Source organism: Rhinopithecus roxellana, chromosome 14 (assembly GCF_007565055.1).
Source record: "Rhinopithecus roxellana isolate Shanxi Qingling chromosome 14, ASM756505v1, whole genome shotgun sequence".
Classification (NCBI taxonomy): domain Eukaryota; kingdom Metazoa; phylum Chordata; class Mammalia; order Primates; family Cercopithecidae; genus Rhinopithecus; species Rhinopithecus roxellana.
In genome coordinates, this window is record NC_044562.1 from 133,179,124 (window position 1) to 133,251,212 (window position 72,089).

The 72,089-nt window shown below is 39.9% G+C and overlaps 1 protein-coding gene across 1 annotated transcript; it reads left to right on the forward strand.

The window, feature by feature from the left end:
* Positions 1–17,390: 17,390 nt before the first annotated feature.
* INSIG2 (insulin induced gene 2) lies at positions 17,391–39,868 on the forward strand. Its single transcript, XM_010362158.2, is given in 7 exon segments — positions 17,391–17,509; positions 24,856–25,242; positions 31,675–31,799; positions 35,570–35,584; positions 35,586–35,737; positions 35,924–36,023; positions 37,135–39,868. Coding segments are annotated over 6 exon segments (678 nt in total). The 5' UTR covers positions 17,391–17,509; positions 24,856–24,998; the 3' UTR covers positions 37,177–39,868.
* The last annotated feature ends 32,221 nt before the right edge of the window (positions 39,869–72,089 follow it).

The following is a 72,089-nucleotide window of genomic DNA, read 5'->3' on the forward strand; positions in this document are numbered from 1 at the left end:
AGTGTGAGCCACTGTACCCAGCCCTGAATCTGTATTATTGATATGCAAAATGCTATATTTAGTTAAAAATACATTAAATAGCAGTATGCCTTGTGTGGTTCCATTTTTATATTTAAAAAGTGTATGTTAATATTTGTATATACATACATAGAAAAATGTTTGGAAGAGCATACACCAAACTGCTAATGATTATCTCTGTGTGGAAGAATTATGAGTGACCTGTGTTTCTCTCTACTCTTTGCCATACAGCCTGAAGGTTCTGCTATAAAGAGAAAATTTTTAAAAAATTTCTAATTCCTTTTTTTAAAACAACTCCATTTTTGACTCAACATTTCCCTACATTGTAATGATGAATTATGAAGCCCTATATCATTCTTAGTATCATCAATACTTTTGATGCTTACAGAAAATCACTTGGTGAAAAAAACGGTTAGAAAGGATTTTGCTTTATCTTTGTAAGAATAGCACTTCATCAGCTGTGTCTTTTGTCACTATGTATATCCCTCTGTCCCCCAATTAACTACAAAAACCCCTAAGTCCAATTTTTAACTTCTTGGTTATGGTTGTACATCTTTTTCCTCAATAGAATCTTTAGATATCAGGCAAAAGATTTTAAAAGTATTTTACAGTGTTAATTTAGTGTTAATTTTTCTTTTCCACAGGCAAAACTTCATCTTCTCACTAATATTGTGACCCAAGGAAAAGATTGTCTTACATTTCTTTGCCTTTCTACTGTGGCAACCTAGCTCTGAATAGAACTCAGCTAAAAAAAGTGGTTATCTGAATGATTGATCTCTCTATATAAAGATACCTTTTAAAAATAAATGTTTGGGCCGGGTGCGGTGGCTCATGCCTGTAATCCCAGCACTTCGAGAGGCTGAGGCAGGCAGATCACTTGAGGTCAGGAGTTCATGACTAGCCTGACCAACATGGTGAAATTCTGTCTCTACTACAAATACAAAAATTAGCCAGGCATGGTGGCATATGCCTGTAATCCCAGCTTCTCGGGAGGCTGAGGCAGAAGAATCACTTGAACCTGGGAGGCAGAGGTTGCGGTGAGCTGAGGTCGCACCGTGGCACAACAGCTTGGGTGACAGAGCGAGACTCCATCTCAAGAAATAATTAAATAAATAATGTTTGGTTCCCATAATTATCTAATGTTTTATAAGTAACTGAAAGGTTTTCCCTGGTATATATGTTTTTTATTTGCTGCAAATCTGTTTTGCTCAACATCTTAGTCACTGATATGATACAGTCAGCTATTTGGATGGGATTATCTACTTGCTATTTCTATGTTAGAGCTCCAAGCCCTAGGAGTGTGTAGACTATTTTTGTCACTACCTTTGCAATTTTAGTTTCATATTTTGTAATATAAAAAAAAACCTTTGGAGACTCTTAAGATTAATGTTGAGAATATTAACAGATATATGTGTATATATATATGTGTATATATACATGTATATATGTGTATATATATTTTTTATGTATATATACACATAAAATCTGCTATGAGCCCCCTACCAGGCTGAGAACTCTTTGAAGGCACAAACTGGATTTCCTTCCTTACCATAACCCATGTGTAGCACCTTACTGTGTACATATTTGCCATTGTTTACTCCTCTGCGTTGCTGCAGATTTTTTAATAGGACCTTGAGCTCTCTACACAGTTGACCCTGGAATGATACAGGTTCAAACTATCCCAGTCCACTTATATGCAAATTTTCCTCTGCCTCTGACACTCCTGACACAGTAAGACCAACCCCTTTTCTTCCTCCTCTTCCTCAGCCTCACCAGTGTAAGATGAGGAGCATGAAGTCCTTTATAATAATCCACTTCCACTTAATGAATAGTAAATATATTTTCTCTTCTTTGCAATTAATATCTTTTTTCTCTAGTTTACTTTATTGTAAGAATAAAATATATAATACATATATAAAATATGTGCTAAACAACTGTTTATGTTATAAGTAAGGCTTCTGGTCAACAGTAAGCTATTGTAATAGTAGTTAAGTTTTGAGAGATCAAAAGTTATGCAGGGATTTTCAACTATGTGGGGGGCTGGTGCCCTTAACCCTGCATTGTTCAATGGTCACCTGTGTTTGTTTTGTGTGTGAGGAGAGGAAGGCTAATATGTCCTACTCAACCATCTTGGTGATGTCACTGCTCTGTACCTAGCACTAGTATCTGGGCCCATGGCACTCACTGAATGTACTTGCTAATGTGACTTCTAAGACTCTAGACCTCTCATCAGCCTTATTAGACTGAAATTCTGAATATTCCTTTCCCATCAGGGATGAGCAGTGACAGTGCCTGGCTGAGGCCAAGGAGAAAGAGGGCCAGGAATTTCTTCTTACCCTGCTTCTGAGCATGCAAACTCCCCCTTGGGACACAAAGCATGCAAGTGTCTTGTCCCTCAGCTCTGGACACACTTACTTCTAGCCTGTGATTTAGGGATGCAAGAAGATAAACAGTGGGAAAAGAAATTTCTTTAGCGAATATGAAAAGAATTAAAGGTCAAGAATATATTGCCAGCTCCCTATCTATCCCACCCACCTCAGTCTCAGCCAGACACACCATGAGAAACACTCCCTCTGCCTCTGCACTTCTAACCCCTACCATACATATTCTGAAAAGGAACACCATGTGTGGCTCCTGGGGCGAGCAAACCCATGACGCACAAGCTCTGACAATGTCCATGAGCTCCACCAACCTCTAGGAAGAGTGTAGTGATGGACTGTACTTACATATTATTTGGTGAGTGTGTGGTGAGGGGCCAGTTGGGGACAGCCAGGGTGAAATAGGCTCAGTGTTTCAGGAGGGGCAAGCACAAATACTGGATCCCATTATTTCCTGAAGAGACTGTGAGGACCACAGAAGAACTCTGGTTTACACTGTGGGAGCAGCTGTTGCCTCAATGCCAATGGTAATTTCTTCAGCGGTGGTACTGAGACAGAGTCCTAATTCTGGAGGGAATTCTCCATCCCTTTCTCAGACTACATAAAAGATACAGTGCCAAAGCCTGCTGGATGTTATCATTGTGTGACTGCTGGCATGCCTGGCCTTGGTATTGTTTTAGCAATTGTCTCTCAGAGAAAGGAGGCAACATTTGTTAAGAGAGGAGAACAGATTACTGGGTGGCTTCATTTAGAACAGTCTTCCGGATAATATCAGAAGTAGAGCACACCTTCTTGCTAGAATATAAAAGAAAAGAAAGCAGCTGAATCAATTGGGAAGCTGAATAACTGAACAACATCCCACATAATTATTGGAGCAGCAAAGAAATGCCTATGTTATTTGCATCATTTCCTGCTTCAAAAAAAGAGAAGCTTAAAAACACCAATAAAGACAGATGTAAAATCTCTGTTTCAAGACTCCCAGTTGACACTGATAGATTCCTGTTGAAAAAAAAAAGATGTTTCCAAAAAGTAAAATAAAATCTTACTGCAAATATAGTAAAATTGCAAAGGAGGGGAGAAAAGTGGTCTCAGATTTGTGAGAAATGTCAATCTGCAAAGTCCATTATCCAAAGACCTTGTACATCAATACTAGATTTGAATTATGGAGCTGGGTTGCACCTTCATTTACATGGTATTTCCCCAAGTAGCCAGATAATATCAATATCTTGCATTTATATGATGATCATCTTCCCAGATGGCTTCATTAAATTGTATGTTTTATGAGACCCACTTTCTGAAATGTGGTCATCTCTGAATGAGAATGATGCTCCTGGGTAACTTGGGGCAAGGGAAAAATCGTGTTTTGCATTTATGCTGTCTTTCTATCAGTGATCATAAAAATCTTCAGTTAGCAAGCATTTCCTGAGCATCTGCGTGGGCAGAGCCCGAGACGAGGCTCTATGCGGTAACATACGGAAGATTAAAAGGTGTGGTCCCAACCCTCCAATACCTCAGTCTCCATTAAGAACAATTTTCTGTTTCACAAATGTGAAAACTTGTGGCCAGACAAGGTTAGAGACTTGGAGAAGATCATGTGGTAAATTTGTTCCAGAGATAGGAGCCCTTATTTCTAGGACTGGGTCTACATGGTTTTGAGAATAATATCTAAAAATGTTTAAAATATATCAAACCTGCATTTAAGTGTTAACACTTTGGTTTTTGTTAAGGGAGAAAAGACCAGTTCCCAAATAGGAAAATGAAAAAGGGTCTGTTACATTGTCAATATGAATTTGTAAATATTTCTTTTTTTTTTTTTTTTTTTTTTTTTTTGAGGCGGAGTCTCGCTCTGTCGCCCGGGCTGGAGTGCAGTGGCCGGATCTCGGCTCACTGCAGGCTCCGCCTCCCGGGTTTACGCCATTCTCCTGCCTCAGCCTCCCGAGTAGCTGAGACTACAGGCGCTGCCACCTCGCCCGGCTAGTTTTTTGTATTTTTAGTAGAGACGGGGTTTCACCATGTTAGCCAGGATGGTCTCGATCTCCTGACCTCGTGATCCGCCCGCCTCGGCCTCCCAAAGTGCTGGGATCACAGGCTTGAGCCACCGCGCCCGGCCGATGTAAATATTTCTAAATATCTAAGACTTGTGGTAATTACAGTGGAGGGACAAAAGGAGGGCAGGCTTTCAACTCTGAAGAATTTGGCTGATTTTAGAGGTAAAATCATTGCTGATTTTTTCTAATTTCAAAGAAATAAGAAGTCTCCCTTGTGCCTTGAATGAAGATTCAATTTGTCGGCTTATTTCTTCCTACCTTGTAAAATTGCAAGTACTCTGGGAGGAGTCCCACATTCAGTCAACCCAGAAAAATGTGTGGCACACGCCAATCACTCCGTGAACAAATTATGAGGAATTTAAACTGTGTAGATGAGTTTCTCATAGCCTTTCCTGAGAACCTAGATTTTAATGGGTTTGGAAGTAGGGTGGAGTGGGTCGAGGTCAGAGGTAATAGGTGCCAAGGAAGGAAAGAAGAAATAGCCAAGAGTGAAAAGGAGAGCCTAGGGGATGGGGAAAATTAGTCTTTTTAATCTTGTTTAGGGACCATGGTGTGCAATGTACTGTATATCTAGAGATATGGGGATACAAGACTAGTATACTTAAAATACCTGCAAGCATAGAGATTAGAAATCTCAACTCTAATTCTGATCAATTTGGGATTTGGGGCAAGTCACTTCACTATACCTGGGCTATAGATATTCCATCTGTTAAACAAGGATATAGACTAGATAATCTCTAAGGTCAATTTCTATTACATAGGATTCTGTTATTCTAGCTATATGAGCATACAGGACCATTTGAAACAGGAAGTAGGAGAAGAGTTGTTCCGATGCTTATTTATCTTGGTGGAGAGAAGAGATAACATTAAAATCTAAAGTCTAATGATCCTTTCTTAGTGTAAGTCTAGTCTACCAATCAAAATATATTGGATTCTATACTGTCAACCATAAAAGACCTCAGCCAACTTCAGATGCATTTTGAATAATGGAAGATTCATCTCTGTTCTAGAATTCTATACTTTTTTTCTTTCCTAAATTAGAATATTTTTAAGAAATGTCTAACTTGCGGCTCTATCAGTTGGTAAATAAAGCTTTTAAATGTTTACTTAAAAATTAAACTGTTATCTCCAAAACATTCTACATTTCAAAAACCTTTCCCATGAAATAAAAATGCTAGATTATATATTAAAATTACAGGTGCTGCAGGAATTCAGAAAGTAGAAAGATCTTTGTGGTCATTAGGTAACCAGGAAAACCGTCAAAGTAAAAATGAGGTTTAAAGTTGGGCCCTGAAGGAACTTAAGACTGGAATTTTTGGAGAAGGAGGCTTTCTAGTTTTAAGAGGATCTGTCAAAGAGCAGGGCTTTCCAATGCACACAGATGAACTATAATGCTTGAGGATAAAGTTTTCACTGCTCCATGACTACTAAGAAAACTAAAGGGCAATGTAGTCAGTATGTCCAATAACTAAATCAAAGCAATTTAAAGGGCTACCCCTTATTCTGAGACAGTGTCCTTCCTCATTTTAGTGTTAAAACATCCTTTTATAAATGATAGTGGTAGTAGATAATAGTTGTTTTCTTCTTTTTTTTCAGATGATATCTCTCTGTTGCTCAGGCTGGAGGACAGTGGAGTGATCTTGGCTCAGTGCAGCCTCTGCCTCCTGGATTCAAGCGATTCTCCTGCCTCAGTCTCCCAAGTAGCTGGGATTGCAGGCACCTGCCACCACGCCCAGGTAATTTTTGTATTTTTAGTAAAGATGGGGTTTTACCATGTTGGCCAGTATGCCTTGAACTCTGACCTCAAGTGATCTGCCTGCCTCAGCCTCCCAAAGTGCTGGGAGTACAGGCGTGGCCAGATGTTTTCATTTTGAAGTGATGGTATCAAATTTGTCCTCCATATGATGGTCTCTCTTGTTCTCTCTTTCTCTTCCTTTGAGATTTTGCTGGCCAATGAAATCTAAAGATCTGTGGACTACCAGGTAGGTGAGTATTTCTAAAATGTTTCCTTTATTGCAGCCTTTATTCATGTACACCAAGAAGTCAAGCACAGCTTTCTAGCAAGAGAAAGAACCACTTAATTTTAGAATTTTGGTTTGCTCTTCTTGTGATACTGTCATGGTAGTAAATGTTGATCAGGCTTAGCTGTGATGTTGATAGAGTCAAGCTTAATATGCCAGACCTAGGATGTGTTTCAGGCCTTTGAGTGATATAGCACCTAGAAAACAACATCTGCTTCGCTTTCAACTTTTACTTGGTTTCCAACCCGCACTCCATATTGGCAGCAGATCAGCCGCTAAACTGTTTACCAAAGTTCTTGCTTTGTAGAGATTAAATAAAGAAATGATTTCATAATTCTCTCTCATTCCATTGATGTAGAGTGACTAGATCATTAGATTTGCAGTATAAGCATGCCAAGTTTTTTTCTCAGAAGCCAGTCTTGGGCATTCAAAGTACTGCTTGCCTCATCTCCTGGACACAGGGTATTCCCGCCCCTCTAAGCCACCAGGTATATACTCATGTTCCTCTGGAGGAAACTGTGAGGACACCGTTTTAGAACAAAACTTTATGGTCTTCCATTTCCACAGTTGCCGTTCTATCTTTTGGTCCCTTACTAAGGAGTACAGGGGAACTTTTCATTACGGTAATAGGGCTTGTGCTCTGAGAAGAGATAATGAGCTTGCTATATTTTAATTGGCAAATTGTATATGTGTTTTTATTAGCTCACTATGATCACTGAGCTGATATGGGAAAAAAATAGAAACACAAACTCTGATTACATTTATTTCAATCCAGAGATGAGGAAACAAAGGCCCAGATTGGGTACTAACTGGCTCAAGGTCACCTAGCTAGTTAGCTGAAGTACAAGGACTTGAAGTTCATCTAGTGTTCTCTCTCCTACCTCCCTCCAATACCCCATCGGAATTGAAATCATTGCAATAGCCACTGCCAAGTACTTAACAATGGATATTTGATGGTGGTGGTCCTTTAAGTCTGCACCAGGGTGGTTTTCAGTTTTTTACTTCATCAGCACAGGAAGGCAAGGACATCGCACTGACTCTAATATTTCATCCTTAGCTCTGGATTCCCTTGGTTTTACATTTCTGACTCTTCCCTCAGTTTCTTGTAGGGCTTTATGATTTAATTTAATTTCAGCTTATGGCTGGCTTTGGTACCCAGAAGAGTGGTAATTTGTCCTTTAAATTATTCACCCAGGGGAGTCGGTGTTCTTAGAAAGCGAAGCAGGGAGAACCTATAAGCTTCGTCCCAGCAGAGGGATACATGACACACACTGATGCCTCACTCACTTGTTCTTCTCCCACAATACCTTATCTCCCATGTTCAGCTTTGGTTCCTATAATACCTTGTATTTCTGCAGCGCTTTTCACATTAACAAATAAAGCAATTTACAGCGTATTTACACACTGACTAGTGACTAATTATACACCTGCAAGCACTGCAATCACTCCAGACAAGCAACATTCCTCTACATTAGCTTCCCTGTAGGAAGGTATCTTAGAGCTGTTTGCAGAGAGAATTCGAGGCAACAGTCAGTCTTGGCTCTGACACTCAATTGTTGAATGTGGGGGCAGTTATATAATCTAGGATGCACCTCTAGACATTTTAGCTCAGGCCTGAGCTAGGGGCTAGAAAGATTACAAAAGAAGAGAAAGAGTGGATTAATCTGACCCTAGTAGACCTCACTAAAACTGCTGATAAAACCAGGCAAAGGCAGGCACGGTGGCTCACGATTAGGAGGCTGAGGTGGGCAGATCATGAGGTCAGGAGATTGAGACCATCCTGGCCAACATGGTGAAACTCCATGTCTACTAATAATACAAAAATCATCTGGGAGTGGTAGCACATGCCTGTAATTCTAGCTACTTGGGAGGCCGAGGCAGGAGAATCGCTTGAACCAAGGAGTCGGAGGTTGTGGTGAGCCGAGATCACGCCACTGCACTCCAGCCTGGTGACAGAGCCAGACTCCATCTAAAACACAAACGAACAAACAAAAACCAGGCAAAAACATTTGCAACAACTCACAAAGAAAACATGACATTACAAAATCACCTGCCAGGGTGTTTGCTATGTTTTAGGCAGAACTGAAGCACAGAATGCAGGAGACTATTGCAGTTGTCAATTAAAAAGATAAGAGATGAATATTGTTAAGAGCTACCATCTAATGAGTGCCTACTATGTATTTATATTTTCTCACTTAATACCACTGTCATTTAACCCCCTGATAGTCTCCAATTATCACATAAAATTAATTGAAGTTCTAATATGTAAAATAATGTTCTCGAGATTACACAGACGGTAAGGGAGAGCAGGAATTAAAATTCAGGTCTGTCTGACTTTTAACCACTCCATTATACCGTCTTCGGCCTAAGAAAGGGATGGCAAGCATTAACAAGATGCAAATACCTAGTGTGTAAAAGTGGGTTGTGCAGAAAGCATAAGAAAAGGATTGGTAGAATCCATTTAAAGCGGTGCTAAGAAAAGAAATGATATATTTTTAACGTTTCATTTTTGGCAATATAGTGGGGTGGAAGCAATGGAGGAGCTCCTAAGAAACTAATATGGGCTCAGAAGATGTTCTCTGATGAATTTAAACAGAAAATAGACAAGTAATCACATTTAAAGATAAAGTAGCAATATAAGCCTGTAAGAATATTAGGTGCTAATGCTCAGAATGTGAGTGAGTTATATGAAAAATGCTAAGTTAGTAAAAGGAAGCCTACACCACTATGGAGAAGGGAAAACAGGTAACAAATATCTTCACTGCATGGAGCCTAGGCTCTGTTTGTTGGGCTCTGCTAATGTGTGGAGGCTTTAAAACTTGTCTGCAAATGTTCTCACTCTCCTCTCATTGAAAGGTGGAGTCCAGATCTCCTTTTTTTTCCCTCTCTGGGATAATCTCAGTGACTGGTTGGCCAACACAGTATGGCAGAAGTGCCCATGTGTAACCTAAGAGGTGATACAGCTGCTACCTGGTTTGATACAAAGCAATGAATCACTGAAACACCTGGTGAGAATGTCAGAGCAGAGAGTATCCACCAAGAGAAAAACACACATTCGCTGATGCAAGGCATTTACTCCTGGTAGACCAAAGAACAAATTCAAAGTGTGGTAAGTCTCAGGTCTAAGGAGTGACATAAGGGTGAAAGATGAAAATAAGTATTAAGGTCAGGCTGGAAACAGGTCAGACTGTGGAGTGCAAGCATTCTTGACTACATGCTATGAACAACCACCAGTGTAATTGGGTCAGGGCTGATGTGATGAGCCATACAAGGTGCATTTTTATGTATGACACAGAAATGTTCCCAAGGTGAAAGGAGCCTGGTAGTCCTAGACACTCACAATGTTAACAGACAACAGGAGGAAAGGAGAACTCCCTAACCTCTTTAATTCCTATTTTCTCTCCAGATGAACAATTGTCAGATAGAGAAAGGCGGCACTAACATTGGTTTTTTAAAAATAAGGTAGATGAGGAATCTACAAGTAAGCACTGGCTACTGAAGCTGTGTGTAAGTCTCATAACCTGGATGAGGTACATTTCGCAGACACTAAAAGAACTTGAGGATAAAACAGAAGTCCTGTCAATCATCATGAAGCATCTTGAGAATTAGGGAATCCTGAAGATCGGTAAATGTCTTTTTCTAAAAACAGAGGTGAATCCTGTGAACCCTAGGTAGGTGGGCTTCAGATCTGGTTTATCTTTCAGAACAAATCCTCAAAGAGATGATTTATAAGCCCCCAGCAAAGGAGTCAGCATGAGTTAGTGAAGACGAAGTGGTTAACCTGAATTTCTATATGAATTTACCAACCTCTAATGACATGATTCTGAATATGAGCTGGGCACACAGTGAGAATGACTGTAGGCAAATAATTATTTCTGATGAATGGATTTATGTTAACCAAAAGGCACACCTCCAGAGTTCACCACAGGCCCCTGTCCTTCATGTTGCATTATCAAAAATGCTTATTACGAATAAGGTTCTGATGGCAGGATGGCGTGCTGATGCAGGTTGCAGGGAGCACCATTATACTGAATGCTGGAATCTGTACCAAAAAGATCTTGATAGGCAGTAACTATGGACATGGTTTACTAAGGAGAAATTCAACAGGGAAGCCCTTTTGTTTAGGCACCTACCCCTCACTCCCAATAGAAAAAAAATCCAAATGCCCCCACAATTTTACCCCAACAATAAAATAACAGGATAGAGAGAATGTGGTTTGTGCACATGGAAAGGATTTAAGAGTTGTCTAAATTTAACAGCTCAATACAACTTAATAGTGGGATGTGGCTGCCAAACATGCTACTGTGATGGGATGTTATGTTAGAAGAAGTATGTAGAACAAAAGATGTGATGGTGCAGCTCTGGTGTTTGTTCTGGACGTGGTCCTATGAAGGGACAGCGACACACTGAAGCATATCTAGAAGAAAGCAGCCATTATGGTTAAAGGATGGAGAACAAGTCATATGGAAAATGACTAAAGAAGTTGGGTATATTTAGACAGGACGAGGATCTTTGGGGACCGTGGAGCTGGAAGCGGATTTAGCAATTTAAAGCCTGGCATACAGAATTGAGTGGCAATGGTGGGAGCCATAAAGAAGCTGGGGAGACTTGAATCCTAGGAAAAACTCTCTTGTACCTGGACCTATGCAAAGATAAAAGCAGTTTCCTCAAGAGGTGAGGAATTCCCAAACCTGAAGGCATTCAACAGACATAGGAAGGTCATTTGTCAAGGATAATAGCAAAGTGAATAAGAAAAAATCTGCAAAACTATGACCTTTTACCACTACTTGATCACACTTATTTCTTACAACAGGAGGCACTTATATGATGAAGAAATGGAAGAACAGAGAAATTACTTGTCCAAGAATATGCAGCTGGTAGTGGAGAGCACAGCCTGCAAGGTAGATATGCCTTATTCTAAATAGTGCATATGCCCCAGGCTTCCTCAGATAAAACTGAGCTCTTATTTCCAGGAGAGGACACTGGGTCAATCTCTAAAAGGAGAAATGGGATCTGCTGAAGCTAGAGTAGCTAATATATCCTCTGAGAATATTAAACATCACCAGGAGTCTTCAGGCCATCTATGAGCTACACATACTGTTTCTCAGTTTGGAATGTCTTTTCTGATGATGGTTCTATCATAGCTCAATACCAAAATTAATTTTATAAATCTAAGATCTGCTTCTTAAAGTCTAAGTTCTTTTAGTTTTCTCCAATCATTACCGAAATATTAATTCCTAGCCTTTATAAAAAGTAATGCTTCTCAAATTCCAAGGGGATTCAATTTAAAATCATTTCAGATAATTTCTTTACTTTGATGGGAAATTCTTTGGATAGTTTTTGGTTATGGCAAGTCTCAATTCCAGAACAAATCTAAATTCAAGTCCTTGAGTTTCTATAGTGTGTTTTATGTCTGTTACATGAGCTAGCTTTATACATATTTCTTTCATGTAAGTTTAATTATTGGATCATCTTGTCCTTCATCTGCTATCAAATGAAACCCTCTGCTTTTGTGAACAAATGCATATACACACATACATATAATTAGCAAGTCAGAGGAAATTCTCTGCTACTTCCATCAGTGTCTTATAAAAATAATATACACTCTTAGACAACCGTGAGTCTAGCTTAAGTTCAGTTAGAGATAAGAATACAAATATTGTCTTTGGGAGGGTCCTAACATTATATAAACCCCACTGTGTGTGAGTTCAGTTTGAATGGAGTGTCCCAGAGCTGAAACAACAGTACAGTGAATTAGCAGGACAAAAATCTCTTAGCAAATACCTTGTTATGTTTTTTGACCTCAAATTGTATGGGCCCTTGTAATAATTAATAGTTAGTGTCGCTTTTATATTCTGGGTCTCTATCATTGCCTCTCTGACAAAGAGTTTATAGTCTGTAATCTTTCCAGTTGTCTTCTCACTCTGATGTTTTACATCTCAGTAGCTTTGTCTTAGAGGTGTATTTTGCATTTGCTTGCTCATCCATAGTGACCTCGCTTGGGCTTTGTTTAGTTTATTTGTTGCCTGATGATACATACCAAGCCTTACAGGGACCATTTGACTTTATATACATTCAATTTATTGACTTTAGTTGTCACTGCTTCTGTACAGACCCATCCAAAAATGCCCCCAAAGTGCTAGGCCACTAAAAGATCGATGTCCTCATTCCCCTTTTTTGGAGCTTTTGATGTGCAAACCTCCCCCTGTCCCCCACCATCCACCTCAATATTGATGACATTATACATCAATTTCAAGATGTCCTTTACATTACTATACTTTTAAGCTTATTTACTTTATGCTTTTCTTCATAGTTATTTTGCAAATGTTTTGCTTTTATGATGTATATGAGCTTAAGCCTAAGAATTCTCTCTCCAGTTTTATGTTTAGAACATTGTAACTTTTTTAGGTTTAAGTAATATTATGATCAAAATAATTTAAGTCAGTATGAGGGGTACATAAAAATTATTTGTGTGAAAATGCTGTTCTAGGATATTCCTATTACATTTCTGAATGCATCATATAGCATTCTTCTTAAATATTTACCCAACGTTTAAAATTGGTTTGCATTCCCTGGCTATGTCTCATCTATTACGTTTGCTATGTGGCCAAGGAAAGCCTGGAAAGTATTAACAACTCATGATGGATAATCATGAATTGATTGTGTTTAATATCACTGTAGATAAAAAATAGCTTTATTGACATATTCAAGTATGGCAATGTCAGGGTTTTTCTTTTCTTTCTCCTATCTCTATTGTCTTTTTAAAAATCCCACACACAGCATACACATTATGCAAGGCACGGTTTCAACTACCTCCTATTAAGTCAATAATTCCAGATCTTCATTTCTAGACCAATTTGCTGATTCAAGTTCCAGATGCACATTTCTACTGCTCTACTAGACATTTTTACCTGAATGTTCAACAAATATTTCAAACTCATTCAACCTGAAATTCAATTCTTGTACCCTTATTCTAGATCAATGATGTTACTTTCACTCAGTCTCTCAAACTCAAAAATTTGAAATCATCTTCCACCTTCTTTTCTTCACTCTCAACATTAGCAGTCAGCAAGTCCTGATGATTCTTTGTATCCTCTGCCATAGACTTTGTTCAGTTTGCACCATCTCTCAGCAGACAATCGCACTAGCTGCCTACGTAGATTCCCTGTCATCAGTTACCTACATCAATCTAGCTTAAAATAGGAAAAATATATCTGATCTCATTGAGAGTTCTCAGTTGACTTGCTTCTGTACATGTGGGCTGATCTAACTTCTGCATTACCAGCCTGTGAATTTATTGATGCCAAGAGCTCTGTCTTATTCATCGTTGTATCTCAGGTTTAACAGAGTTCCCACATGTAACTGCTGCTTACTATGTGCTTTTGAATGTTGACAGGACACTAGTGAGTGGCTAAGAGCATAGCGTTTAGAATCCAATAGATCTAGGTTCAATTTCTGCCTTCTCTGCCACTTAGCTACGAAGTGACCTTGGACAGACTAACATTAAGTCAGTGATTCTCAATAATCAGGTGGGGCTCAGGCACTAGAACTTTTAATATATCTATGGGTGATCCTAATATGCAGCCAAGGAATCACTGCTTTTACCCTTAATTTCTCATCTGCTATTTGGTATCTGTTTCAAATGGGTTTGAGCATGTGAAATGAGATTTAACTTAGCACAATGCCTGGCACACAGAAAGTGATTAACATCAATCATGATGTTAAAATACAACTTCAATTTGTAATTTTCTTTTCAATTGCTACCCCCAGCTCTGCCTCTCTTTCAATTCCCAGAATGCACCAAGTTTTTCAGCTTTTGTGCTCTCACACCTGTTCTTCATCCTGCTCTTAGCAGATCCCTCTCAATCTTCAGCTCACGCATAGTCTCCAGGTATTCCCCTTTACTCTCCATCACAGTATAAAGATGTTACATCTTCATGGCACTTGTCTCAGTTTGTAATTACATATTAATTCCACCATTTACTGTGTTTCTCCTACAGGACTGTAGTTTCACAAAGGAATGTGCCTTGTCTGTATTGATTTCCTCCTGAAGTCCAGTGCCAAGTGTCCGGTACCTGCCAGGTGCTCAGGTGATAGTTGGATTAGTAAATAATCCATTCTGATTTCTCAAAAAAAAAAAAGCAAAATTTCTTGATTCTCTATGTCCCTCAACCATATCTCACATCAAAACATCGTAACAAAAACCAAAACGAAAAAAGTAGAATGATCTCTAGTGTGTGGGGTTCTAGCTACTGACTAGGAAAATTGTAATACTAAAAAAAATTATCTTGGATGTTTTTAATTTGGGTAATGTTTCCAAGTCCAAGGTTCTTCGAGGCTTACGAATGGCTTAGTCATCAACCTGTAGGCAATAATTAATGTGACTCCCACAATATCTCACTCCAACAAAGTCAATAAACTTTTGTGGGTGTTTGTATTAGCTAAGTAAAGGGCTTTTTGTTTTCTAACTTATCTTTTGATCTGTTTGGTTGGGAGACCAAACAACATATAAAGCTAATGGAAAAAAACCTTTCTTGAAGTCAATAATTATCACATTGTTGATACTTCTACCTATGAAAAACACCTCAGAAATCATCTAGACCAATCTCTCATTTTACAGATGAAAAGAAGAAAGCCTAAAAAAATGAATTTAGTGGAAGTGATTACACACATATTGTCTTAGTGCTAAAATACAATCCAGGTTTCAAGGATCATTCACCAGCGTTCCACTGACCACATTACACAAACTTCAAAACAACTCAGAGTTACTATGATTTCTTGACGTTCTTAACTAATTTATATTATGGTATCAATTAATTTAGTATTTCAATGTTTCCATAACAAAAATTTGGTCCAAATTCACGAGCTTGATGTTTAGAACTCACATGTCTCGCCATACCTCTTTCTACATGCCAGACTCTGCAATCTGTTTCATGTTTTTCCAACTCTGAGCTTCCACCAGAATGCACAGGCTTACGATATCTGCATATTTATCCTCAATGCCAACTGAAAGACCACATCTTCCATGAAAACTGCCCTCAAACCCAGTCAGAGAAGAGAATAGCCCTTTGTATTTCTCCTAGGGATTTTATATTCTGCCTTGTACTGCCGTAGGAATAACTGCATTAGATGCAGGAACCTTGGGAAATGGTGCTATATGGTTTTTGCTTTTAGGTTCTGTCACTACTTGCAACTAATACATATTTAAACTAAAATAAATGCCCCTCTAGGCTAAAATTTTCCATAAGGATTTTCTTGAACGCAATTTCTAAGTGTCTGAAAAAAGCTCGGTTGGAGTAGGCATGAACTGGACATACAGGACTTGTATTGCTTTAAGGAAATACATGATGTGAGAACATTTTCAAATTATTCTCTCTTTTCTGAGTGCTTTCTCTTTTCTTTTAAAAATCATCATCCATTCTGCATAATTGGCCCAGATCTTTCTTACTGGTAATGTAAAAACTTACAGGAGTGAAATTTGGGAGCTACAGAAAACATTAGAGAAAACACTAAGAGATATAGGAAATATTAGAGAACCATCATGCAAATACTTGCCTAGAAACATTTTGTTGGAAATTCAGATTCTTTTTCAATTTTCAGAAATAAATGTAGATTAAAAGATCAGAAAAACGAAAATCCATTTTATCGTTTATCAGTTCAAAGTAAATGAAAGGAGTTTACCATCTGACAGTCCTTTGGAAAACTATTATGCAATTACTCTCGGCCCAGATTTCATCTAGAACATTCAAATCCATTGTAATCTTACCACATCCATAACATGTTTTGGGTTAAGCCACCTCCAAATGGAATCGCTCAATAACTAATATACTGAAGAGAGTTTTTTTTTTTTTCTCTTTTTAAAAAGAGCTGCTTAAAAAAAACAAAATCGGGGGCAGCTCAAGCCTGTAATCCCAGCACTTTGGGAGAACAAGGTGGGCAAATCACGAGGTCAGGAGTTTGAGACCAGCCTGGCCAATATGGTGAAACCCCATCTCTACTAAAAATACAAAAAGTAAGCAGGCGTAGAGGCACGCACCTGTAGTCCCAGCTACTGGGGAGGCTAAGGCAGAAAAATTACTTGAACCCGGGAGGCAGAGGTTGCAGTGAGCCGAGATCATGCCAGGGCACTCCAGTCTGGGTGAGGGAGCGAGATTCCGTCTTAAATAAATAAATAAAAATTCAGAATAGGGAAGCAACTCCTTATGACGAGTACCTTTCGGCACTTATATGGGCTTGCTTTTGCACTGATGGCACCACTTTCATTCAAAAAAAGAAGTTCGCTTGCACAATCTCCAAAGACCCGTTTGGCTTGGTTTCATGTTCCAAAAGTATGGTTTAAGATTAAATGAAAAATAATACTTCTGACACATAAGCGGTTATAAGGTTTGTAAATTTTCTCTATGTTGGTGTAAACTTATAAAGTCCTTCCTATGAAAACTGTCCCCCAAATCACGTTACCTGGTCGTCCTCGAGGAACGATTTTGAATGAAAAGCACATAAAGTGCTGTAGCATGGAGACGAGAGACAAATAACTATGCTCTTCTCCCAAAATAAGTTATGACTTACTAGGGGAGGAAAAGGAGCAGTAATAAAGCCCGGTCCTTTGCGGGAAGTACTCGGAGGCCTGCCCCGGAGCGCGCTCCTTTCGGCTACGAGATGAGGGGCACGCAGACGGCCGCGCCTCTCGGTGAGTGTGCGTGTATCAGTGCATGATTCCATTACTCCGCCCACAGGGTCTGGGCATCCGTCATTACCCAGGCTGCCTGGTCAGCAAACAACAGCTGATCCGACAGCCGCCAGTCACCTCGACGGTCCACGCCCACCGCTAGCCTCCAGTCTCCCGCAGACCGGAAGCCCTTTTGCCCCGGCTCGCAGGTCCACCTTTTATTGACAGCAGGAACCGGAAGCTCTTTTGCCCCGATCGCCTGCGCGCGGCCTCGTTGGCCGCACAGGCGCAGTGGAGCTCGGGCGGAGTTGTGGGAGTGGAGGAGGAAGAGGCGGTGGGGGGTACGGGGGCTGGTCCCAGAAGATGGCGGAGGCGGGGGTGAGTAGGGGGTCTCCCGGGGAAGCGCGGGTGACGTGGTGCTGAGGAGAGCGGCCTGAGGAGGAGGGTGGCCCTCGAGAAGAAGAACTACTTGTGTTGTTGCAGCCTGGGAACCCTGGTGGCAGGTGCGAGGAGCCAGGACCACTGATGGGCCTGCAGGGCAAGAGGCTCCGCTTACCTGAGAGGGGTCCGCAAGGTCCAGAAGGGGACTGCGGGATCGGGGAGCGGTCATAGGAGGCGTCCAGGCTCCTCGGACAGTGGATGAGTGTCTGAGCGGGAAGGAGTCTGGAGGACGGCGGGAAGGGCGAGCCAGAGGTCTGATGAGGTGGAGGTCAGCGAGCTGTCAAGCGTAGGGCTGCCAGGACTTGGGGGCTTGTAACTTGGGAGAGAAGACTCAGGCTTGGGCCGGGGTTGGATCCAAAGAAGACAGGTTATCGTAGTAAGTTTATAATCCACTCAAAAGAGAGGGCATTGGGTTGAGGAGTAGGACTCTGGCATTTTGGACTGGAATTGGTTACCCATGGAATAGGTGTTTCGGTAAAGCCAAAGAATTCTTGCCAGGGCCTGGAAGTGGATTTGATGATAGTTACTGGATTTTACGGTTGTTTAGTGGGGATTGGCAATATGGAGAAGGAAAGCAGTGTGGATTATGGGAGTGGGCGCGGGCAATGGTGCTAACACCGTGTCCAGTTAACGTTGGAAAAAGTTGTTAAAAGTATGATATTAGCTAGATACTCTAGGAAAATATACTATGAAGAACTTGCTGTTTTGTAGGATTGATGAAGAACTGCTTTAAAAACGAATGGTTAGTCTTGGCAGCGGGGCTGCTGAAACTGTTTGGTATCAGTATTGCGGTGAAGCTGAGGACTGCAGGGGAATGCATGCTCCAGTCCTGGTGCAGAAAAAATAAAAGCAGCCAAACAGTAGCTAGATGGTGTTTTGTAACTTTTGGGTTTGGCCCTGATAGTGAACCACTGAATGAAGATGGATGAAGGGAATGCTACTAATGGGGGCCCCAAAGAAAACGGAAATTAGACGTGTGCCCTTCCTGTTTTCTCTTGCTCAGTACTGTGTTTTGTCATTGTGTTATGTCACAGTTATCGGTTCATGTCTGCTATCCAGTGACCAGGCTGTGAATCATGTACCTTTGGGAAAGAGGTTGATTCTGTTTAACTGACAACTGTTGCTTTTGCAGATGGTCACAGGGAAAGGAAAGGATAAAATGCAGTTCAGTAGTTTAAAGACAGTTTTCTTTGTTCAGAAACTTAAAACGATGGAGTAACTTTTTTAGGCACTGAGATGTGACATTTAAAAGCTATAAGGGGATGTGAATGCAGCTAGCTTACTGGTTTCTGTGTTTGGGGTTTAATGTTGAAAGAGTTGCAGTGTTTCTAAGGCAAATATTTCTTTTCTTCCTAGAAATTTTTAAGGTCTCTAGCCCATGATACATGTAGATGTGTTTTTATTTAGGGAGAATTAAACTGTTTCATTGATTTAAGTATGTTTTTTTTCTAATGTTAGTGCTTATCCTATTTCAAAATGCTATTCTAATTAAGAGCATATGATGAAAAATACGTGAGGTAGTAATTCAACTTTATTGTTTAGTAGCTTATGTGACCTAAGCACCTGAAGAGACAGGGTTATCTGAGGGAGTAAAAATATTTCTTTTACTGCTAATCATTGGAAGAAGAATGGTCTTGTCATCTGGTTTGAGGGGGTGTTGCAGTTGTTGCAATGCAACAGGTTAAGGTTACTGGAATATTTTGTATGTGTGTTTGTTTTCAAATGCTTGTTGCCTCTAAGTTGTTTCGGTGGCCAACATGGACTTTGATTTTTATTCACAAAGCTCATAATCATTTATAACTCTTTTTTTAACCTAAAAGTAATAATATCAGTCCATTAGTAGGCAGCCATACACCTGGATTAATGTTTTTCCAGTATTGATGATTCATCATTGATCTATGCAAATTATTTGAACTGTTTTTCTTTCTGTTTCGTATTGTACTTTCCAGAAATTTTAGGCCAGGGCTCAAAGTAGAATTTTTCAAGTTTAGTGGAAAGTTTTTCTTTGTGAATTGTTGAAAACATTATTTTGGTATTTGGTAGTTTACCAACATGATTTTAAGAACGGTTTCTTGTGTGGCGCTTAAATTGTTTTGTACCGTGTTTGTGAATGGAAGCAATGTGGTGAAGCAGGAAGAACTCTGGACATGGGGTCAAAGTGGGTGGGCCTAGTCCTGGTGCTACCTGGTAACAGTTCTGTGATCTTAGAAAGTTACTTAACCTATTTTATTTCGTAAAATGGGAATTAACAGCACCTGCCTATTTACCAGGATTGTGTTCGAGAATCTATGGAGATATTGTCCTTTAAATAGTGTCTTTATACCAGAGACTTCTTCCTGGTCAGCAAATTATTTGTCAAGTAATCTAAATTTTTCAAATATAGATTTTTAAAAAAATTTTGGAGCCTCAAGTTTATCATTAATGTAAGACTAATATTTAAAGATATAGAACCACTTTAAGAAAATGGTATCAGTACATAATCAGAAAAACAACCTTCAGAATAAACGAAGGGAGCTTACTTTCCCTTGAAAATAACCCACTCCTCTAGTGTGCAACTGATATCATAAACATCCTTTTGACCGGGCGCGGTGGCTCAAGCCTGTAATCCCAGCACTTTGGGAGGCCGAGACGGGCGGATCACGAGGTCAGGAGATCGAGACCATCCTGGCTAACCCGGTGAAACCCCTTCTCTACTAAAAAAATACAAAAAAAAAAAAAAAAAAAAAAACTAGCCGGGCGAGGTGGCGGGCGCCTGTAGTCCCAGCTACTCGGGAGGCTGAGGCAGGAGAATGGCGTGAACCCAGGAGGCGGAGCTTGCGGTGAGCTGAGATAGGGCCACTGCACTCCAGCCTGGGTGACAGAGTCAGACTCCGTCTCAAAAAAAAAAAAAAAAAAAAAAAAAAAAATCCTTTTAAAGGAATTTCATTGTTGCATGGTAGGGGGTGAAATGGTTTTATGGAAGCCTCTATCCCTTTGATGAGTCTGGTCATTTTCGGGCATTCACTATGCATGTTTGTGGTAATAAGAACTGATGGTACTGTCTTCATCTTGTTACTCCAGTTGACCACTTTGCATGTCATTGGCCTTGCTAGTAGAGTGAGAGAACTGTTAGATTACTGAGTCTTTACTTTGTTTGGATCATGGACTTTTTTGAGTACTTGATATAAATTATGGAACTTTCGTCCCAGAAAAAAATGCATATGTACACAACTATTTTGCTTTGTTTTGCATGGGGGTCTCATACCCATTGGAATAGATGATCTCCCAGTTCCCTGCTATTTCTTAAAGCTTTTACTTTTTGTCACCAGTAATTATATACTATTGTATTATGATGTAGCTACGAAATTAGCTTTTTGAATCTCATTCAAATAAACATCAAACAAATGTGTTATTTTTAACGAGAACTTTTGGGGTAAAGTAGGAAACTGAACAAGCACTGCCAGGAAAGGTTAAATAAACAGCTGTGGTAGAAAATGTAAATAAAGTCTCCAGCTGTCTTGAAATAGAATGAAGTATCTAGCAATCAGTGGCTGTCATTGTGGTGACAATTTTGGTTATCACAAATAGGGGAGGGGGCATTTAGTGGGTGGGAGCCAGGGATGCTAAATGTTTTACAATGCTTAGAACAGTCTCACACAGCAAAGAATTGTCCTGCCTAAAATGCCAGTGCCCTTTGACAAATGCTGGTGAGTGTGAGATGGGGGCTAGCATGACTGAAATAGCTTTTTTAAACTGAAGTTATTTTCCTTTTTAAAAATACTGTTACACATAAAATACTCTTTTCCATTAATTCCCTTTTGGAAAAATCACAAACAGAAACAAATGATATACTGTCTCAATGTGGGTTACTCAAAGTATGCCCATCTTCTAGCCACTGTTAGCAGCACATGAGGGCAGTGTGCTGTGTCTACTAGAATTTGGGGGAGTCAAGAGTCAACTTGTTCTCATACAGAGTGTTAGTTTGCTATTTTTTCTTTTTACTTTAAAACATATTTTTACACCTTGATCTGGTACTTTTAAAGAAAATTTCAAGGTGATTGTGCATTTATTCTCATCGTCTTGGTGCAATTGTATAGTCACTTACTTATTTTGGCTTACTACCTTAAAATATATTATAGTTGAGATGATATTTCAACATCTAACTATCTTTTCAGTAACCAAACACCTTTATATAGAATCATGTGCCGAAAAAGAAGTCTGAGCAGTTGAGATGGAATGGAATTCAAGGTATAGAGGCAAGAGGATGAGTTTCAGAGTTAGTTAGACCTGAAGTGAAATTTCAGTTTTGGTACTGCATGTCACATGACCATAAGCAAATTGCTGAATCTCTTTGACTGTAAAATGAGGATGATAATTCCTACCTTTGTGATTGTTTTGAAGAGTAGAGTTACTATATGTCTGGCATGGAGTAGGCCCTCCATAAATGGGTGCCCTATAAAGAATGATGATGATGATGATGATGATGATGATGATGATGAAAATGAAGGAGAGTTCTGTAGCTACTGAACCTTGCCAGAAGCAACCAGATGATGATCATGATGATGATGATGATGATGGAGAGTTCTGTAGCTACTGAACCTTGCCAAAAGCAACCAGGTGATGATGACGATGATGAAGGAGAGTTCTGTAGCTACTGAACCTTGCCAAAAGCAACCAGGTGATGATGATGATGATGATGATAAAGGAGAGTTCTGTAGCTCCTGAACCTTGCCAAAAGCAACCAGGTGATGATGATGATGATGATGAAGGAGAGTTCTGTAGCTACTGAACCTTGCCAAAAGCAACCAGGTGATGATGATGATGATGAAGGAGTTCTGTAGCTACCGAGCCTTGCCAGAAGCAACCAGGTGATGATGATGATGATGATGATGATGATGGAGAGTTCTGTAGCTACCGAACCTTGCCAAAAGCAACCAGGTGATGATGATGATGATGAAGGAAAGTTCTGTAGCTACTGAACCTTGCCAAAAGCAACCAGGTGATGATGATGATGATGATGAAGGAGAGTTCTGTAGCTACTGAACCTTGCCAAAAGCAACCAGGTGATGATGATGATGATGATGATGATGAAGGAGTTCTGTAGCTACTGAACCTTGCCAGAAGCAACCAGGTGATGATGATGATGATGATGGAGAGTTCTGTAGCTACTGAACCTTGCCAAAAGCAACCAGGTGATGATGATGATGGAGAGTTCTGTAGCTACTGAACCTTGCCAAAAGCAACCAGATGATGATGATGATGATGATAATAAAGGACAGTTCTGCAGCTACTGAACCTTGCTAAAAGCAACCAGCATGCATGGAATGCTCATATGCCTGGATTCCACAGCAAGGAATGGTCTGCAGGACCAGGTCAGGAAGAGATGTTTCTGGGCATTTTCAGTTGGTATTTAAAGTATGTTTTCCCATGAATTAGCTATACTGTGGGTTAGTTTTTTCAGTCCCTTAAGCCATAGAGTTCAATTACTTTATAGACTAAGTAGGTCAGTGAGGACTAGCCTGGGAACAGAATTTCCTCTTGAATGTTGAACACACAGCTTTGATGTGGCACAGCCCCAGGCCTGTTGTCTAAGTGTTTATCACATGAAACTGATAGGCTGTGGAGGTTACTAATACTTAAAAATATTCTCATTTTCATACTAGTTTTTTTTGTAGTTCAGCCCCATTCTATGCAGTTTACATGAGGGCTTTGTTCCAAAATTCTTTCAAAGGTTGTTTGAGACTGGAAAACTCAGAGGAAATGTATATATTTTAAGTGATGATTAGGAGCTAGGTTTGCTCTCATAAAGGCCTACTTTACCCTATATGGTTTGATTCAGAAAGAGTTAACCCAGTTTAAGCAAATATGATTATGTGGAGCTCCCACTGTGGGCTAAGCAGGAACTTTTCTGGGTGCATAGGCACAGTGATATTAATATAATCATAAATAAGACCTTCATAAAACGTTTACAATCCATAAAGCAACTATACCTATAATTACAAAGTAGTCATTATAAGTGCTACACTTTTTAAAATAAACTGCTTTTGGATTGAAGGAAATATTGTTTCTGTACCGACTTATGAAAGTGCCGAAGATATATTGTTGGATGGAATAAAAGTAAATTACCTGTGTAGTATTTTTTCCCATTTAAAAACTGTTAGTGTTCATAGAAAACACATCGAATATGTGACAGTTTGGGAGATTGAACATTATGGTAAGAATGAAGGCTTTCGAGTCAGACTGCATACTTTTGAAGCCCAGCTTGGTCTCTTCCTGGAGGTGTGCACTAGGTCAAGTGACTTAACCTTTCTTTGCTTTTTTGCGTCACCTATAAAATGTACATAATAATTGCACTTAACCTCTGAAGGTTATTGTGAGGATTAAATGAATTACCACATGTCAGGTGCTTAAAACAGCACATAGAATGCCCCAAAAGGAAAGATCACTTTGGTCAGAGGAATGAACAAAGACCTAGACTGATTGTAGTAGCAAAGTTTTTAGGTTTTAGAAGTCAGGAACCAAGTGGATAAAACTCATTAGAATCTAGCCATTAGATTGTTCTTCATTTTCTTCACTTCCTTTCTTTTGTTTGTCCTCCAGCTTTCTTACAGTCCCTTCTGTGATTGCAACAAGGGCAGACTGTTGAGGCAGGGGTGGGATACAGTTGTGCCCCTGGGGAGAGAGAATCAGCTCTGGTTTCTGTGGTTGGTGTATACGTAGGTGTGTGCATGGTGGTCTGGTTTTGTAGAATGTTTTTGTGCAGATAACCAAATATATAAGCAATAAACATTAAAACAGGTTATTTTGTTCTTCTGTGGAGGCTGTCCTCGTAAGCAAGTCACATTTTATTGCAAAAAATACAGCGTCTTCAGTCAGAATATGCTTACCTGTAAAATATAAAATACACTATTGTACTGATAGGCTTAGAGATTTAGGGAGAAGAAAACAGAAAGCAGGGTTTTACCCTCCAGTTTCTAGTGGAAGTGTCAGATTACCTGCTCTGCTTTTCTCAGAGATAGAGCAAGCTGTTTCTACTATGATTCTAACCTTTAGGTCTCTTAGGTCACTTTTTCTGTCCTAGTAAATGTAAGGGTAGTACTTTATTTTTTATTACATCTTGCATATAAAAATACTTTTAAAACTTTTTCTTATTCAATAAATAACTATTAATAATTTGAATAAATTAGTATACAAGTTTGTCATTTTCTCATTTGTCCATTTAAATGAACTAGTATTGAAATCAGTAAAATTACAATAATCGTGTATTAGATGCACATTAATTTCTTTTTTCTTATCTCTTTCAGGATTTCTGGTAGGTCCTACTTTAGGACAAGATGTGGTGGTACTGTTGAAGCGTCAGTCTTTGATTCACAGACAGTTGAGCTTTTCAGCTGGGAAGCCTTTCCATTTTTTTTTTTTTTAAACGGCTTACTGAACTTATGAAACCATGGCGGAAGGAGAGACAGAGTCACCTGGGCCCAAAAAATGTGGCCCATATATCTCATCTGTCACTAGCCAGAGTGTGAACTTGATGATTCGAGGAGTAGTGCTGTTTTTTATTGGAGTATTTCTTGCATTAGTGTTAAACTTACTTCAGATTCAGAGAAATGTGACGCTCTTTCCACCTGATGTGATTGCAAGCATCTTTTCTTCTGCATGGTGGGTACCCCCATGCTGTGGCACGGCTTCAGGTATGTGTAGGATGTTTCTGTAATGCTTAGAAAGGAAATAGGGTAAATGAGTATGGATGTTGTCTGAGCAATAAACCTTTTTTAAAAAGAAAATATATTTATTGAGATATAATTTAGATATAATACACTGGACCTGTTTGAATTGAACAACTTGATGTGTTTAGGTAAATGCGTACAGTCACGTGGCCACTGCCAATCCAGCTGTGGAACATTTCCATCACCTTCCAGAGTCTCTCGTGTTCTCTTGCAGTCCATTCCCCAACCCAGCCTCAGGCTACTACTGATCTGCTTTCTGTTGCCATAAATTATTTCTCTCTGTTCTAGAATGCACTATAAATGAACTCATAAAGTATGTACTCCTTTCTGTCTCATTTCTATCTGTCCTGTAAACTTTTAACATTTACTTCTAAAAAACAATCCTGTTTCCCTTAGGGATGAAGCATTTAACCCTTTAATTTTGTTCTTTCTTCAACCCATTTCATCTAAGTGTTATTTTAAGTTATTTTGAGGACGAGCACCACCATCTGGTTTTAAGGGTTTGATGCGTGTGTTGTGGTCTTGTTTTTGAAGTAATAAAAACTTGAAAACTTGAATAATTCAAGTTTAAAGCTTCATGTTGTATTTTTTTAGATTTTTGTAAATGCCTTTTTCTTTGGTATCTTATTTTTGTAAGTACCTTAAGAAGTATTTAAAGAGATCTATAAGGTAGACTCTCTTTGCATAAAATTATTATCCTATTAGTTACTGTAGATTTTTTTTTGGTGGTGGGCAATGTGTAATGCATAGAGTAGAGCATTTCACAATGCTTTATTGATGCCATACATCCACAGTGGATAGCTCTTTGGTGTTTTCTAATGACCAAGACCAATAGATTAATACTGTTTTTAATAATAAAGTAATAGAAGGAAACCATAATCATGTGGTAGAAGATGATTCTGATTGAAGGAGAAAATTGCTTTTTTAAATACCCATGTGGTGTCCCATACTTAACATATATGAATGAATATCTTGCAACATAATATATATCCTTCTTGGCTTCCATCCAAAAGCTGGAGGTTGAAGGGTGAGTTTGAAGGGTGAGGTTGCACTTTAGAGAAGTGTTAGAATGGCCTTGTGAAACTTACTGGACAATTATAGAATCCGGTTGCACGGTTAGAGGGGCACCGTTGTGGTGAGGCTTTCGTGTTTATATACTGATGTCTTACTATTACGGGGTTCACATTAAAAGTGAAGTCATGAAGGCAGTGATTCTTAATTTCCCCAGGGTTGTCATTCTCCAAGTAAAAAGGCAAAATAGTCCAAATAAAAAACAAATTACATTGTATCACTCTCTGCTGTATGTACTGGTCCTCATGCATTTTGCTTTCATTTAAATTCAGAAGAGAAAACGTTTTCTCAACAACTTTTATAGTTCTTTGTTTCTTTTCTTCTATGGTGTAGTCTGGCTGCCAGTAGAAGCTTTTTGGGACATGGAAGAACATACATGTATTTTCAGGATAGAACAAAAGGAAGGTCAGAGAAGGGAAACTGTTGCTTAGTGAATGTCTGCTAATGTGCTAGGTACATCCTGTAATCCCAGGGTTCTGTAGAGCAACTTTGGGAGAGAGATGTTTGGTTTTGTGCCTGTTTTGGGGGGATGAGGACAGTCACTGAGATGAAGAAAGAAAACCAGTGAGCCCAGGGTCCCAGAGCCAGTGAGTGGTGTGACTGGGCCCACATGTCACATGTTAGGAAAGGGAAAAGGAAGCTACTCAAACTTTCCCCTACTCAGGATGCCTCTTTTCAAGCCTCCAGACTGGATGCCAGACCTAGATGGAATTCCCTGGCATGTGTTGTGCATTTGGGCTGGGGCAGGAGAACTTAGGTTTCATTGTACCTCCACTATGACGAGTAACAGGGCTGCATAGTGTCCTTCTAGTCCTTCTGCCCTGTAATGTCAGCACTCTTGCCATAAACTTACATTTTAGGAAGGAAAATTTCAAATGCTAATACCACAGTTCAGCCGCTACTTTCCTTCCTATTTCCAGCCACTAGATTTGTCACACTTACAAACTTAACCTCATACCTTTTCATTTGGGGAATTTGCGTTTACATTTCTTGCTTAAGTATCTCTTCTGAAAGCAGTTTGTACCATGAGGTACTTGGGCAAAAGAAAGAGAGGCATTAGGAAATCTAGATTCCAGCGAATTCTGCTACCAATTTTGTTAGTTAAGTCATGGTGTTTAGTAGATGAGAGTGAAAGATAACAGATTTGTGCAAGTTACCAGAGATGGAAAATGGATTCTTGCAAAACCTCTGCTCTGCTATCCCCTGCGTCATTATTTTAGGGAAAGTATCATGGGAAAAGAAGTAAATGATTTAAGAAACATAGTGTGAGTTTGTGTGTATATGTAATATGCATATGTTTTTGTGTATATGTGTTGGCATGGATTTTCAAGACCTCTCTAGGGTCTTACCATCTTAAGTCAGAAAAACTGATAATGCTTTGATTTTCCTGTTCAACTAACATTCATAGATCGAGCAGCTACCTTTTGGAGGGGCTCCAGAATCACCATCTTCTGAGTGTAGAAAGTACTCCTGGTTATTTGCCACCTTTCTCTATGGCACAATCCTGGAAAATTTGCTAGTGGTGCCTCTGGAGGGACAACTAATAGAGAACTTTGGTAAACTAATTTTGATGACTTTTTTTCTTAATTCCATATTTTTAGTTTGATAATGGTGATGTTACAAGTTAACTTCCTTATGTATGCCATGCACCAGAATTGGAGTTAGAAATCTTTTCAGCGTTATTGAGGGCCACAAAGAAATTTTTCTAAAGAATAAATAGAAAAAGACAACTCACGTGGATAAAATAAGTAGAGACGTTGCCTCAAAAATCACAAGTAGCCTGGTTGTGTCCAAAAGTATGAAAATAATATGTAAAAAGAAAAGAGAAATCTTTCCTGTTGTACAGTGCATTGCCCTATTCCTGTAGAGCCTTGTAAGATTTCTTGCTTTGTCTCCTTTTCTACATCCAGTTTCCAAGTTTTATATCTTTCCTCTGTCTCTTCCTTGGTCCCTCCATCCCTCAATAGCTGTGCTTGGAGTCTTTAGTCTTTTCTCTTCCTGCCTCTAGTTTTGCACCCACCCCTTTCTCAGCCCCCTTGTGTGTTACCTTCACTACTAAGAAGATGGCCTCTGTCTGGTACAACAGTGATGACATTGTTTTCCTGATTGCCCATTGTCTGCAGGGTAAAGGCTTTATAATATGGCCCTTGCCTGCTTTTATCTTCTTCAGAGTCCTTCTGGACCCTGCAGCTCCCTTTGTGTCTGAAGCTTACAGCTTCCTCGTAACACCAGCAGTTTCCAGTTGTCCATGATTGTCCTCAGTCACCTCTCTTTAATGAGAGCACTGTTTCTGTGCCATTTACTGCTGAATGCTCCTGCCTAAAGTGTCACCTCTTTCTGTGAAGCTTTTCTGACAGCCCGGCACCTTGCCTTCCCGCAGCACAGGCAAAGAGAAGCCTGGGACCCCTCTGTCCTGTCAGCTGTACTTAATGCAGGATTGTATTTAATTGTTTTGTTTCTATGGTCACTTTGCAACTGGAATCATATCTTACTCTTTTGCCTTTTTTTTTTTTTTTTTTTTTTTTTTGAGACGGAGTCTCACTCTGTCACCTGGACTGGAGTGCAGTGGCACCATCTTGGCTCACTGCAACCTCCACCTCCCGGCTTCAAGCGATTCTCCTGCCTCAGCCTTCCAAGTAGCTGGAATTACAGGCGCCCGCCACTATGCCCAGCTATTTTTTTTTTTTTTTTGTATTTTTAGTGGAGACAGGGTTTCACCATGTTGGCCAGGCTGGTCTCAAACTCCTGACCTTGTGATTCGCCTGCCTCGGCCTCCCAAAGTGCTGGGATTACAGGTGTGAGCCACCACACCTGGCCTTGCCTTTTTAAATCTCCAGCAAATACCAAGAACCAGACATGTTGTCAGGGCTTAAGTATTTGTTGAAAGAAAATATTATCTTGTAGTTTTCCATCGAAGTAGACCTCATGGAGTGTTTTCGTTTATTCAGTTCCTGTTTTCTTACAAAATGTCTGGCTTTGACTGTGTTCCTTTTAGTGCCTCCCTGCATTAAGCACGCTCCCATAAAAAAGTGATGACTTACTACTGAGGTTTAATAAACTTCTTTAGTGTTTGGCTTTGGTAGACTGTAACTAGTTACTGGGAAATAACTTAAAGATATCACAACTAATGTGATTTTTGCATCAGAGAACCGTTTGATTTATAAGCAGGACTGTGTTTGCATATGATTTTACACAGCCATGATTTTAACAGTCTTTCTTGTTTTTTTTTTTTTTTTTTTTTTTTTTAAAAAGTACAGGAAGAGGAAAAGAGGCCCAGACATATTCTGTCGAGCTCTCAAAACAGTGGAACCTCACAGTGTTGCATGTATTGCTATCAGACTCTGCCATGCCTTTATTTAAGGGAAAGAAAGAAGACATTTAATGGGAAGTGACAAGCTTCTTTGAATTCTCCCTCTCAGTGAGCAGCTGAGAACCATGCATACTCAATGGATTTGATTTTTATTGGCAAATCCCAGGGTTGGCAGTGTGGCAGTTTAAATTTCTTTTTGTGTTTTTGCTTTCTCTCCTCAATTGTCTCTCACTTGCAAGTCTGACATCACATGCATAAAAATATAGTCAATTTTACTTATTTATATCTTGGCACACACATGTCAGTATTCTCTATGTAATAATTCTTTACCTATGGCATCAGTTGCTCAGGAAAATTGACTTGGAATGTCTGCTCTTAGTTGACTTTACTCAGCAACAGGCAAAGGGAGGATATATATCGTGGGGGGACCGGGGTGACAAATGAGCTGTTAGTTTTTTGAACCCTTGAGAAAAAAAGAGGTGATATTCGTTTAATTACATTTGAACTGTTAGGGATGCTTGTTGCCGTTTTATTTGTATAGAAATTTAAAAATCCTGTCAGTTAAATCTTCTCGGGATTTTGGAGCAGTCTTTTAAATAGGAATATAGTGTGAAACTTCTAGACTTACAAATAGTTATTGGAGCTCTGCATTGCCGAGATAGTTCTTAATCTCTTGATGTTCTGTGAGCCATCTATACTCAGCAAATGCCTAACTTAAAAGAGTTGTGGACTAGAAAATGCATACAGTATTGCAGCATCTCATCTTGAGATAGAAGGCTGGTCACACAGCCTTTTTCAAATGCTGCACCATTGATCTGCTAGTCTGTGATTTTTGATACTAATTGGTTTCTGTTTTTCTTCGAAGAGTGAATGCATTGCCTGTGAGATATAGCTGGCTAATATTGGGTAAGGGGAGGGCCTCTTGTCCCTCAGGCACTTAGATTTTGGCATTGTAATTTCATGATTCCTCTTAAGTGGTACTGGATATTTTAAACATGCTTTTCAACTGATGTGACAGTAGTGTCTTTATTGCCAGAATGGCACAACATAATCATCCTGTTTTTAGGAATATTAGAATGTTTTCATTGAATATTCTTTTTAATAACTAATTTAGCATTTAAAATTCTTTCCCACTAAATGAATAAAATGTTGAGGTTTGAGAAATATTTAAGAAAGGGATGAGAATATTTTGGGACCCAATCATTGACGTTTTATATGCAGTGACACAGCATTCAAGGTGTTCTTTCCAGAACTAAGGGAAGTACTAAGATGATTTCTTCTTCTAACAGTGCATTTAAAATTTAACTGAAAATTTTAAATACCTGTACACCTTGTTTCCTCCATTGTTACTATGTGCAGAATGAGTCTTACCTGTAGATCTCTGTTGTGAGTTTTCCTGCTTTGACAATATGACCTACAGCCTCATTAAAGGGCTAGAGTGGAAAGGAGTGTCAGTAAAAGGCGCTAGATGGGAAGACTAAGACGGGAAGCTGGTAGGGGTGAGACTGATCTACGTAAGAGGCCAGCCAGAACCATCAGAACATTGTGTGTATGATGAGCTTGTTGTATACTTTTATGCTTCTAGATTCTCTTTAGATTTGTGGCATGTGATACCTATTTTATGGTTTGGAGTTTAGAGAGAACATTTCTTAACTGCTAACTGGTTTGATACTTTTCAGGTCTCGTAGGTATCAGTAGCAGAAAAGTAGCATGAATCATCTAGTCCAGTCTGCTAAATTATGAATCATATATTTGAAGAGTGTTTTGTTTATTATAATTTAGAGTGTTGTTGAAATCATTTGCAATACTTTCTTCATTGGTGTTATCCTCATTTCATTTCTTTTGGAAGGTAAGTTAAAAATTATCAGTGATTGATGGGAAATAACTTTTTTTTTTTTTTTTTTTTTTTTTTAAGAATCTTTAAAATGCTTGTGTTGGTTGTAGTGATTCTTTTAGCTTAAGTGTTGCCAGTACAACATTGGAGATAACTTAATTTTTTTCTTTTTTCCCCACAGCTGTGATTGGGTTATTATACCCCTGCATTGACAGACATCTAGGAGAACCACATAAATTTAAAAGAGAGTGGTCCAGTGTAATGCGGTGTGTAGCAGTCTTTGTTGGTATAAATCATGCCAGTGCTGTATCCTTTACTCTGTAATGAAATGCATGATAACAAAGCTTCCAACAAACCAAAGGTTAAACAGCTCCTTACAACTTCACTGTTGTCAAATTGTGATATGCCCACTTAGTCAGAAAAAGAATATGAACCATGTTGTTGAAACATCAGTGTAGCAACTGTGCAATTATAAAGTGGGGTATAGCCTTTCATTTCAATTCGTATTTTTCAATATCACTTAGAAACTTTGCAAATTTAAAACATTTACCTGTTTTCTTAAATTTGGTTACTTAATTACTTCTGTGTAGTTAATCCAAAAATGGAACAGGTACATTTTCAGAAGAGTTTTTTCCTCTCTTTCTTTCTTTAATGATTGTTAAGAAGGACATGTGGTAGCTTCAGGTGCTATTTTGTTTGTCTTTTGTTTTTCTTTTTCTTTTTTTTTTTTTTTTTTTTTTTTTTGAGACAGCCTCCCTCTGTCGCCCAGGCTGGAGTGCGGTGGCGCCATCTCGGCTCACTGCAAGCTCCGCCTCCCGGGTTCACGCCATTCTCCTGCCTCAGCCTCCCGAGTAGCTGGGACTACAGGCGCCCGCCACCTCGCCCGGCTAATTTTTTGTATTTTTAGTAGAGACGGGGTTTCACCATGTTAGGCAGGATGGTCTTGATCTTCTGACCTCATGATCCGCCCGCCTCGGCCTCCCAAAGTGCTGGGATTACAGGCTTGAGCCACTGCGCCCGGCCAAGAAGATTTTTTTTTTTTTTTTTTAAGGTAGACATATTGGTTTTAATCAATACTGACAAACCATATAAATGGCATAAGTAGAAATACCAACTTAGACCTTGGTCAAAAATAAATTTCTTTCCCAGTACATATTTTTAAAGTTTTATTGTTTGAAGATTCGGACATTAACCACATTAGTGGTTAATGAGTGTTTTTACAGTGTCCCAGGTAGCCCCTATTTCTCTTGCCCTTTCTACCTTCTGTACCCAGAAAAAAATGTTTGCCCTCATAAGGTTTTTCTCCTGTCATCCTCCTTATTTCCTCTCTTCTACTCTCTCCTCATTCACTCAGACTTTCCTTGGTAGAAGAGGAACTAGGAAATGCTATTCCTGTCTTTTTCTAGGAGATGTGGTTTAGACAGTGAAGGTGGCAGGAACCTTGGGTACTTGGAAAAGCAGTTAAGTGTGACCCAGGCTGCCAGAAGTTTGCTCTTACAACTCTGCACTGGACTCAGGGCTGGCAGAGTTAGCTAGCTGGAGAGAGAGCGTGGGCCATGTGTCAAGTAGATCCCTATGTCTTTCACAGAAAGTATTGAGGTGTTTTGGATAAGCTTGGGGGCAGAAAACATGGAAAAGTGAAGCATCGTAGATTCTGAAAACGTATCTGCCTTCCTCTACACAGTTGTGCTGGCTGTTGCAGTTCTGTGAATTTGGAAGTCCCTCAGTGGCTGTTACTACTTTTAATTTCCTTTTGTATTGAGGACATTTCCACGTGTTTATTTTGGTGACCTTTTTGAGATTTAAGATTTTATAAAAAATCTAGTGGTCAGGAGGGCTTAAAAAGATAAGATCATATACCATTATATCTAGAAGAGAACTTAGAAATCACCTAGTTCCACATTTTTTTTTTTTTTTGTAAAGATAATAAGACACATGGAAGCTAGAGAGGTTAGGTAATTTACTAAGTCATTTATTCTGCGACATTGCAGCAGAGCTGAGAACAGACCCGAGAGAGCCTGACTCAAGTCTAGGAACATCTCATTTGCCTACGCAGAAGCCTCAAGACTGTGTCACTTCCTCTCTGTCTGGTGGATTAGATGTTTCTATCTCAGACATTTCCACTTTGATTTTTGTTTTTATGTAGAGAAATTTAAATAGCCTTTATGAAATTTTAAAAACTTACTAAGTTTAAAATCTTTACTTTGTTCACTCTTTCTTTCTCAATGAAATACTTAAATATAGCAATCTTAGATATCCTGTTGTCCTTTAAGTAAAGTCCAAAATGTTTACCAAATTTATAGCATACACTTCTAATATTAGGTTACTTAGACTTTACAAACTCATATGGCACTATTTTTTTATTTTTTGAGATGGAGTCTCGCTCTGTCGCCCAGGCTGGAATGCAGTGGCACAATCTTGGCTCACTGCAAGCTCTGCCTCCCGGGTTCACGCCATTCTCCTGCCTCATCCTCCTGAGTAGCTGGCAGCCTCCCGAGTAGCTGGGACTACAGGCGCCCGCCACCACACCCGGCAAATTTTTTTGTATTTTTAGTAGAGTCGGGGTTTCACCGTGTTAGCAGGATGGTCTTGATCTCCTGACCTCGTGATCCGCCTGCCTCAGCCTCCCAAAGTGCTGGGATTACAGGCGTGAGCCACTGCGCCTGGCCCATATGGCACTATTTTAAGACTGATATATCTGTTTACTCTGGAAGCCTCCTTACTTCGCTGTGACTTTTAATTGAGTTTAGTTAGCAAACATGAAACTCATTTAATACCAAATTCCACTCTTTACATGAGTGTTTATTTCATAGGGAAATCAGAGCTCTAAACCTTTTATTTGAACTTTAAGTATAATGATAGCGAAAGAATAAGAAAAGCTTTTCCAGAAAGCATATCCATATGAACTGTAGGTTTCTTTTTAAATCAAGCCTTAACAAGGAATGACCTTGAGGGGGTTGCCCACAATAGTCCTGAGATGCTGAGAAATAAGTAAGCTGGGTGTTTAGGATAGTTGCTTGGTAGGGGTGGGGAAATGGTGAAAAACAGAGTGTTAAAGGTAGCGGGAAATGGCTTCGTATGCTTTTTTTTTTTTTTTTTTTTTTGGACTTCTCTGTATATGTAGCGTGGTCAGTTTGGTGACATGTGTTCCTCCAAAACCTCCCCCGCCTTCCCCAGTAGCTGGTTATAGAGCCAAGAGGTGGCCTTTGGGACATAGATAATGCCCTTTTAATGACACTTGAAATTAATTCCTTTAGTGTAATCCTCTAGCAAAGAGATGAGAAAACTGAATCTGTAAAGCTTCATTTTACCCAGAGATTTTGATGTAGAAAAGGGTCATACTTTTGTGAATAGATGCTTAAGTAGGTGATGAAAATAAAATATCATTTGAGTAAACTGTCCTATACCAGAAAGTCTCAGGCACCAAAATAGCTTGGCAGGTTGTAAGATAATGTTCACTTCAAGGCTTTATCCTCAACAAATTAAAACTAGAACAGTTGACATAATAGAAAGGGATACTGTGTCCTTGGTACTCTTGTTTCTGAACTGCATTATTATAAAATGTGTCTGTCAGTAAATCATAGAGAGAATGTGGTACCCTGTTAAATAGCTGTCAACTCTTCTATTTTCGAGTTCCTGTATGATTCTCAAGTAATTCTAAACCTGCTGGAGAAGTAATATTGGTTTCCTTTTTTGCAAAAGTGTGTTCTTTTAGTGATACTTGTGTTCTGAGGCTTCTAGTTATTTTTAGCAAAGAAAGCATTTCTTAAATAATGGGTAAAGCCTTATAATTGGGAATGTATGTAGACTGTTTTTTTATTTTTTATTTTTTATTTTTTGGAGGGGTTACAGGTTGGTAGGATCTATTGATTAATGTCTTTTATGTATCTGGTATTGGGTAAATACTGGAGACAGTTTTAATCTCACCTAGCTTCATACATTGTACTAAGAGACTGAGGTACTTGAGTAGAAGCAATTAATTCCCTTCTCAACAGATGCATGTCTTATTTAGAAAAATGAACAGGTGATATTATTTGGTTACAAGTTTTAAGATGACTTCTTAACACTGATCTCAGAAAGTCGATTTTGACTAACAACATACAGTTGTCTCTCACACTGGCTGCACTATCCATTGGACTGTGGTGGACTTTTGATAGATCTAGAAGTGGTTTTGGCCTTGGAGTAGGAATCGCCTTCTTGGCAACCCTGGTCACTCAATTGCTAGTATATAATGGTGTTTATCAGTAAGTATTAATCCTTAAAATTTTGGTGCTTGTTTGCTAGATAAATAAATGTTAACTGCTTTCAGAATTTAGATTATGAAATGAGGTTAGCCAGTTTAATCTACAGAGTAGTTTATTTTCATTGTAATTATCTTAAGTGTCATTGCAGTTCCTCTGTGGGTATTAAAGACATGTCTGTTATTCTAGATATACATCTCCAGATTTCCTCTATGTTCGTTCTTGGTTACCATGTATATTTTTTGCTGGAGGCATAACAATGGGAAACATTGGTCGACAACTGGCAATGGTAAGCTGATGCTTATTAATCACTTTTCTGAATGAGATGTATGACAAGTTTTATCTAAAAGGTAGTCCTTTAAGGGAAAGCAATTTGTGAAGACAACATTCTTTGATTGCTTTTTTGCGCTTCCATTGAAATAAATCATTTGGAAGAATTTAATCACAGGTGTTTTAAAAGTTGAGAAGCCACTGGAGAGAAAAGCTCAAAATGTGTTATGGATAGGGCAATACGATTTATTGACCATATGGGGGATATTAGTGGTTTTTAAAAAACTAATATACAGGTTTCCACTATATCAAAAAGGGACAGTTTTGAAAGTTAAAAAGGTCACTATTAATAAGTATGTTGCTACAATATATAAATTAGGACCATCTCTAACAAATCAATTGATCATTTTAGTTATGAAGGAAAAGGACATTGTTGATGATTCCAGTCATAGATGGCAAGGGTTAGAGAGTGACATTCAGAGGCCACAGCAGTTTTATGAATAAATGCTGTCACTTTTACCTTTTTAGCCAGGTTAGGAGAATTGAGTGATTTACTTTGCTGTATTTTTGGTAAAATAGCCAACCAATTATCTTACCCTATTGGTTTCCTTTATTTTGAATTGTGGGTGTACATTTTTATAGCTGTACTTTAAAAATATTGTTTTGACTGGAAACTTTTGTTAATGTAATAGATTTTTTCTTTTATATCATATAATGATTTGAAAATACAGTGATCTGAGTTCACCACAACAGCCCTGTCCTTAAGTTCGTGAACTGTTCTTTGCTAACTTGCCTTATTGAGTACTCAAAGAAACCTACTTTGCTTCCTTTCATATTAAAAGATTGATCTAAATTCTAAATAATATACTGCCACTATTTGCTTGTAATGCAAAAATCTCATCTTTCTTCTGCTTTTGGCTGTGGCTTTTTCACTTCCAGAAGGTGAATTATTTTTTTCCCTGTCCCATTTGTCATTTAATCATAGTAATTATGTAACTCTCAGATTATTTGAGGAATAAATGGGCACATAGTAATAAAGTGTTCATTTTTAGAGCTTTTCAGTTTATTTGGAAGTTGTTATTCAAAAGAAATCTTCATCTGTTAACCTTTTAACCTTTTAATTTTTGCAGTATGAATGTAAAGTTACCGCAGAAAAATCTCATCAGGAATGAAGAAGGCAAAAAATATCTTTTCTACAAAAAAGCAAGATGAAAAGGATGTGAAGTGGTAGATATACCAACAAAACTTCAGACTGTAAAATTGCCAGGATGCAGTTTTTCCCTTGATTGGCGTGTGTGTATATATGGATAAATATACACACGTACACACACATATTACTGCAATCTGTGATTGCTTCATCTGTAAATCAGTTGCAAACCTTTACGTATTTGACTTAAATAACTGTAAGATATATATGTACTACATTAAAAAGTGTTGATTAATAGATGAAATTTTTAAATTAATTTTTTAAACATGCCACACATTGTTTCACAATGTTAATGTGCCAAAATATTGTTCCTGTCATGCAGAGTGTAAGAATGCTTTGAACAATTTGTAAACCTAGTGAAATAAAATAAGGAGAAAGCCAAAAACAAACAAACAAAAAGCATATGGGGAGCTGGTATTTTCTCTTTAGCTTTACTGTTGTGCCTTTTTATTTTTCTAATCACAGCAGTATGAGTTATGAGTGCCCTAATTTGTGGTTGGTTTCTAATTTAATGTTGTTTCATAGAGTTTGGAATGTTTTGATACAGGGTGAGAATGGACTTCTGGTTTCAAACCTGCATTACTGGAGACAGCCCAAAGAGTAATTTTCTGTTTTGACAGATTTTACTGGAAGTATATGCTAAGCAAAAGAGGTTATCAGCATTAAATTGTTTTGGTTCTAAATTTGGAACAGTATATATAATTAAAAGTAAGGACCACTAGAGGATTTAATTAGAATAAATACATGTTTTGGAACTACAGTGACTTCTTGCAGTGCCACAAAAGTGCAAAGTGGTATTAGCTGTCATCTGCAATATAGAATCTCATTGCTTTTGCACATGGAGCATATAGGAAACTCCAAACAGATCAAAATGAGGTTTCTAATTCTGTTGGGTTCTGTCATCTATTGGGTTCTATGAAGCAAACCACTGTAGCTTTAGCTGGGTTCGGTCATATGACTCATTTTTAGTGGAATGCCTAGTTTTTCATCTTATATGCAATCTGGGGAGTGGATGGGTACATAATTTCTTATGTATTCATGTGTCCATTAGTGAATAGTTCAAGTCTGTTTAAGAATGTTTTGAGATGGCATTCTCTGCATGTTAAAGATCTTAATGGCAACCAGCACCTCTTAAGTATGGTTTAAACATATTCTTAGCTAATTTTTTTCCATTAGTTTTTGAAATTGATGGCAGTTGTCTGATCCACAAGGGCAAGATCTGCTGAGTACTCTAGGGTGTGTGTATGTGTGCATGCATGTGTGCGTTGGAGTGAGTGAGTGAGAGAATGTGTCTGTGCATGTGCCCATGCTTTCCTAGAATGTCAAGTAGATATTTTTACATTTTGAGTTTTAAAACAATTGCTATCAGACTGAGATCTTGTATGCCAAACTTTAATCTGCTTTTATGTTTTCAGGCTGAGGGTGTGAAAATCCTAAGAGGATTTCATATTGAATATGTGTACACAATCTTAACTATTGTGGTGGAAAACATACTACTATAATTTATTATTATATCTTCCAGATAATGTTATTCATTTAGAACAAATAAGGTATATTTTTTAGAATCAACTTTGTAAGCACTGTAAAATCTTTAATAAGTTATAAGGTCTATGATGTGTTTACTTTAAAAATTGCTGTTGAAAGCAACATGTATTAAATACATAATTATCATCTGGGTTAAGAGTCTGTTTTTCTTTGTGGTAAGTCTTAGAATATGGTACTGTGGATTAATCTAATGAAATTAACATGTGTGGTTGAAGTTACCAAGAAATAATGAAAGGAAACTAAATACAATTGACCCTGGAACAACAGGAGTTAGGGGCACCATTCCCCAACATAGTTGAAAATCCATGTATAACTCTTGACTCCTCTGAAACTTAACTACTGATAGCCTACTCTTGATCGGAAGCCTTACCAATAAGAAACAGTTGATTAACAACATATTGTGTATGGTATATGTATTATATACTGTATTCTTACAATAATGTAAGCTAAGGAAAAGAAAATGTATTTGCTCTTTGTTAAGTGGAAGTGAACCATCATAAAGGTCTTCACTCATGCTGTCTTCACTTTGAGTAGTAGGCTGAGGAGGAGGAGGAGGAGGAGGAGGAAGAGGGGTTGGTCTTGCTGTTGCAGGAGTGGAAGAAAATTTGCATTATTAGTGGACCCACATAGTTGAAAACCACGTTTTTCAAGGGTCAACTCTATATAGTATTGGTGAGATTGAATGATTATCATTGGTGTTCTTAAATTATTTTCAGGTCATCTAGAAAATAAGATAATTATAGCAAAATAATAAAATTGTTTTGATATTTTGATAAATATATAAATGTATAAAACCTATTTTTTTCATTGAAAGAAAATGGGAAACATTTTTTAAACATTGCTAGATTGGTAGTGCTTTCTTTGATTTTTCAAGTTATAGAAATTTGCACAGTTGAAAACTGGGGATAAATTCTACAAAAGTGCAAGAAAACAATTCAAATTAGCCAGAGCCCTGCTAAAACTTTTAATGTAAAATTTATTTATTTGCACTGAGCTGTTTTACCTTCTTTAAGAACATTTGGACCTCTCAATGATGCATATGTTTCATACATCTTGTATTGTCCAGGCAGAAGCCAGACTTGGTTAATATCAATAAATACTTCTGTATTCCTGTTGGCTCACTTACCTTTGTAATGAGGTATGTTCTGTAATTCTTCCAGTGATGGTCTGAATAGTAGAGTCTTAGCTTTATGTGTCTGAAAAGGTCTTGAAGAATAATTTGGCAGGCTGTAGAATTATAGGTTCATAGTTCTTTCCCTCCCTCAGCACTTTGAAGATTTTTAACTCATTGTCTTCTGTGTCTTCTGTCACCTAATGTTACAGATAAGTCTGCCATTACTGTAATTTTCTTTCCTTTGTAGATAATCTGTCTTTTCACTCTAGGATATTTGCATGACTTTCTCTCTATCCTCTAACATTTTTCAGCTTCATTATGATTTGGCTAGTTGTAGATTTGTTATTTATTTATTTTTTTTGGCTTGGTATTTGGTATGTACTTTCAATCTGTGAGCTCATGTTTTCAATTCTGGAAAATTCTTAAATGTGCCTGCATATTGGAATCACATGGGGACCTATAGAAAATGCTGGTGTCTGGGTTCCACCCCCAGAGACTCTGATATAATTAGTCTGGGGTATTCCCTGAGCATTAGGATTTTTAAAAGTTCCCCAGGTGATTCTGATGTGCCACCCAGGTTGCCACTCACTGGTGTAGTTATGCATAAAACAAGGGGGAGAGTCCAGGTGAGAGAGATGAGATGGGTAGTGACATTGGAAATGAAGAATGAGGGGCACATTTTGGAATAAAATCACCTGAACTTGGTGACTTGGGTGTGAAGGTTAAGGATAAGGAAGAGTCAATGGTAAGTTCATTTTTTTATCTTGAGAAACTAGGTGGATGATGTTTCCATAAACTAAAAGAGAATGTAGAGAAGCAGGCGAATGGGTACAGTTAACAAGTTTAGTTTGATATGTTAAGGTTGAGTTATGTAGGGCACATCTGATAAAGGTGCCATAAGCACTCGGATATTTGAGTCTGGGCTGTTGGATGTAAATGTGGAGTCATCAGTATGTGACAGTAATAAATGTTGCCTTAGGAGTGGATGAAATCACATAGGGAGCATGTTATGGTGAAAAGAGAAGAGCGATCAAGAGTAGGAGGAAAGCTCACACCTGTCATTGCAGCACTTTGGGAGGCTGAGGCAGGCGGATCACGAGGTCAAGAGATCGAGAGCATGGCCAACATGGTGAAACCTTGTCTCTACTAAAAATACAAAAATTTGCTGGGTGTGGTGGTGGGCGTCTGTAGTCCCAACTACTCGGGAGGCTGAGGCAGGAGAATCACTTGAACTTGGGAGGCAGAGGTTTCAGTGAGCCGAGATTGCGCCACTGTACTCCAACCTGGAGACAGAGTGAGACTTAGTCTCAAAAAAAAAAAAAAAAAAAAAAAAAAGGAAAACCAGAAAAGTGATGGGATGAAGCCAAGGTAGGAGGAAGTTTCACGCAGAGAGTAACTGGTACAATGAAGTACAATTGGAAGGATGAATTAATCTTGATGATAAAGGAGAAGGTGTTGTTTTACATTGAAAATGTTTTTCTAACCTGCTGTATCTTAACATATAAAATCCCTCCTTGTATACTAATAAAATAGTTCACAAAATATCTTAAAGAAAAGCCTGATTCTTTTATTGGGCTGAGTCTTTTATTGGGAGTGAAGGGATCTGGGGCAACTAGTGAACTTTGAAGGAATGATGGACGTTTGGACAACATCTATGAAGAATGGACATAGGAACTGACTAGAGATGAAGAAAGAATTGCCAGACAGTTTTGAGGCCATCAAGGATCCATGTGAGGACAGAGGTCAGATATTTGCAGTAGAGCCAATTGACATTGTTCTGCCATGTCTTAGTGGGCTCAGCAGCCCAGGAATGTAGACCCGTCACGATGAAATACGTTGATTGTAGCTGATAATTCACTGGTAGGCATGGCACAAAGATATGTGAAAAATTAATAGAGGCTCCCAGTGAAATATCCACAGACGTTATCATGGGATCCATGCAAATTGGGGAAGGAAGTTGAATCAGCAGTGCTGACCTGATGGCATGAGGAAATGGGGTGAAGTCAAATGACTGCAAGTGTTGAGATTAAAAATCCAGTTTAAGGGTAAGGGTGGTAGGTTTGGAGTTTGTAAGCAAAGAGGAATACAGTGGAACATTTCCAGATCTTGATGAGGTCCAAAGAGTGATCTAAACAACTGTATTTACATAGTTCACTGAAGTGGGTAGAGATGAACAGCAGTGGAGTAGAGGTCCAATGCATGGGTGACCAGATGTTAATGTTGGTATTGATGTTACCTGGAGTGATCTCAAAGGTCAGGTGGGAAGGAAGGGTGTCCTCTATACTCTTTTTGACCATTTGAGCAGGGACTTATCTCAGTGCCTTGACTGTATTGGGATTTTAATTAGACTCTCTTTCCCCCTCTTTTATTTATTTAATTATATTTATTTATTTATGTATTTATTTATTTATTTTGAGACAAGGTCTTACTCTGTCACCCAGGCTGGAGTGCAGTGGCATGATCTTGGCTCACTGCAACCTCTGCCTCCCAGGTCCAGGCAATTATCCTGCCTCAGCCTCCCTAGTAGCTGGGATTACAGGCACCTGCCACCACACCCGGCTAAGTTTTGTATTTTTAGTAGAGACGGAGTTTCACCATGTTGGCGAGGCTGGTCTTGAACTCCTGACCTCAGGTGATCCACCTGCCTCAGCCTCCCAAAGTGTTGGGATTACAGGCTTGAGTATTTATTTTTTAGATATTTATCATCCTAGGTGTTCTGAAATTTTACTACAATATGTTTAGGAGTGGGTCTTTTTCTGTTAATCCTGTTCAGTCAGATATATCTTTTGAATTCTGGGAAATTTACTTCTGTATTTGCTGTTAGTGTTCCTTTTTTCACTTTCTCTATTCTTCTAAAAGTTCTCTATTCTAGATATATTTGACCTTCTGTTTCTGTTTCTTATATAGCCCTTAGCTTTTCTCTGTTGTGCCACCTTCTAGAAGAATTACATAGCTGGTGTTCCAGCTCAGCGAGTTGCTGTTCAGCTGTACCCATCCATTCAGCCCAGCAGTTGAGTTTTTAATTTTATTGATAGCAATTTTAATCTCTAAGATTGCTGTACTTTGAAATGGAAGTATATTGCCATTCTTGTATTTTTTCTGAGAATATTAATTGCTCTTCTAAAGTTCTAAGCACTTCTAAAGAGCCATTGCAGGGAAGGGTGGGATGAGCCTGCCACCAGCCGATCTCCAGTTGTGAGTGCCCGCTGGTTTGCTTTGGGCACATCGCCATGCTTCTTGAGACTGTCTGCACTAAACCACACACATCATGGGGTAGATACCAGGCTGTCTCTGCCTGGTCCAAGGTTGGCAAGTAGGAGAAGTGTAGAAGGGTTGGCCAGACTGGCTGCTTTCACAGAAGCCTGGTTGAACCCATAAAGTCAGTTGCCCTTCATTTCCAGCTCCCAGCATCAGCTACCTCTGAGCTTAGGATGCCCCTGGTTTCATATTTAGCAAGTCCTCTCCTTGAGTATTTCAAGCTGTGGTTTCCCTCCATCCAGCTGCTCACTCTTGCTTTCAGGGATTCCTTGTAGTTTCTGGTTCACAGAATGTACTTATTTTGCAGTATAGTTGTGGATTCCTTTTCTTTTTAAAAATCTCTTTTCGTTATTTCTATGGATTTAGGGTAGGTGGAAGAAGCTGCAGCATGCCTACCCGACACCTGATTCAGCTTTCCCCACCACTTTTTTATACTGCAAAATCATGCCATCTCCCTGATCATTTGTCTTTACCTTTCAAAAACTCAGTTTAGTTAGGAGCTGAGATAAATAGGTTAAGTCAGTGGTTTCTTACTAGGCCTCAATAAAAATTGGGATGTAAAGGGTTTTTTCCTCCTTGAAATACATGTAGTTCAGTTCATTGTGCCAGCAAGTATACTGGCATCTGCTCTTTTATGCCTCCCTTCTTTTTATCACTGATAAGATCTGTGAAACCTGTCATCTTTCTTTGTGATTTACAAGATAGACTTTTCCAGGCTATGTCAACTGTTCTGAAGACAATGTTGTTAAGTATCAGATTTGGCAGATCAGATAGATAATGATGTGCCTTGGAAAGACTGGGCTATTGATGAGCCTCGTGTCAAAACTGATTGCCATATATGGGCGATTTTTCCTTTTCACTGTTTCCCTGGTTTCAGTTTCTGTGAGGATTTTCATGAACAAGGGCAGTTTTGATTCCAAATCAAAATTGTGCTCTAGTAACCGTGTCTTCTGCTGCTTTCACATGGCAGCATTTGTAACTGCTAATCATTCTCTGTCCTCCCCAAAGGTGGGCTTTAAAAGTAATAAGCACTTGGGAAACATATTGCCATTGAAAAACAAGCGTTTTTGATTGCCATTCCAAAAACCATAAATCCACCTACTGCTACTGTGCTTCCCTGAGACTTTCATTTGCAAGATTTGCTTCTCTTTTAGAAACACTTTTTGGGGAAACTTGCACAGAATGTGATCATGGTCCAATTCATTGTGATGAGCAGTTGAGTAGACAAAGCAAAGAAATAACTCAAGTGCTGAAACTGTTTCAGAAGAAAAGTTTCTAAAATGTATTCCCTGGGAATTTCTGCCATTGGATCAAAATCATTTCTATTCCCTTTATAGTCATCACATGTCACTCCTAGATCTTTTGGGAATGTCTGCTCCACCAAAGTATGACAGTGGCAGTTCTGTTTTGAAACAATTCTTTCTGCTTATATTAATAAAAAAGCTTGAGATTTTCCAGCAGGACATTACAGAGAGGCAAAGTGCTGGCCCATCACCTCAGGATCAGCTGGATGCACCTGGGGTGCGTAGTCTCACACCCTGGGCTTGGGAAGCTTGCAGACTGACAAATTTAAGATGAAACTTAAAGATGTTTATAAAGACAAGTCTTTGTGGAATTTTCAAAGTCCCAGATCCTAGTGCATATCAAGATCATGTCTGTCTTCAAGGCATGTCAGGGCATGTTGAAGCATATCTTCCTGGAATATGTGTAAAATTCATACTAAAGTTGAGTTTGGTTCAGTTTTTTCCCCAGAAAGAATAAATTAGTGATCCTTAAATATTGTTGGATAATCTGATTTTGAAATGGCAGCTTGTTTTCACTGATGCGTAACTTGGCTTTACATAACCAGGTTTATTTCCCACTTACGTGACATACACAGTTCAGTTTGTGGGAGACTGTGCCCCACTGCAGACAGGCAGCCTCACTCGCTTGCCAAGGCAGGGGAAGAATGGGCATGGGTTCTCATACTTACTCTTCTCTGCTTGGGCCTAGAAGGAATGTGCTGCACTTCTGCTCTGCACATTGGCCAGAACCAATCCTGTGGCCTTAACTGCAAGGGGGCTGGAATGTGTAACCCGTCCTCCAAAGGGAGAGGAGAACCAAATGTGGGTGATCCCTGGCAATGTCTGCCACAGTTGTAAAACGTTTTGCGATACTCTGTTCACAACAGAATACTTTTCTCCCTTAGTGATTGATAGTGAACATGACTATAAGAAAATATTTTTTGGTGGCAAAGTTTAAAACAAAATTATGGTCTTTAAAAAACGTAAAATGTAAACTTTGTATCTAAGTCTTGGAGTGGTGAGAAAGAAGGAAGGGGTTCACTTTCATCTTTTCCTCTCACCTAAAGGAGAAATGTGTGGGAGGGAATGAACCAAGTGTCTCTCTGGTGCCTCCTGGGAATATCCCCAGCACACTTCTGTGGGTATTGACCCCATTTTACGGCTGCCAACATCCACATTTTTCTGGGTGGCACAGCAGTTTCAAACCCTGGTTTGACTTCACTCTGGTGACCAAAGACTTTCCTCATCACCACAGACCTGTCTGCTGTCCCTGAAAGTCCCTTCGCTGCTCCTGCCTCATGTTGCATATGCATTTCTCATGGAAATAAGTTTCCTGGCATTGTAGGCATTGCTGATAGGAATGCAATCTTAGCTTTTTAGGAGAAAAGGGAAAGACTTTGTAGACGTATTCATGTTGAATGTGTTCCTCCACTCTGGAGTCTCAGTTTCTTTAGAAAGTTAATAAAAAGCATTTCTAGAAAGCCTGGGAATGTCCTTGATTTGGACCTCAAGCCCCTTTCCGTAGCAGCTGTTCTGCCCTGCCACAGCTTCCAGAGACCCAGACCCATGTGGAAATCTGACAGACAGGAAAGAGATAGTTTTTTTATTTTTTTTTATTTATTTTTGAGAGATGGAGTCTTTTTCTGACACCCAGGCTGGAGTGCAGTGGTGTAGTGGTGTGATTATGGCTCACTATAGCCTCAACCTTCAGCCAGGGCAAGCAGTCCTCCCACCTCGGCCTCCCTAGTAGCTGGGACCTGAGGTGCGTGCCTGGCTAATTTTGTTTACTTTTTGTAGAGTTGGGGTCTCACTGTGTTGCCTAGGCTGGTCTCAAACTCCTGGGATCAAACGATCCTCCTGCCTCAGCCTCCCAAAGTGCTGAGATTTAAGGAGTGAGCCACTGCACCCAGCTGAAAAGAAGCAGTTTTCACAGGTTTTGACTTCTTACCTTATAAAAAGGTTTAGTGTGAGAGAAGTCTGTATGAATGACTGTGCTTTATGGTGTCATTTTTGATGTGACCGCATACTATATAAGTGGCTAGTTTTGTGAGAGCCATGTGCCTGGGCTGTATTGATGGTGCGTTCTTTAAGAGGAAGAGCAGCGTGTTGACACTGGTCAAGAAAGCTCTGAAAGGTATGGGCACAGGTACCAATGGGGTTCGAAGGAAGGAGCAGACCCAGCTGGAGGAGGTCAAGGCCTTTCTCCTTGGATGGTATGGACAGGAAACCCATGTGCACAGATACGTGTATGTACTCTTAAGAACAGAAAGTCTGGTCTGGTGGTAGTAAAGGTTGCAGGTAGAGGAAGTGGGTGGAAGGGAGGGCTTTTAAAACATAGGGCTTGGCTTCTCTTTGAGGATTTAAATGGCTACTGCACTCATGTTTCTTCTCAGGGAGGGCATGCTTCTGCTCAGGCAAGATCTACATCTGCCCATGGGGGTTCTTTTTAGGAAGCCTGCAAGTAAGACTGCCCCACCCACCACAGTTCCTGGTGTTCCCTTTATTAAGCAGCATCATTGTCAGGCTCTTATTTAAAACGAAGGCCGGGTGCGGTGGCTCACACCTGTAATCCCAGCACTTTGGGAGGCCAAGGCAGGCGGATCCCTGAGTTGGGAGTTTGAGACCAGCCTGACCAACGTGGAGAAACCCCATCTCTACTAAAAATATAAAATTAGTCTGGCATAGTGGCGCATGCCTGTAATCCCAGCTACTAGGGAGGCTGAGGCAGGAGAATCTCTTGAACCTGGGAGGCAGAGGTTGCATTGAGCCGAGATCATGCCATTGCACTGCAGCCTGGGTAACAACAGTGAAACTCTGTCTCTAAAAAATAAAAAGAACATTCTGAGTCTGATCAAGGTGTGAACTTGGGCTGTGGAGCTGTGGCGGAGAGAGCCAAGGAAGAGTCAGCTGTGGGAGAGAAAGAATGCAGGCTTTAACTCTGGGTTACTTGCAGACTAGGACGCTGGGCATGTTCCTCATGCTTTCTAAACTTCAGGTTTCTACCTGTAAGATGGAGACACAATACCAGCTTTCTCTGAGGGCTGTTAACATTAAATGTGATAATGTTTCAAAGGCTTAGCTCATAAGGGCTGTCCAGTGAAATATTAGTTCCATTCCCTCTCTCCTCATTCACTTCAAAGCCTGAATATGGAGCCATGACACTGGCATTTCCTTTGGATTAGGTTGCTTCCCTAATGTTTCTGTCAAAATAAGAGGAAGCAGAGTACACGAATCACTGTGCCTGCTGACACCTTGCCACAGCTCTACTTGTCAGTTAGTTAACAGGGAGCAAGTTCCTAAGGACGTAGGACAGAAACTGGCTGGTTGTTATTATACTGATTAATTGATTGATTGACTGCAGGGCTGAGGGTTTGGCCAGTTCAGGCAGGGGCTGCTTCCATGGAGGGAAGCTCAGGTAGGGTGCCCCAGGATGGCATGAGGCTGCTGGAGAGCCAGGAAAGGAGGTGGGAGGGAGGAGATAGGTTTTGTCAGCATCTTATTTTCACCTAGGGATGACGGCTTTGTCCTCATACTTTATAGTGTCACCACGGTGAGAGTGCAGTCTCCTGAGGGAGGGGTTACACTTTAATTAGCCACAAGGTACCTGATTTCTGATATATCAGTCCTTTTCTCCAGGCCTCATTGTTTCAGATTATTTTTGCCCATGTCCTCCACTTGCCTACTCCTTTCATTTGTATCAGAAGGAAACCACCAAGCAGCCTGGAAATCCTCTTACCAGACCTCAGGATATTAATTGTCGAGTTCTCTCCCACGGTTACACAAGTGCTGAAAAAGTGGTTCTCTTTCAATAGTGTCTTGTCAAAATGCCAGGCACAGTTTGTTTTTGACGTTTGCTGCTACTGTTAAATGATAGTCTTGCTTCTGTCATAGCTAATGTTGACTTGAAGGCATTTGGAGGGCATTTCTCAACTCCAGCCTTAATAGCAAGACCTGGGTCTTGACAGATATTTTTCTTGCTTGCCCAAGGCAACTGAGTATAAGGGTTGCAACCTTTGCTTTTCTAACCTCCAAGGAAATTTCAAATGGGTATGCACCACCTTAAGCCACAGATCCAGTTGTATTCACACACACACATACACACAGACATAAACCCACAGACACAAAGACGCACATACACAGACAAGTTGAAGTTCTTGAAGTTTTGCCATCCTAGGAATAACATTTAAATAAATTAAACAGTATCCCATATTAGGACCCCTCAAATCCCGCTGTTCTGCCTTGGTAAATCTCTTATCAGTTAGAATGTCATACTTAATTACACATCTCTTTAAAAATCAATATGCATTTTTATTGTTTCTGTATTTGCAATGGAGCAAGCCCCTGAACGCTGCTTGTCTAGCTGCATGCACAGCATACCATCTGTCAGAGAGAAGCTGGGTTCTTCATGCACAGTACTTTCTTGCATTACTATGTCCATTAGAAATTTCATTTCTGCTCCTTTTCCCACTTTTATGCAAAGGCATCTTTTGAATTTTTCCTCTCATGCCTTATAGGCGACGTGTAGAGACCTTCTTCTAATGGGACAGTTATTTCTGAAATGTTCACCATTTATGAGGTAATGGAGAGGAGGGCAAGAAAAAAAACGGGTAGAGCGAGTGAGAACTGCACAAGAATTCTGTGGAACTGCATAGGCATTGGCATTATTTGTATGTGAAGAGGCCAAGAAATGCACAGTTGGTTTCAAAATAAATACCAAAGGAATGGTTAATTACACAAGTCTGTTTTGCATTTCCAGGAAAATAGAAATATGTCAGTCATTTGGATTTCCAATAACTAAGGCAACTTGGGTTTGGAGGCTTATTTATATGTGGAGTTGCAGATTGTAAGCCTAATGATGTGTTCTGCTACATACTTTTCTGTGACTATCTCCATGTCCCTAAATTCAATTTCACTTTCTACCTTTGAGAATCATTTTTAGAGATTTCCAAAATTACAAAATGTGAGCATATGAATTGTTCTGTCAGCACCTCTTACATCTCTCAATTTTTAGAGATTTCCCAAATTACAAAATCTGAGCATGAATTGTACTACCATCACCTCTTTTTCTTTCATGAGGTAATATTATTTGAGAGACTAATTTTAGATGTCAACAGTTTGCCTTCCTCCGAGAGGAATATAGGTTTCTTATGATAAACATGCAATTATCCCATGATGACTCGTGTATATTAAACAGCCATTTAACTGACATATAAGACTCAGAAGAATGGTAAAGTTGGAAGAGACACTAAAATTCATTTAGAACAGTCCAATCTTATCATTTTACTAATGCAGAAGCAAAGCCACAAATTGATTACATGTTTGTCCCAAGTTATATCACCAGTCAGTGGCAGAATCAGACATTTCAGTAGCTTTAGCAGGATGTTAACATTTCAATTTATAAAAGATGGAAATTGAATTTTACAACTATGCAAGGTTTACAGCAATGTAGCTTGTATGTTGACAACTGGTAGAAAATGGGCATTTATGAATTATGAATGTTTCTATTATGAAGGGCAATTATTACCTTAAGTAGTAGCTGGTAATGAACACTGAATGTCTATTATATGCTTTACATATACCACCTCATTTCATGACCCCAATAAAGCCATAAGGTTGATATTACTATTTATAGAGTGTAAGGTCAGCACTTCATATGTGAAGAAACAGAGGCTTAGATTATACACAACCTGCTAAGGCCACACAGCTAGTATGTACAGCTGGGGATAGAGCCAGACCCTTGTTCTTTTTCCCAGGATGCAATCTGCACTGCCTGTGGGTGTCAACACAGAAAGCTGGTGGAATCTGGTTTATTCCTATACAATGTTAGATGTGGAATTTAAACATATATGTAGAAGTTATGCTCTTGCCCTTTCTAAACAAATGTAGGCTTTAATTGAGGCAAGGAACAAGTTCACTAGTATAATTCTTGGCAAAGAAAGGAGTTCTGAGCCTGAGATTTACTATTTTGTGGTGCAGTAAGTTGGATGTCTTGAAACAAGAGGTGTGGGGAAAGATTTGCATCATGACTTATTAAAGTGGAAATATTTCTAAATCAAAGACTTGGGTTATATAGTCTTTGAAGCAGAATGTAAGGTACACCTTACCAGATGCAATTTCATTTATGACTTAAATTTGAACCTCTAAGTCATTAAATATAGTCTTCAATTTTAAGATGAAGTTGGCATATCCACAAGAAAATAACTATGAAATGCACACATCGTTTTCTCAATTTTCATTAGACTTGCATATGAAAAAAATCACAAGCATTATTTATGAAGTCTGAAGTGATTTCTGCATACTTTGATCTTTTGCATTTTGACATTCATGACCTTAGTGAAGACAGGATAGTAAAAATATGATTAGGATAATTGTCAGATCAAGGACTCTGATTAATGAATATAAATGGAAGAGGTTGATTTTTTTTTTCCTCTGCCCCCTTTACCCTGGAAAGAATAAATAATTTTTTCTTCCTCTGCCCCCTTTTACCCTGGAAAGAATATCCTAGAAACGACATTAAACTGCACTTCTACCTGAGCACGTCCTTCCTAACTAGGCTAGTCATGAAACTGGAGTGCAAGGCCAGGTGGAGGAATGGGGTTGACTCAATGGCAATCCAAGGCTGACAGCTGTGTTAATGGATGACTTAGGCAAGAAATAAAGTGATTGGCTCATGAAACGAAAAGCAGGACTGTTCTCATGGACAGCTGGGATTCAGACTTCAGAAAGCCTCCATCAAGACTTAGCTTCTTTCCAGCCCTTTGCCCTTTCTGCTGTGTTGGCCTTAGTCTTGCACTTCACAGGGACAGGACGGCTTTGGCAGCTCCAGCCTCGTGTCCTCTCCCCTCCACATCCCACCTCTCTGAAGTCTCAGCAAAAGTCTCATGATTTATTGGCTTTGGTCAGGTCAGGTGTCCATTTCTGAAAACCAGTTCCCATGGCTTGTTCTCCACAGAAAAGAATAAAATATGACAAAAATGAGGGTAAATGTAAAAAACAGAAAACAAGCAAACAAAAAAAAACTGTCCTATATCAGAGTCAGAAAATCATAATGAAGTGGAAGCTGCAAAAGCAAGAGAAAGGCGTGAGTTACAAAGAGAAACAGAAGCTGGAGATGAGGAAAAGGGGAGGATGAGGGAGAGCAGGAGGGAGGGAGGGAGAGAGAAAGCATCTGACGCTCTGTACTTCCCCTGAAACCTGTGCTTTCCTTCCAATAAGCTCTTCAAAAAATGATTTAGAAGTTGAATGGTTTTCTGTTCCTTGTGACCAAATGACCATGACTAAGATGTTTTGTTAATGTTCCCTTTACCAAGTAAGGCTGGATTCCATGTGACATGTAACTTATAGAGGCCCTGCAGTTAACTGTGTCCCTCTGTGGGAAGAGAAACCTGCTTGCCAAACAGATCAGAGATTTTTGTTGTTGTTGTTGTTTTGAGCAATTAGATATATGGTTTGAAATAAATGATCTTGGAGGCCCATGAAATTTGAGCTTCTGGGGTTCTCTGGTTTTCAAACAATACCTACACTCAGTTTCATGCAAAACTCACCATTTTTCAGCCATTTTTCCACCCAGCCCAACTTTCTCACTTGGTGTAAAGGAGGAGTTGCTGTGGTTAAGCATGAACTGGCTGGACTTCCTTTTAAATGGAATCTTCTTTGCAAGTGAGAACATTTAGGCCAAGGGGGATGGAGACACCATTGAAACAATTCTCTTGAATCTGAGCTGAACCACAAGGAAACCATTTCCAAATCTTGTTTGAAATGAAAACTAGGAAAACTAGGGAAGGAAATTCTAGAATCTCTCCAAGAAATTCATCCCAAATTTTTAGCTGCTTTCATCTTCATCTGGCATTTACCACATACTAATATTAGGTTAGAGGGCTTGGGAGTCAATTTGGTCTTTAAGATAATAGGAATGCATTTTATTCAGTTTCTGCTGTAAGGCCCAAAGTAGGCAGGTAGTGGCACTACTTGATAGTGTCACGATTTGAGATGAAGACCACTGTTTCTGTTCCCATACCTCACAGAGATTCTGTGTCACTAGAGGGCCAGGTTTCTGGGGCTTGCTGTTGATCTCACCTTGCTGGCTCATCGTGATTGAATGCAGGTGAAACACCACCAGCCGCAGCATCAGAATGCCTTTCTGAAAGCCTCTTGTGTGGATTGTCCAGGAGTGTCACCCTTAATCATCTGGCTTAGGTCCCTGCCCCAGCCAGCTAAACAACTTTGATTTTTGGCAAGTCAAGTAATTCCACTGGGATAAGATGTCTTTGGAATTTCCGAATGAAATTCTTTTATCTTGCCAAAACCATTATGTCCTTTCTTAGTAAAGTTGATACACTGGGTCAGTCTCCCCAAACATGTCATAAACTCCTTTCTTTTTTCATAATTACTGGAATGAATGTGGAATGGAACGAAAAAATAAAGAAAATCTCACCATCTGAAGCCAAGCTATGCAGGGAGATGTTAGATCACTTTTGGCAACAGAGAACGGCTCTGCGAGCTGGACTTGGAGATAAATACCAGCAGCTCATCCCTTTATGTGCTGTATTTTAAGGGCCATCCTCTCCCCTGAGGGCTGACTAGTATTCTCTCCTATTGGCTAACATTAGTTCTTACTTGTTCTGGGAAAGTGCCTGTTTCCAAGGGTGACACCCACAATCTATAAACAAAGAATGAAGGTCATGTGCATGGGAATTGGAGAGAGAGGAGGTGCTTATAAAAAATACAAGTCTTCCCACCTAGAAATATTTAGCCCCTGTGGAATTTTAGTTTTCTTTACTTACAATCCCCCCAATCCTAAAACATTTTATATATCCTAGTAATATTAAATGTGAATGTGTTCCACAGCTGAGTGATTTATTCAGGACTCAAAAAGTATACATTATTTAGATAGCATTTGATTACATCGTCTTTATTTCTCCTATGGTGCTGGCCCTGCAGTCCTGTGAAGTGAGGTAGGCAGGGGTTGCTATTAAACCATTAGCCCATGTCATTCAGCAAATGACAACCTCTTGCTACCACAAATACAGCTTCTGTGCATCGTAAAGGGCAGTGATGCACAGCAGGAAGGCTCTGGATAAAGGTCCAAATACCAGGGGTCTAGTTTTTAGCTCTGCCGGCAGCTTGCTAGCAGACTCGAGTCTCTGTTTCTTCACGCATGTAGTGAAGCCAGTGGGTGAGCTGGTCTCTAAAAGCAGCAACAGAGCATGGTGGCTCAGGCTGAGGTCCTAGCTTTGCCGCTCACTAGCAGTTTGAACCTGGGCAAGTTATTTTACATCCATGTGCCTTGCTTTTTTTTTTTTTTTTTTTTTTTTTTTTGTAAAATGACGGCATTATAAGTTGATGTAAGAATTAAATAATCTAAAACATACGAAATATCTAGAAGAGAACTTGTCTCATAGTAAGTGCTTACGTGTAATTATTAGCAACATCACCATTTAAAATCCCCCCACCAAGCCATGAGTAGGATCTTGTCCTACCCACCATAGAGATATAAAAGGAGGACTGAATTTTCCAACTTGATTTGGGAAACAAAATTTAAGTAGAGGAAAGTTAGAAAACAATAAAAAATTACCCGATTGAATAAAAAGTTGATTCTTCCTCCTCCTTTCAAATAATACCAATAAAAATGAGAAAATATATACATCATTGAATTTTGGGGCAGGGGCCTTTCTTTATGGCCAGAGTGATGTTTGATTGGTAACGATCTACAGACCCTGTGATTTCTCCATACTCGACTTTCCTCCAGGAACTGGCTCCTCAGCCTCTCCATATCTCAGTTTTGAAAAAGCAGCACATCCTCTCAAATCGATTCGACTGAAAATAAAGATAGAAAAAGACCTAAGCGACATAATCATAAATGTGGATATGATGGATAGATGTCATATTATGTGCCCTGAAGGTAGGGAATATATTTTAGTTTCAAGTACCCATGGAACAGCCACAGTAATTAATCCTACCATTGACCATTGCAAAGAAAATCACGATGTCAAAAGTAGCAATAATGTGGACATCATTTTCTGTTCACAATGCAGTAAAATTAAAAATTAATTCAGAATTGGAGAATTTTATGAAAGTTGTTATTTAAACAACTTTTGGGTCAAAGTTGGCTACAAATCCAATTTGCAGATTCCTAAAAGACAATGATAATGAAAATACTACGTAATAGGTTCTGAATCTAGAGGATAGAACTAAAGCAGTACTCATAGGAAATGCCATAGCCTAAAATAATTTTATAAGGGGAATAAAATTGAAGAAATTAAGAATGAACCTTCAAAATTAGAAAAAAGGAGGAATAATATAAACCAAATAAAACTAGAAGGAAGAAAGTAGAGATAAAAGGATAAATGAGTTAAATAACAGAGGAAAGAGCAAATTAAATGATAAGTGAATTAACTGGGTCATTGAGGAAATAACAGCAAAATAGATAAGTCTTATCAAAAATCAAGAATGAAAGAACAAACACAAACATAATAAGAAGAAGATAATGCAGAAACCAAGGAAATATAAACTATGTTGCACAATTTTATGTACATAAACTTATGAATCTGAAAGACATGGCTACTTTTCTAGGTGAATATAATTCACTGAAACCAACTCCAGAACATGCAAATAGACTGACTTTCAAAGAAAAAATTGGAGAAAATAAAGAAGGAACTAATATTCAAAAGCACCGGGGCTAGAAGTTTCTCAGTCAAATTTAACCAAATCTTTAAAGACGGGGCTGGGTACGGTGGGTGGCTTATGCCTGTAATCCCAGCACTTTGGGAGGCCGAGGCGGGCAGATCACGAGGTCAGAAGATCGAGACCATCCTGGCGAACACAGTGAAACCCCGTCTCCACCAAAAATACAAAAAAATTAGCTGGGCATGGTGGCGGGCGCCTGCAGTCCCAGCTACTCGGGAGGCTGAGGCAGCAGGAGAATGGCGTGAACCTAGGAGGCAGAGCTTGCAGTGAGCCGAGATCGTGCCACTGCACTCCAGCCTGGGCGACAGAGCAAGACTCCATCTCAATAATAATAATAATAATAATAATAATAATAATAATAATAATAAATAATAAATAAAGACAGATGACTCCAACATTATTTCAACCATTTCTGAGCCTAGAGAAAAGGAAAAAAAGACTTCCAGATTCTTTTATCAAGAAAGGATAACACTGATAACAAAGGCTGTACAAAAGGAAATGATAAATGAATTTCACACATGAATATTGATTCATAAATCTTAAAACATTAGCAATCAGAATTCAGCAGCGTCCCTAAAGCAGAATACTTCATGACTAAGTCAGCTTATTCTAAGAATGCAGACAGTTCATCAAAATAGACCTAAGGAGAGAAAAAAACCCCAACAATGTGTAATAATCTCTATAGATACTGAAGATGCATTTGACAAAATCCCACACAAGCTTGTATTTGCATAAGAAGCTCTGGAAGGACAGATGAGAAACTAATGATGTTGGTGACTCACAAGGGCACGAAATGGTGCAGGTAAAAGCATGAGTGGGACAAGGTTCTCAATGTACATCTTTTTATATCATTTTCCTTTCTGAGCCATGTAATCATTTTATCTGTTCAAAAATTAAAGTTCCTAACCAATGCTAAATACTTTAGCTACCATTTTAGCTCATACCAGGCACTCTGAGCTGTGTTCTTGTTGCAAAATTAAACTCCAAGTGAATCACAGACACGAGCAGTATTATGTCACAGAATTTTAGATCAGAGTTAAATAAAGACCAAATGTGCTTGTTAATTTCCTTCTATAAGGTCTCTTTGCTCCATATGGACTACAGAGAATATATTTTAGTTTCAAGTGCCCATGGAATAACCACGGTAATTGATCCTTTGCAAAGAAAGACCATTGCAAAGAAAATCACAGTGTCAAAAAGTAGCAATAACTTGAAGCTAACTTGGACTTGTTCTTGTGTAAACAGCCCTATGCATGGGTTCTGATAAACCATATACCATCCCAAGCCCATACTGTTGGTCTAACGCTTGCATTGGATAAAAGAGGAAAACAAAACCTTAAGTGGTTTGCTCAAGTCCTTCTGGTAGAGCCTGGACCTCCAATCTTTCCATTGCTTTCCTCAAAAAGGAACTTCAAAGTGGTTAACTAGGCAGTATTGCCCAAGACCACCCAAAGCGTCCTGATGTATCCTTAGACATGTATTGCAGCATGCTGCAGTAATTCCACTGTGTTTATCGAGGATGTACTCTGAGCCTGTACTGGCAACACAGAGCTAGAAGATACACCCCCTTCCTCCAGAGAGCTCAGATTTAGGGATAGACAGTCTGGGTCACCTGCAAATACCTGTTACTACAGAACTGCACACAGCATGCTCAAGAAGCCCACAGGAAACCTGCAAAACCAGCCCTGGAGGTCAGGCAAACCTTCCCAGAGTTTTAAGGGATAAGTTGGAGTTTGTAAGATAAAGAGGTGAGGAGTGGTGCAAACCCAGTGTGAGAAGAGAGACCTTTGCCAAGTTACCTCTCTGCCTGCACCTCCCCTCCCAACCATTTTCACTCTCCAAGTGTCCCCTCCTCAGAGACAACCAAGAAGACACCCTCTTTTTTCTAACCCAGGGATTGGTTGGTTTGTTGTTTGTCCTTGTACCCCGGACCCAGTTCAATGCTTGAATCTAGTAGGTGCTTGGTAAATATTTGTTAAATGAATGAGTGATTTATAAGTTGTGTTCTTGAAGGAAAGTTGGCCAGAATTTTTGCATCAGTGTGTTCAGTTTCTCCTGTGGCAAGCATGAAAAGCCATTCAGGTGCTTATAGTTTTCTGAAAGAGCCTGTGCTAAGTGTGTGAAAGCACAGCTAACGACTTAGAATATTGGGCTCGAGAAGAGTCATTCCCTAACCTGGGTCCTCTTATCCCTCTTTGCTTTGCTCCACCCCCACCCCTCTCTCCATGTACCACACGTAACTCATTCTCTGCTCACAAATCAGCAAGGATGGCAAGGAAGGCTTTTGGTGAAAATTTTGGGGGGCTGCCTGAGGGCTATATGCATATGTTCCATTGTTATTTATTATTTGCTGCGTGATATTCAGCTGCTCTCTTAACTTCTCCAAGACTTAGTTTCTCCCTCTGTAAAACAGAAATATCATCATGTCCACCTTGTTTATTGGCCATGATTTTGCAACTCGTAACAGAAAACCTTGTATGTAATAGATGCTCAATAAATGGGGGCTGAGTCAGTTGCTACTATTATTGGTGATGGTGACAGTGTGTTTAGCGGTTCATTCATCAGTCTCAGCACATTCCAAATACCAATCAGCAGAACCTCCTCCTCCATCCCATTAGGTCTATGCGTGCAGAGAGCAGTAACGAGTAGACAAAGATATTGAGAAATTAATTAATCAGTACGAAATGAGTGAGGCGGTGAAATGTGAAGTCTGGGAAGACAAAGACAAATACAAAAAATAAGACAAAAACAAGGACTTTTTCTATCACAAGGAGAAACACTCCTCTAGGTTAAGGACTCAGGACTCTTGTTGGAAGTAAAGTCTTGGTGTCTAACCTAAATTTGTCATCCTTCAACTTCCTTTGAATTCTTGGAGGATCCTCACTCGTTTTCCTCCTTCTCTTCTGCTTGCTTGTGTCAGATTTCCCTGGACTCTGCCTCCTTGGCCCTCCCTTGAATGTCAGCATTTCCCAGGTCTTCACCTTCGGATCCTGCTGCTTGCCATCCTGACCCACCCAGTCACCCAGAACAGGGACCTCTTTTTTTTTTTTTTTTTTTAAGACAGGATCTCTGTCACCCAGGCTGGAATGCAGTGGTGTAATCATAGCTCACTGCAGCCTCTTCCTCCCGGGCTCAAATGATCCTCCCACCTTAGCCTCCTGAGTAGCTGGGACTACAGGCATGCACCGTGAATCCTGGCTAATTTATTTTTATATTTAGTAGAGACAAAGTCTCGTTATGTTGACTGGGCTTCAGTAGTCACTCTTGATTCCTCTTCCTCTTTCTCTTTCATCAATTGTTATATCTTAGCAGTTCTCAAACATTCTCTCTTCTCTGCCACAACTCCACCTTCAGATCCCAGTCCTAGCAGCTGGATTTTTGTGTCAGACCTTGAACTGTCTCTGCTTCCAGCTATTGCCCATAATCCCCTCTCCTGATATGACATCCACACTGTAGTTGGAGTGAGGCTTCCAACACATGCTAAGGAACCCCAACTGTCTTCAGAGGGTTTTTCTACAGAGGTGGAGGTCAGGATGGGTACTGGGAGGTGGGAGGTAGGTACTTGTCTAGCTCCCCAGCAGAGGTGCAATGGGGCCACCCTGGGGAAAGGCTGAGAACCTATGGGAAGGCTTGACAGAAAATGCCCAGGAGCTTCATGGTGGTACCAGGCAGGAGGGAGGCATCCAGGGTTCCTCTCCACACGCAGTGCGCCTCTGTATTGTGCTGCCCTCAGAAGACAGTTGGGGCTTCTTAGCATGGTGCCCCAGCCCCTCAGGACCTGGCTCCTGCCACATCTTCAGCCATACACTGCCCCTTCTCTCTGTCCCTCCCACACTGAGGACAGCAGTTCTGTTCTCAGCCCTGGGGCGGGGAGCTGGGGGGCTTTGCTCATATTGCTCTTCTTGCAGGGCACAATTTGCTCCACCTCTTAGCCAGAACTCATTTCAGGGACCATCTCCTCTAAGAAGACATTGCAGACAACTCCCCCAACCCCTCACTCAGCATACACCCCCTTTTCTCCCAGGACATTGGGCACACTTAATGCATTGTAACAGGCTCACAACATTTATGACATCATATTGTGGTTGTCTCTTAGCTGACTGTCTACTTGTGTAGGGTAGTGGTGAAGGTGCATTCTCTGGAGCCACCCTGTCTGGGTTCACATCTGGACACTACCACCCATCAGCTGAGTGGCCTTCTACAAGTTCCTTAACCCCTCTGTGTTCCTGTTTCCTCCAACTGAAAAATGAAGATGGTCATAGCACCTGCTTCTCAGGTAGGCATGAGGATGAAATGAGGTAATAGCTATAGAGTGCTGGAAACAGGATGTGCACACAATAAGCCCTACAAGAATGTAATGTTATTATTAGACTGTGATCAGCTTGAGGCAGGGTGATCTGCTTTATCTATCTCTGAATCCTTAGTTTTCAACTAAGCCCCTGGTATGAAATTAATGATTAATAGTCATAGCACTAATGAGGATAAGAGCAATGAACATCTGCAGAGGTTACACTTTATAGCCTATAAAATGTTTTCACATACTGTATTTCATTTAGTTGTCAGCACACTGCTGTCAGGTACCTAAGATTATTCCCATTTCACAGATGAAGCAACTAAGACTCAGAGAGTCCTGGATGAGTCCAATATGTTGGAGGATTCTAGACAGCCATCTGAATTCAATACTCATACTTTTGGAATATGGACATTTTAATAGCCAAGACTGACTTAGCATCTTCTCTTTCTCTGGAAGTCTCTTTTCCAGATTCTGTCTGGTAAATTTCCACTTGTACTTCAATTCCTAGCTTTGAAGTCATCATTCCAGAGGAGTCTTGCTGCCTCTTACATGCTACCTCGGCTATTCAATCTGTGCTACCCAACAGCATTTCTCTTTTCCTTTCTGTCTTTTCCTGATGATCCCACTACCCTGTAATCTCTTTAAAGGCAAGAACCATTTATGGTTCATCTCAGTATCTCCCATGTCTAACATGGCATTAGAAGCTGAAGGTGCTGGAACCAAACTGAACTGAAGCTTCGTTCCTTCAGTATGTGATATGCACACAGGGTAGAGTATGATGTGAATGGTAGGCAGAAGCACACTGTGTGGGGAGGGGGGCCCTGAACTCCCTCCTGCCTGGTGCCACTATGAAGCTCCTGGAAATTTTTTCTCAACTCTCCCCATAGGTTCTCAGCCTTTCCCCAGGGCAGTCACAGCAGTACATCTCCTGGGGAGCTGGACACAGCACCCACCTCTCACCTTCCAGGACCCATTCTGACCTTCACCTCTGTAGAAAAATCCTCAAAGTCTGAGGTGTCTTCACTTTAGGGAGCCAAGAGTGGCCATCAATGCAACTACTTCACCCTAAAAGAGAGGGAAAAGAAAGAAAAACATATTATGCCCTTTCAAAATGCTGCCAATCCTTTGTGAGCCTTAGTGGAAGGTGCATATCCCAAAACTTTACCTATTGAAAGAGCAGTGCCTTGTATTCAAAATATTGTTTCCTTCTCCTTAAAACCTGGTTCTCCATCGAATACAAGTCTTAGTCGCCTCAACCCAGAGCTGCACACTCCCTGAAATCACAAGAAGAATGCCTGGCTGCGATTTGGACCATAACTAAGGTCCCTCCCGGGAATGGTTAGGGAGCTTTAGCAACTGATAATGGTGCTAGAGTTCAATTTCAAGGGCTACCCAATGTGAAAGGACAGATGATTTTAAGTAGTTTATTTCTTAATGTTTTGGAGCCTTGATGTCCTCTTTTATAAGTTGGATGCCATGATATTGTTTTGCAGAGTGATTGAAAAGATGAAATAATATAAATAGATATAGTCATTGTCCTCAGGGAACCTCTTGGTAGCCCAACCAGCGAGCCGAGTCTTTTGCAGACTAGGTATGATTGGAGCCAGTAATGGTCCCCTTCTTCACCCTCACTATATCCATGTCCATTGCCATGCATCTGTACAGCACTTTCCTACCCCGACTCTGTACTCAAGTTTGTGGCTTATGTTGGTTAGTGGAATAAGGTAGACAAGATGGTGTGCCAGTCTGGAGACTAGGCCTCAAGAGTTCCTGCATCTTTCACTTTTCCTCTTGCACTGCTTTCATCGTTGTGAGAATGACATGTCTGAGGTAGCCCGCTGATTCCAGAGGTGGATGAGAGACACCCGGAGCAGAGCTGAGTCACTGCAGCCAAGGCTGGCCTAGACTGGCTAACACATGGCCAACCCCCAGATGCCTCAATGCTCCCAGCCGAGATCAGCAGAGCTGTCCAGTCAAACCCAGTATAGAGCAGTGCCGGGCCCTGCAGACATGTGCCAGATAATGTACATTGTTTTATCTTCTGAGGTTTTGTGCAACAAAAACTGCCTGAATTGAGATCAGTGGTGAAATAGAATGAGAGCATTGATATCAACACAGTTTACAAACTTTTAAGGCCTATGAAGATCATTCCAGAGGAATGCAGGAACAAGGAGAGAATTGTGTCAACAAAGTCTGGCACATGGCAAGATTCCACTCTTCACAAACTTCTAAGGAAGAAGTAGCTAATTGAATCTGAAGTTTCATTCACTAGAAACTAATAGAGAATTTACAATAACTTCTCCTGGATAGAAAGTAAGATCCATCATATATGTGTGAGACAGGAGAAGCATTTGATCCCTTATCTTCCTAGTTAACATTGGTCTTTAACACTGATTATGTGATAGTCTTCCTAATACAAAAACTGCCTAATGTCTGATACCATGTGTCTTAACACTTGGGAGGATAATGAACGTGGGAGCCCACAGGCTGGTTAGGGCACAAGTGGTCCAAGAAACCCCAGGGCCTTATGAACAGTTTATAGTTCATAGCTGTGTGTCTCTAGGTTTGGCTTCTCTTGGCTTGAATCTTGCCTGAATATGGTCAGATTTTCAGATAAGCTTTGTGACTGTAGAGGTTTTCCTAGGTGACAGATGGTGGTGGAAAGGAAGTACATGTAGAAGGGTTTCTTTTCTTTTCTTTTTCTTTTTTTTTTTTTTTGAGACGGAGTCTCGCTCTGTCACCCAGGCTGGAGTGCAGTGTCGTGATCTCGGCTCACTGCAACCTCTGCCTCTCAGGTTCAAGAGATTTATCTGCTTCAACCTCATGAGTAGCTGGGACTACAAGCACACACCACCACACCCAGCTAATTTTTGTGTTTTTAGTAGAGACAGGGTTTTGCCATGTTGGCCAGGCTGGTCTCAAACTCCTGACCTCAAGTGATCCAGTGCCTCGGCCTCCCCAAGTACTGGGATTACAGGTGTATTTTTACATCAACAAATTATCTTCTGTCTCCATAAAGCTCATCAGAACTTTTTTCTTATCTGTGTGTTCCCCTACCCCATCCCCCTTGCTATTTGTATTAGGAAGACTATCACATAATCAGTGTTCAAGAAGAATGTTAACTAGGAAGATAAGGGATCAAATGCTTCTCTTGTCTAACATGTACACAATGGATCTTACTTTCCATCCAGGAGAAATTATGGTAAATTCTCTGACTATTAGTTTCTAGTCAATGAAACTTCAGATTCAATGAGCTACTTCTTCTTTCAAAGTTTGTGGAAGTGAGTGGAATCCTGCCATGTGCCAGACTTTGTTGACACAATTCTTTCCTTGTTCCTGCATTCCTCTGGAATGATCTTCGTAGCCCTTAAAAGTTTATAAACCATGTTCATAACAATGCTTTCATTCTATTTCACCACTGATCTCAATTCTAGCTGCCTGACTTAATGAGCTTGGCCATCCATCAGCCTGGGTATATGTCTGGCCTGGCTAGTTGCTGAGTGACCTTAATCGAGTTACTTAAATTCTCTGAACTCCTGTTGCTTTACTTCTAATGGGGTTAAACAGCACATAGCCAGAAGGGTTGTTGTATTAACAGCACCCAGCACAGTGTGTGGCATACAATCACACTGAAGAAGTGTTAGCGTCTTCCTTCCTTTAGGTCTCCCATCCCTGCCTTTATTTCATTAGTTTAAACTCAACTCTCTCTCCTTCTTTGAAGCCACTGCACATGCTGTCTCTCCCATTTATTTGGTAGCCAGTTGGCCTTCCATATCTCAGACTCCACATCCAGAATTTCAACTGTGAATCAAAAATATTCGAGAAAACAATACAATGAAAGTAACAACCCAATAATAAAACATACAATATAATAAATCTTTACATAGCATTTGCATTGCATTAGGTATTATAAGTGTTCTAGAAATGATTTAAAGTATATGGGAGGCTGTGTGTAGGTTATATGCAAATATTACATCGTATTGTATAAGGGACTTGAGAATCTGTTTTTTGGGTAGCCTCAGGGGGTCCTGGAACCAATTCCTCTGAATACTGAGGGATGACTGTATTACTACATAAAAGTTCTGATATTAGGTCTTCTATTAGTCATTCCATCTTGTATTTACATTTATTTTTTGACAATATTTATTGAGCACCTGTTCTATGCCTAGTGCTAGGCATTAAGGTTAGACGAGTAAATAGACCCAGTCTCTGCTCTGAGCTTCCCAGCTAGATTGCTTACTCCCTGAGACCAGAAGCACTCTAACTGATGTTCCTTTAACCTCAATTAATTAGGACTGTTTATGTTATAAGTTATAGAAAACCTTAGCCGGGTGCCGTGGCTCACGCCTGTAATCCCAGCACTTTGGGAGGCCGAGGTGGGTGGATCACCTGAGGTCAGGCATTCGAGACCAGCCTGGCCAACATGGCAAAACCCCTTCTCTACTAAAAATACAAAAATTAGCAGGGCATGGTGGCAGACACCTGTAATCCCAGCTACTCGGGAGACTGAGGCAGGAGAACTGCTTGAACCCGGGGGTTGTAGTGAGCTGAGATCATGCCACTGCACTCCAGTCTGAGCAACAGGGCAAGACTCCAACTCAAAAAAAAAAAAAAAAAAGAAGGAAAAAAAAAGAAAGAAAGAAAAAGAAAAAAGGAAAAAAAAAGGAAAGAAAAGAAAAGGAAATCCAACTCAAACAGGCTTCATTCATCAACAAAGATTACCTAGTGGCACCCAGATGGAAGGCACATAGGCGTGGAACTGTGGCTATGCAGGTTGATTAGGGTGATATTCCTCCTGTTTGATTTATCTATCTGTCCCTTTCAGGATTTTTGCAACAGTTTAATACCACTAGTGCTATTAGCAATAATTTCTTAAAGTGATTTACTGTTTCCCTAAATAAACTTACTTTAAAAATAAACTTTAAATCAATGCTCTAAAGGAAAACAAATATCCCTGCCATAGGAGGTAATGACAAAATAAGTACAATGACAAAAATAAATACAATAAAAACGATCAAATTCTGACCAATGTTGTTGGCCCAAGCCCCTGAGTCTGAGGCCAGCATGTTCTTTATTGAAAAGGGAAATTAGAACGAGTTGGAGTGGTTTTAACCACCAAACTAGCATCAAACTAAGACTTTCTCTTTGATATAATCAGAATTGAAAAAATAATTATTTTCTTAATATAGGATTCAATGATGTTTAATATAATGTCCAAGCTCTACCTAAATTTCACTGCAAGTGAATTATATCCATCCTATATAAAGGCACATACCGTGTAATCAGAGTGTACTCAGACCACTAGGATTCATGCTAAGGGCCAAAGTCATACGAGCTGCCCATGTGAGATGAAATTCATTGGCAGGGGCTGCTTGAAGGGGTAGACCATGGGGGCAGACATGAGGCAGGAAGTAGGGATGGGCTTGATGAGAAAAGAAGACAGCAGATACTCAGGGATGATGTCTCCAGGACTTGGAAACCAGAAATTAGGTTCTGAGGGGGAAGGGAGTACTTAGAGGTATCTCAAAGAGAATCTCTAACATAGTAAAATAACTGAAGCCAGGCCCAATGAAGAGGGCAAAAGATAACTGGGGCAATTACATTGCCTAAAACATAATGGCCTCTAAATCATGGTCAAATGATTTAGCAGAGGGTAGGAGTCATGGGTCACTGGGCTAGGATTCAGAAAATCTGTGAGCATTCTAGTGTGATTTCTCACTGCCTAGGCAGATGTACACATTAAGTTAGAGATTTCAAGTTCAAATACCTGCATGTGTCAGGCAGGTAATAGGAACAACTAGTTTGCATGGGTGTAATAAAGGGTACTGGGGGTTGGGGCAGAACACATACCACACTTAAAGACCCTCAAATTCTGTGAAAGCAAACCAAAAGAAAGCACTGGACCTGACAAACAAGCTGCATCCAAGAACCCCCCCCACCCCATGTTGTTAGACTCTGGCCTGGATTATTTCTGTGTGTTCCCACATATTGGAGTCAGTACTCAAGATCCAGATCTTGAGTTGTGTTGGTTCTTGAGTTGTGTTACTTCCAGAAAGTAGACCCTAAGACGTGATTAGACTTGTGAGACAGTTACTAGGGGAAATGCCTGTGAAGGAAAAAGGAGAGGCAGCCAGAATGGCAGGGAGAGCTTTTAAATAGAGGTATAGGTGTAACACCTGGGAAATGGGGCAGGGGAAGAGAGAGTGTGTACGGGCATCTCAGGCTGCAGGATGGTCTCAGGCCATCGAGGAGTCCTCAAGCCAAAGATGTCTTCAAAGGAGCCCATGTCTGCGGGATGAGGCATGCCTCTTAATATTCCTGCTGCCCTCAGGCGCTAGCTGGGAGCAGCAGGGCAAGGGTGGTGTGACCCCAAGGATGGATCAGGAAGGCAGCAGTTGGAGCTATCAATCATGCCCCCAGGGCAGGAAATCTGAGTGGTGCCTTTCATAGCCACAGCATGGCTGAGGGGGATCTGATGCTCCACCCCCACCCTGGGTCCCTTGGTAGCAGGCTTCTTGGCTACTATTCAGCTTCTGTGCTGGGGAGGAAGATCCAACCTTCCTGTCTCCTTTGGGATCCCCCATCCCAAATAAGGAGAATGATTGGATCTTGGAAGTCCACAAATGATAAATGTCCATTATCAAAAGAACTTTGTGAATCGATATTGTAACCCTTCCCATTAAGAAAAGAAGTTTCTTAGCCAAAAATGTTTGGGAAACACCTATTTTTAAACAAAGGTTAAACAGATTTCCAGGATTTCCCAGAACTGTTTCTAGGCTGATGTATATCTTGAGTCTCCATGAGAATGAAACAGTATGTAGAGGTTTTCACATTTATTTGACCATTGACACATACTCCCAAATTTCAGTTTTTTTATTGTATTTTAATAGAACATCTTGCAAGATGCATTTCAATGTGCTGTACATGCTGTACGTCTTCTGTTTGTCTCTCCAGATCCACTCACCATCCTTCTCCTTTTCCTCTGTGCTCCAGATGATAAGCTTCATAAACAAGGTCTTGACCCGCTTTTACCCTTTATTAGCTTTGCCCAGTAGAACTTTTACTGATGTTGAACATGTCCTTTGTCTACCATGTCCTTTGTCTGCCACTAGCCACCAGTTGTTGAGCACTGAGGAACTAAATTTTTAACCTTATTTAATTTTGATTGATTTAAATAGCTAAATGTGGCTAGTGGCTCTCTTACTGGGCAGCACAGTTCTGGCTTCTGGTTGGGTCTGGCCGGTAAGAAGCACCAAGAGAAGCCTGGGGAGGAGAAGGAGGGTGAAGAAGGTTATTTATTTCCCTGGGGCCTCTCCCTGTGTGGTTACCATGGGTCATCATGTCCTCTGCAAAGGCCTCAGCTCTTGTCAGACAGCCCTCGCCATACAGCCACTCTCTTGCCAGGTTCAGCAGAGATTTCCTTCTCCTGGCCTTTGAGGTTGAGGGATGGTCAATGCAACCTAATGCTGGTGGCTACTGTGCCAGCTTTGTGAGTTTCCCTACGCTAGCCCACCCACACAATTGTGAAATGGTCCTGTTAAAATGTTGCTCAGTTACTTGGGTTGAGAATATCATCTGTCTCCTACCAGGACCCTGCCTAGTCTAAAGCAGTGAAATAAAACTTGTTTTTAATTTTGAAAAATATTTTCATTTAGTAATCGTGAAAACATCAGAAAGGACTTATGATGAGAACGACCAATCTTTTTCCCTAAACACTCTCTGTCCCTCCTCCCAATACCTAGAGGCAAGAACTTATAATTCTCTTCGGTTTTACCTTTGATGGTTACCTCTATATCTCCAAATCATAGGCTAAGGCCACTTTTAGTGCTATGTCAACTGGAGACATTATCCATTTCTCCTGATGGGCTAGATGAGGATTTCCCTCATTTGCACCACCCCTACCTTCCCTTCCTCTCTCCTCCCAATTTTTGATAGCTCTATTAGTATTTTAAACTTCCTCTACTATTTGCTACATACATTTAAAGAATAGATAGGAACTACTATTTCTTGTTCTGTTGCTTTCAACTGCATCTCTTGATCCCCTGTTTTGCAAAATGAAGGTATTTCCTTCCCAACCTTTTTTCCTACCCTTTTCACTTCCCTGTTTCTGTCAAGCTAAACCTTTATTTTTTACATGGCGAGAGTGGAGAACATGTACATTTTGTTTTGTAGCCACTGAGTTTTCTATGCTTTGTCTGTGAGAGTTTCTGAAAATTGAGTGCCAGAAATGAACATCTATATTGTGTTGATATCGCTTAGTACAGGACTAAGGAGCATGCATTTTCTTTTCTCCAGGCCTAATATCACAGTCCCTTTGCTAGTAAAAGAGAACATTTCTAGCATCAGGGTCAAATGTACTTCCCCTACTCCTTTAATTGCTCAAAATTATACGATATTTTAGTTTTCTTTTGTTCTTTCTATTTATTTATTTATTTTAAATTTTAGATTCGTGAGGGTACATGTGCAGGTTTGTTATATGAGTATATTGTATAATGGTGAGATTTGGGCTTCTTAAGAACACTTCACCCAAACAGTGAACATTGTAACCAATATGTAATTTTTTAGCCATCACCCCTCTCTCTCCCTCCCCCATTTTGGAGTCCCCAGTGTCTTTTTTTTTTTTTTTTTTTTTTTTTTTTTGAGGTGGAGTTTCGCTTTGTTGGCCAGGCTGCAATGCAGTTGTGCGATCTCAGCTCACTGCAAACTCTGCCTCCCACCTTCAAGTGATTCTCCTGCCTCAGCCTCCTGAGTAGCTGGGATTACAGGCACCCACCACCACAGCTGGCTAATTTTTACGTTTTTAGTAGAGATAGGGTTTCACCATGTTGGCCAGTCTGGTATCAAACTGCTGACCTCAAGTAATCTGCCTGCCTCGACCTCACAAAATGCCGGTATTACAGTTAGTCTCTATTATTTTAGTCTTTATGTCCTCGTGTACCCTTTGTTTAGTTCCCACTTATAAATGAGAATATGCGGTATCTGATTTTCTGTTTCTGAGTTTGTTCACTTAGAATAATGGCCCCCAGCTCCATCCTCATTGGTGCAAAAGTCATGATTTTATTCTTTTAGTGGCTGCATAGTATTCTATGGTGCACATACACCACATTTTCTTTATCTAATTATCTGTTGCCGCTTAGGTTGATTCCGTGGTTTTGCTATTGTGACTAGTGCTGCAATAAACATGAGTGCAGGTGTCTTTCTGATATAACAATTTATCTTCCTTTGGTATTCTATTTATATCATAATGCTCTTGTACAAATTTTATTTCCATGAATTTTGATTCTTTCCATTTTTTCTTGTAGAAGAAAGAACATACATCTTTCTGACTATATTCCAAATATCATCTAGCTCTGTAGAAATTTTAATTTCTTAGACTTGTTCTCCTTACGATAATCTTCTTGAAACTCAGTAGTTTTCTATAATTGATTCCAAGACTTTTAATATACTTCCTATCCAGGGAATTCTTTTCATCCACATTCTGGTTGGTTGTACAGTTTTCTTTTTTCCTTTTTTTTTTTTAATTATTATATTTTAAGTTCTAGGGTACATGTGCATAACGTGCAGGTTTGTTACATATGTATACATGTGCCATGTTGGTGTGCTGTACCCATTAACTTGTCATTTACATTAGATATATCACCTAATGCTATCCCTCCCCCCCTGTCACCTCCCCACAATAGGCCCCAGTGTGTAATGTTTCCCTTCCTGTGTCCGAGTGATCTCATTGTTCAATTCCCACCTATGAGTGAGAACATGTGGTGTTTGGTTTTCTGTTTTTGCAAGTTTGCTGAGAATGATGGTTTCCAGCTGCATCCATGTCCCTACAAAGGACACAAACTCATCCTTTTTTTTTTTTTTTTTGAGACGGAGTCTCGCTGTGTCGCCCAGGCTGGAGTGCAGTGGCGCGATCTCGGCTCACTGCAAGCTCCGCCTCCCGGGTTTACGCCATTCTCCCGCCTCAGCCTCCGAGTAGCTGGGACTACAGGCGCCCGCCACCGCGCCCGGCTAGTTTTTTGTATTTTTAGTAGAGACGGGGGTTTCACCGTGTTAGCCAGGATGGTCTCGATTTCCTGACCTCGTGATCCACCCGTCTCAGCCTCCCAAAGTGCTGGGATTACAGGCTTGAGCCACTGCGCCGGGCCTAAACTCATCCTTTTTTATGGCTGCATAGTATTCCATGGTGTATATGTGCCACATTTTCTTAATCCAGTCTGTCACTGATGGACATTTGGGTTGATTCCAAGTCTTTGCTATTGTGAATAGTGCTGCAATAAACATACGTGTGCATGTGTCTTTAGAGCAGCATGACTTATCCTTTGGGTATATCCCCAGTAATGGGATGGCTGGGTCAAATGGTATTTCTAGTTCTAGATCCTTGAGGAATCGCCACACTGTTTTCCACAATGGTTGAACTAGTTTATAGTCCCACCAACAGTGTAAAAGTGTTCCTATTTCTCCACATCCTCTCCAGCACCTGTTGTTTCCTGATGTTTTAATGATTGCCATTCTAACTGGTGTGAGATGGTATCTCATTGTGGTTTTGTTTTGCATTTCTCTGATGGTGAGTGATGATGAGCATTTTTTCATGTGTCTGTTGGCTGTATGAATGTCTTCTTTTGAGAAGTATCTGTTCATATCCTTTGTCCACTTTTTGATGGGGTTGTTTGTTTTTTTCTTGTAAATTTCATTGAGTTCTTTATAGGTTCTGGGTATTAGCCCTTTGTCAGAGGAGTAGATGGCAAACATTTTCTCCCATTCTGTAGGTTGCCTGTTCACTCTGATGGTAGTTTCTTTTGCTGTGCAGAAGCTCTTTAGTTTAATTAGATCCTATTTGACAATTTTGGCTTTTGTTGCTGTTGCTTTTGGTGTTTTAGACATGAAGTCCTTGCCCATGCCTATGTCCTGAATGGTATTACCTAGGTTTTCTTCTAGGATTTTTATGGTTTTAGGTCTAACATTTAAGTCTCTAATCCATCTTGAATTAATTTTCCTGTAAGGAGTAAGGAAAGGATCCAGTTTCAGCTTTCTACTTATGGCTAGCCAATTTTCCCAGCACCATTTATTAAATAGGGAATCCTTTCCCCATTTCTTGTTTTTGTCAGGTTTGTCAAAGATTAGATGGTTGTAGATGTGTGGTATTATTTCTGAGGACTCTGTTCTGTTCCATTGGTCTATATCTCTGTTTTGGTACCAGTACCATGCTGTTTTGGTTACTGTAGCCTTGTAGTATAGTTTGAAGTCAGGTAGCATGATGCCTCCAGCTTTGTTCTTTTTGCTTAGGATTGTCTTGGCAATGTGGGGTCTTTTTTGGTTCCATATGAACTTTCAAGCAGTTTTTTCCAATTCTGCGAAGAAAGTCATTGGTAGCTTAATGGGGATGGCACTGAATCTATAAATTACCTTGGGCAGTATAGCCATTTTCACGATATTCTTCCTATCCATGAGCATGGTATGTTCTTCCATTTGTTTGTGTCCTCCTTCATTTCACTGAGCACTGGTTTGTAGTTCTCCTTGAAGAGGTCCTTTACATCCCTTGTAAGTTGGATTCCTAGGTATTTTATTCTCTTTGAAGCTATTGTGAATGGGAGTTCATTCATGATTCGGCTCTCTTTTTGTCTGTTACTGGTGTATCAGAATGCTTGGGGTTTTTGCACATTGATTTTGTATCCTGAGACTTTGCTGAAGTTGCTTATCAGCTTAAGGAGATTTTGGGCTGAGACGATGGGGTTTTCTAAATATACAATCATGTCATCTGCAAACAGGGACAATTTGACTTCTTCTTTTCCTAACTGAATACCTTTATTTCTTTCTCTTGCCTGATTGCCCTAGCCAGAATTTCCAACACTATGTTGAATAGGAGTGATGAGAGAGGGCATCCCTGTCTTGTGCCAGTTTTCAAAGGGAATGTTTCCAGGTTTTGCCCATTCAGTATGATATTGGCTGTGGGTTTGTCATAAATAGCTCTTATTATTTTGAGATACGTTCCATCAATACCGAATTTATTGAGAGTTTTTAGCAAGAAGGGCTGTTGAATTTTGTCAAAGGCCTTTTCTGCATCTATTGAGATAATCATGTGGTTTTTGTCTTTGGTTCTGTTTATATGCTGGATTATATTTATTGATTTGCATATGTGGAAGCAGCCTTGCATCCCAGGGATGAAACCCACTTGATCATGGTGAATAAGCTTTTCTATGTGCTGCTGGATTCGGTTTGCCAGTATTTTATTGAGGATTTTTGCATCGATGTTCATCAGGGATATTGGTCTAAAATTCTCTTTTTTTGTTGTGTCTCTGCCAGGCTTTGGTATCAGGATGATGTTGGCCTCATAAAATGAGTTAGGGAGGAGTCCCTCTTTTTCTATTGATGGGAATCGTTTCTGAAGGAATGGTATCAGCTTCTCCTTGTACCTCTGGTAGAATTCGGCTGTGAATCTGTCTGGTCCTAGACTTTTTTTGGTTAGTAGGCTATTAATTATTGCCTCAATTTCAGAGCCTGCTATTGGTCTATTCAGGGATTCAACTTCTTCCTGGTTTAGACTTGGGAGAGTGTAAGTGTCCAGAAAATTATCCATTTCTTGTAGGTTTTCTAGTTTATTTGCATAGAGGCGTTTATAGTATTCTCTGATGGTAGTTTGTATTTCTGTGGGGTCGGTGGTGATATCCCCTTTATCATTTTTTATTGTGTCTATTTGATTCTTC